The 70392-nt window shown below is 37.2% G+C and overlaps 3 protein-coding genes across 4 annotated transcripts; 1 reads left to right on the top strand and 2 right to left on the bottom strand.

The window, feature by feature from the left end:
- Window positions 1-3020: 3020 nt before the first annotated feature.
- Window positions 3021-4927, bottom strand: LOC121776278 (probable N-acetyltransferase HLS1). 2 transcript variants are annotated; one of them, XM_042173445.1, is made up of 3 exons: window positions 4537-4927; window positions 4169-4356; window positions 3021-3939 (listed from the first exon to the last, which is right to left on the bottom strand). In XM_042173445.1, exons 1-3 carry the CDS (start codon window positions 4693-4695, stop codon window positions 3087-3089), a joined length of 1200 nt encoding a protein of 399 aa, XP_042029379.1. In that variant the 5' UTR covers window positions 4696-4927; the 3' UTR covers window positions 3021-3086. The 2 variants fall into 2 exon arrangements, with proteins under 2 accessions (XP_042029379.1, XP_042029378.1); XM_042173444.1 differs by having other exon boundaries at window positions 4507-4926.
- A 39029-nt stretch (window positions 4928-43956) lies between these two features.
- Window positions 43957-45802, top strand: LOC121776191 (scarecrow-like protein 32). The gene has a single exon (XM_042173345.1). The coding sequence runs from the start codon at window positions 44309-44311 to the stop codon at window positions 45599-45601; it is 1293 nt and encodes a 430-aa protein (XP_042029279.1). The 5' UTR covers window positions 43957-44308; the 3' UTR covers window positions 45602-45802.
- A 10371-nt stretch (window positions 45803-56173) lies between these two features.
- LOC121777975 (peroxidase 51-like) lies at window positions 56174-57952 on the bottom strand. The gene is made up of 4 exons (XM_042175323.1): window positions 57712-57952; window positions 57416-57616; window positions 56896-57061; window positions 56174-56820 (listed from the first exon to the last, which is right to left on the bottom strand). Exons 1-4 carry the CDS (start codon window positions 57922-57924, stop codon window positions 56414-56416), a joined length of 987 nt encoding a protein of 328 aa, XP_042031257.1. The 5' UTR covers window positions 57925-57952; the 3' UTR covers window positions 56174-56413.
- Window positions 57953-70392: the final 12440 nt, after the last annotated feature.

Genomic DNA, 70392 nt, shown 5'->3' with positions numbered 1-70392 from the left:
CGCACAGGGCCCTCAAGAAGTGTACCGACCCCGACGAAGCCGAATATCTCCAGGCGTTACTCGATGAGCTGCGTCGGAAGTTGGGAATTGGTCCGACTTAGTTTTTTTTTATTAGTTCAATGATGTAACTTTTTTTTATTAAAACTTCGCCGTTTGTTATTTAGACCGTTTTTTATTTACTCGTTACTTGTTATTTGAAAACAGTTAAATTAATTAAACAAAACAATAAAAATGATTATGTGGCGCGCCATAGGGCGCATTTTAGGACACCCCACTGCAGGTGGGGAGGTAGGAGGATAAAACTGCTGACGTGGCGCGCCTTAGGGCGCCCCATTGCTAATGCTCTAAGACTCCAAGCAGTTTAATTAATCGAATCACTTTGCTCGATGCATACACTAACCAACTCCAAGATAATTTTTTTACACATGAATAAACACAATGGGCCTTTCTGTTATTTTAAGGCTTCTGAACAAACACATACTTGAAATAACTGACGAAATTAATTTTGAACATTATCGATTTTTGGACTCTTAGTAGAGCTAGCTAGTTTGTCACTATACTACAAAGTTGATGCTAGGTGGAGCCATTTTTGTGTTTAAAACACACGCACACACACTTGCTAACGATAAAGTGAACTCAATAAGACAAATGATTATGCAACTATTCCATGATAATTATTATGTATATGTAGGAGTATTTAATTTGTCATTTTTATGATGTTTGTCATTTGTGATGTACCGACACCACATAATAGAAATATGGATCAACTATTTTATACTCCATTCGCACCATAAGATTATGTACTTTTTAATTTTAGAAATTTTTTTCTCTCTAATGATGTATGACTCGTTCTCCACTAACAATAATTTAATTACTTTTTTTCTTTTCATCTATCTTAAATTACCAATTGTGCATTAAAATTTGTGTCCAACCAAAGATGCATACTCTTGCTGGAAGGGAGTAACATTAAGCCATTAATAATATTATGAATTTAAAAAATTTTGAATTTAGATGAATCCAAAATACTACGAAACAATTAAGCATATAGTCGCCAAAACTATGAAAAAAATCCATAACTCATAAACCATAATTAAGGATAACATAAGTAGACACTGCTAAATAACAGTTCGCCAGTCCTAAACAATTTTGGTCCCAATCCTAATTATTATTATTATTATTATTATTATTATTATTATTATTATTATTATTATTATTATTATTATTATTATTATTATTATCATTATTATTATTATTATTATATTGAGAGGTCGGAGATGGAGATGGAAAGAAATGAAAAGTTGCTCAGACAAACCAATAATAAGGCGACCACATTATTTTATCACTAAATTTGTGCAATGTAGGCCACTTACCTCAATTTACTCTTGGCCATAACTCGTCCACCACCATCTATATTTTACTGTTTCAATACTTCCCAAATTTTCATTTTTTGTTTAATTACTCCACATTTATTGATTTAATTTGGTTGTTCATTTTTAATTATAGTAATTGCTAATCTTATTTTATACTACTACTACTACTACTAGAGCTATGAAGACAGAGATGCATGATTCTTGCAATTGGCTCCTCGTGGTAAAAAAATGTGTCATGTAATGTAAATAGCGCAAAGAAAGAAAAAAGTGTTGTCATTTTACAATTTAAATTGAGGAGAGTGTGTGAATACATGTGCTTCGCTTGCAATAACATTTACTCCGTATGTGCTAATAAACAAGATAGTATGATACCTTCTAACCAAATGTTTATATATCTTTGTACTAACAGTGAATGAGACCTGAATAGTACACTCAGAAACCGATTTTATCAGTTTCCCATGTCGGATTTCCATGTGCATAATATTCAAGTGATTTTTAGGACCATAAAATCCGGCCACATCAACTTCTTGAAATAGTTTTGATACAATAACGTCCATATATATTGAGTTGAAGTCAAGCAATAATCCCAAGTTAGTTCACTTTTATCATTTGAATTGTCCTCTAAAATTACTCTATTTCTTTTTTTTCTTTCTTTTTTAATTTTATTTGTTGTGAGATGAATCTCATTCTCCATTAAATAAGATATAAAATTATGAGTGTTAAGAGACGAACAAGGTGTAAGGGAAAAATTGTGTGAAGTCCAGATCGGGAACGTCTAAGGGACCTGTTTGACTTAAGAATCCAAAACAAAACAAGCTCAATTTAGGCTCAAATTTAATGGAAATCAAATTGGTGTGCGTTTTATTATTTTATACTGTACTTATAGTTCTTTAAAAGCTTTTACTCAATAAAATTGACAATGATTATACTAACATTTTAACGATTTAGTAGGTTCGCAAATGCGATGATTTCATTTAAATCTTAACCTTACAAAATTAAGGCTATTCCATACCGCAAAAAAAAAAGTTATGGATGTGATATTTTTGTTCATATTGACGTGTTTTAAAATATATGTATAAAGAGCATTAATTCTCACTTGTTGAAGGAGAAATAGTAATTAAGCAAAATATTTTTGATTTATAAAAGTGTTGCTATATTTTAAACCATCAATATTTTAAAAAAGAATCCAAGCACTTCCCGTATTACTTCATCTAGATATTATGTGAATGATCTAAAAAGAAATTGCCAATCCAAATGCCTATTGCTTAGTGTAATTGAAAGAAACCCCAAATTGTGACATGTGTGATTGTGGGCTTGAATATTTGTGAAGTCGCTAACAAAGACACCTTTTAAGGGTTAGATTGATAGATATTGCCCAAATTCACCTACACCTGTACATGATATGTCACCTTTCGAATAAATTATCAAAAAGATTGCCATATCCCACGACGTCACTAAAATACTCGAGATTTAAAAGTTACTAAAAATCAAAAACTACATTCATTTACAAAAAGATAGGGATATTCCCTTTTACAACACAGCAATTAGACAATAAAAGGCTTCATCCATATCTCCTATCCCATCTCCTCCACCACTAACCACTAACCCACCATGATCTTATCAAAAATTGCAAAATTACATGCATCAACATTTAGTAATAATAATATTATTGTAATTATTCAATTCCCAAAATTAGATACAGCCAATAGTAAGAAGTCAGAATTCCCTTGGATCAACAAAAATGGACATGCCAGGTGGCGACTTGGTCCAGTCGCCCACAGAGCCATCACTATAGTCTTCCCCTAACCGTTTAATGCACCACAAATCCTCGGCGCACGATAAGCTCTTCCAGTGCGGTATTCCTAACCTGAGCGGCTCGCTATCCGCAACCTCCGTCGCCACCACCCCACAACCCCCCTCCTTGGCTAAATTATGGGCCCATTCGCATAAGGCCCGAATCATTTTAACAGCATTTGGGCCTTCCCCGCCCAGGCCGTATAAAAAATGAAACCCAAAGGGCCTGAACACCTGCGGCACGGACGGGAGGCGCAGCCACGGAAAGGCCCGGTCCAGGGCCCGGGTGGCTTTGACCAAGGCCCGCCTCACGCGCGACGCGCCGCGGACCTCGAGCTTGTAGACTTCCTGGCAGTTCCACGCGCTGAGGACCGCCCACGACTCGGGCGGGCTGGCGAGGAAGTCGGCGGCGCCGCGCCAGGTGGCGCCGCGGGGGAGGGCGAGGAAGGTTCCGAGGCTGAGGCGGTTGCGGAGGACGGCGTCGATGTCGCGGGGGAAGAATTCGGTGGAGGAGAAGCGGCGGCGGTAGAGGGTTTCGGCGTCGGCGGGGGAGAGGGTGAGGATGGTGAGGCGGGGGTCGGGGCGGAGGCGGTGGGCGAAGACGGGGTGGACGAGGATGGAAGGGGTGCGGAATTTGGAGTAGCCGCATTTTTGAGTGAAGAGGTTGACGGATGCATGGTTGTCGCTCTCCGTCGCCATGTATGAATACTCGGCGCCGTTTTCGCCGAACCATTCCTCTATTTGCCGCACTAGTTTCAAACCAATTCCCATTCGCCTGCATTATTAATTAATTAATTAATACCCATTATTAGAATTTGAAATAGAAGGAAAATGTGGGAAACAATATATGTGTCATCCTATATCATTAGTAGAAGACCTTTTAAAAAGTGTCCAAGTGAACAATATCATAGTAGTATTAAAGTGAGGTTGACTGTGCATCGACAAACACTCACAAGTACGTGATTCATCATTCACAAAAAGGTCTGGAAATATGGAAAAAGTACCGGTGAGAAGGGGAGACGCGAAGGCCTGAGATGTAGGCGAGTTTAGTGAAGATGGGGAGGGGTTTGTTGTTGGCGTTTCGGGAGAGCTTAGTGCCGCAAGTGACGGTTTTGATGCAGCCCCTAAGGGCGCCTACGATCTCACGACGTTCCTTGTCCTGACCACCGCCGACCACTACCAGTTCAGCTATCTGTACGGAATAAAGTAGAAGAGAGAATAAAGTTTTTGACATAAAGACGAAACACTCAGCTATCTTAGAATGACCCAAAAATTAATACTCCTATGACTCAATTCCAGTATATACTAATAGTAGTAATAGAAGAGAGAGAAGATTGGTTACGAGCATGAGATAAACAGGGGAGTTGCGGACCCGGCTGATGGGGTCGCCCAAGAGGTCGGTGTAGAGAGAGAGCTTGCCGCTGGGCCCCACCTCGCACCGATTCTCCATTTCCTCCACCGCACCGCAATCCTTCTTCTCGTCGTACTCTCGCACCACAACCACCGCCACCACCTCTCCTTCCGCCACCATTTTCTCCCCCTCTCTCTCTCTATGTATATATAATGATGCTAATGATGATGATAAATATAGCTAGGTTTTTATATAGGATCAATCACGTGTGTGTGAAGTTAGGAGTGGAAGATCTTACTCAAACAGAGAGTAAAATCAGTGTGATTTTCAGCTTGAAATGATAGAAAGAGAAGTCGGAAGTTTATCCAATAAATTTCACACCATTTTCTCACTTCTATGGGGAAAATGTTCCATTTGGTGCGCCTTTTATACTGGAATTTTGGGACTGCCCCTCAAGTATATATGCAATTTTAAAATCAAATAAGTATAAACAATGGACAGAGAGTGGGGATATACATATACATCAATTTAATCAAAAAAGTGGTATACGGTTACTACTTATAATTGCATATACATCAAAAGAGAAAGTGAAATGTGTTTTTTGGTTGGGCCGATTTTCGCATAAATATCCATTGCCCCCCACGAATTTCTTCTTTTAACCTTACATTAATTACTCGGTTTTATTTTAGCCAAAATCAAGTCTCTTTCTTTTCTTTTCCGCTTCTCACTTCCTTTCTCTCTCTCTCTCTCTATTGATCATGATTATGTAATAGAGTGGTGCTAAGATATGGCGGCGGTGGCTGCGCTGCGCCACCTCTCCATCTCTCCATCTCCTCTCTCTCATTAGTAAACTTGAGATTAGTGTTACCATCACGGTTCATGAGGGACCCCATTTGCAATGATTGACACTCTTGTTCATGTGAATAAAATTTCTATATATACATACATAAATCAATGATGATTATATTATGTAACGGCAATGTCATATGATTTTCACTATTCTTCGAATTTTCAAAAGTGGGCTGTGGACCCTCATCTCATATACTTGTTCGACGTGTCCCCATATACAATTCCACTAAATCTCATTCACATAATTTATATTTCCATTTCTTTTTTTTTTACTTATATTTAACTGATTTCACTTTATAATGATGATTGATGGGAAACTTAGAAAGTTGCTACTACTGTTTCGCAATAAATTTCCAAGGCCAACTAAGAAAGTTGCTCAATAAATTTCAAAGGCGAATATAATAACTCGATTATCCATTCTCTTAATACGGAGTAGTTGTTAAAAGTGTCCTCTTGTACGGAATTAGGCTTGCATCTGATTCATTTGATTTCTATTTTCTTCGAGATAAATTTAACTTAATTACCTTTAATTTACTGTGGCGGTAAAATTAATGGATTGTTGGAATTACAAATTCATTAATTATTTTTTAGGCAAATTCAGGACAGGACTTGATCGTCAATTATATGTGAGTATATTTTCTATTAAAAAAACATATATTTATATATATATGCTCGCGAATCGCGATGACGAAAATACAGGACTAACCTGAAGCTAATTATACAATTCATTTGGAGTATATATCTTCTAGCATAATATTTTTTTATTTCCATTTTAAAAATATTGATTTACTCTATTTTTGAAAAGATTCAGGTGGGGAGTAGGGAATCAATCAACGGGAATAACGACAAATTTTACGCAAATATGCTCTCTTTTTCTATTATCAATTATATAAAGATGATATGATCAAAGTTTTCGCAACCCAATATTAATATACCTAGCAATATAGTGATATTAATAATTTGAAATCATAACGTAATTAAGTTATTGGATTGATTAAATATTCAAGGTGTGATAATAAAAGGAAAAGGTCTATCATAGTATTGATTGCTTTGGACATTTACCATTCTTTAAAAATTCTCACTTTAGCAACCATTTCGATCAAAATCAATTACTATATCACACGACAAACAATTAAATTTCATTCGATTCCAAGCGTCCCCTCATACTACGTACTAAAATCAATCATATATAAGGAGTAAATTAGTTAGATATGATTCAAGAACATATATGGAAGAGTGTAATTACAAATTAAAACATGCTTTGTAGGAGAGAATTTGAAACTACCGTCACTCCACGCATGGGTACGAACCACTGATCCAAATTTGAATATCGTGTAAGTAAGTTATCAAATCCTAAATGCATAAAGGAGAAAAGAATCAAATATTGCTTAAATAAAATAAAAAAAAATAAAATGCCGAAGACTCATGCTCCTAGCGCGTCACACTATCCATGTGCTGCCCTCGCGTTGAGTGCGTGAAACGTGGCATGCTTAGGATATGTGCACCCCGTGCGTAAATGGGGAGTGTTGCTGATGCTCTCAATTAGCTGGCTGTACGTAGTGGACAGGGGCCAGCTTTCATCTCTACTACGTTCTTCCATTCATTCATTTTGAAAATCTGAATTCGATTCTCTTCCAAATTATACTCCATTTCTTTTGAAATTATTAGAATTACAGCTTTTGGCAGTAAAGATAAAAGACGGCCAATGTCGGGTTCAAACTCCTGTGAGACTTTTTTACAATTCTTTTAATTTAATATATTCTTTATTGATTATATCTCTTTAATATAGATGTAGTTTCCGATTAGAAACATTGCTCTTAATTTCAATCTCGTAGAGGTTTTGTTTATGGTGTATATGCTATAGTTAGCAAGACAGATCAATATAATTATATAATTTTTTTTATCTAGAGTTAGTTATTTGACACGATTTTGATTTTACACGCGCTTTAATCATTTCAATTATAACGTTAATTTGTAGCATAATGGACTAGAAAAGATTAAAAATAAAAAGACTATGATATGAAATTCCCATAACAAAAATTGTAAGTGTGTCAAATTTAAAAACTGGATAAATTATATAGTGAATGTAATTGATAATTTACGTACAACCCTATTATTTGTAGCTACTCCTTTTTTTTATAGAAAAACAGACAATATAGAGAAAAGAAAATTAATAAACATATTCTAGATAATCAATCTAAGAATTGGGCCCCTCGATCGGTTATCTATAAATATAAAATTGTTAATAAATATTAATAGGGCCCTACTCCTTGTTTGTATATTATAATTGTAAATTGTAAGTACGTCTGATCTGCGGCTCTTTCGATCCACTAATTTTAATTATAAATTAGTACTCCTATCCTAATAAATATGAAACATTTGCCTTTTAGTATAATATTTTATGTAGTGTTGTTTTATGAGTTAAAGAAGAGAGAGTAAAGTAAGAGAGAGAGAAAAATAGAAATTTAGTTCTTTTGATTTTAGAAAACGTTTCATGGAACAAAAAAAAATATGTTTTATTTTTAGTGGAACAAAGGGAGTATATAGTAATTACTAGTACTATATTAACAAGAGCTTACTTAAACTTGTCGCCCCTTCATATTAGTATTAAATTGTCATCCTAATTAAATTATTCACTTAATAATTGGTCTAAAAAATTCCACCCCCTTCTTAGTTTTAAAATGTCGACTTATTTAATTTGACGTGAATATTATTGTTAATTTGTTATCACAATTAGACCACGACACGACAGCGGTTGAAACAAGTTTCTGATTAAAATTATGAAAATTAAATTTGTCCATCTAATATGTTTGCACAAAGTTAAGTACTACTATAGATAGATTTTTAATGTGTAGAATAAATTGCATATTGCATGACGTTAGCATCAAAATTGCCCCACTAAGAAGAGGGAACCATCACATAATTAGATGAGAAATTCAACAGTAACAACAGAATAAATATAAGAATATCTACTCGCACAACAATTTGTCGAACTGCGAATCCTACCAATATCTAAAATCATTTTTTTTATATTGAAGCCAAACTCAATTTGACGTGACCGTATAATTTTGGCCACTGGAAATCATTTTTCCATCTCAAAATCAATTGATAATTAGGATAATTGATTCAATAATTAAGAATTTATATAAAACACTCTATTTATATTTAATATTATGAGAAAACTAAAAGATTTCATATGTACATGAATGAATACCTTTCAGAAATACGGAAACATTAATTTCCTTTAATTTGATAGATAATTCATGTAATCCAAATTAGAGCAGTACAGACAAAAAGTTTGTTACTAGATTGCGATCGACACTTCCAGATATTCTACAACATGATTTCATAATATTTTTTACAATCTAATAATCGATCAATCAATAATTGCAACTATTTTTTTTATTTTTTTTATCAAACCATATTATTAAATTAATCATGATGTAAACAGCTATTTTATCATATTATTATATTACTCCGTATATTAACCTCTCAACCTAAGGGAAGGACTACATAAATTTCAATTGTAATCGTAAATTATCAATACATAACTTATAAGTCGTCGACATAGAATTAAAATACATAATTAACAACAGTTAATATAGTATAGTCCCCACTGACCAGTCACTGGTGAGTGTGCAACTGAGCCAAGTATAAAAAAATGCTAATAAATTGTCAATTTTAAAAAATGCTAATAAATTGTCAATTTTTAAAGTAGGGATTTATTTAGTAGAGTATTTAGTTTAATGACGATGTGGACACTTCTTAAATTGCCCAATCATCGTAAAAAACTGTTCAATGATGTGCCTTTAGTTTTAAAGAAATGGGATGCATTATGTATATATGCGTGATCGTTATAGTCTACACTATTTAGAAATATTCAATACTCCAAATAATTTATTTATCAGATTTATTATAGTAGTATAAAAGAAATATCTTAACAATTAAGTGGCGTTTTCCTTATGGATTATAATGTGATTGTCCATCACATTATATATGTTATGAAGTTTCCTAATGGGACGTCACTCATTACTCCACACGCTTTATGTTTTTGTACTTTTTTCTATTTATATTAAAAATTAAAGGAATGAAAAAACAAGGATGTAATAGCTTTGAATTCCACAATCCTTTTAAATAGGTATATTGGTCCCTAAAATTATAAATTTTAGTCTAATTATGAAATTTGCACGAACTTTTATACTAGTTTGAAATATTATAAACTTTAATTAAGTTCTCTGTGTTATATTTCATCCCGGCTCAAATAAGATATTTCCGATGAAACTTACTCCTATATGGGCAATCATGAAAAGTTCATGATATTTCAGACTATTTTCTAAGCTCATGGCAAGTAGGATAAAAACTGCATAGAAGGCTACCTAGATTTAAACGTGCCAAGTATGATAAAAAAAAAAAGCCATACACATTAGTCGAATAAGGTGATTAACCCACTATAGAGAATAATACACCAAATGTAAAATTTGTGATATTTAAGATCAATTTTAAAATTCATTAGAAATAAGTTCACCACTTCAAGGATCGATATCCCTTTTAAACAAGATTATACAAACGAAATTGAGTCCAAATGGGACGAAATTCATTACTCCAAGAGCTTTAATTCTTACTAAGATAAAGGGGGGCTTTTCCAACAAAGGATATCATATCTTAGAGTCTAGTGCCCATCTCATTTTCACACCAGCACTATTTTATTTTATTTTTAATATCAATGTCTAAATATTTTAAATTAAAATACACATAATAAATTAGTTTTTCGTTATAATATTGGGAAAAAGAATACTTGAGCGTCAATTTTTTGACAAAGCCATTAAATAAGACCAAAGCATAGTGTGTAGGACTAAAAAGTGTTTTTAGACAAATATAGAGGACTATTTTAAACTTTAGTCTAAACAGATTTTATATCATATAATATAATTAATTTTAATTACGAAATAAATAATTATATATTTTGAGAAGATAGTAAAATTTTAGATCTCGTTAACTATTTTAAAATGACCTTAAATCTTCTAAAATGATCTATTTAAGAAGCCAATGAATTTCATGATTACAAATATTTATGTAGACAATAGAAGCATCTCCCCTTCTCATATACTCCCTCCGTCCCACAATAATTGTCATTTTTTTTCCATTTCGGTCCGTCCCATAATAACTGTCACACTTCATTTTTACCATAAATGGTAAGTAGGTCCCACATTCCACTAACTCACTTTAGCCACATTTTATTATAAAACTAATATAAAAAAGTGAGTTCCACATTCCACTAATGTTTCCAACTAACTTTTCTTTACCTTTCTTAAAACTCGTGTCCACAATAAAAGTGACAATTATTGTGGGACGGAGGGAGTAGTAGGGAACACAATTCACAAGTAGTACTAATTAGCTAGACTAGTGGCCGCACTAATTAGAGCTAGAACTTCTATTCGACAAGATTAATAAATCTTCAAAATAATCCATAATCAAAATAGACTAATGAAATTTCCCATCAATTTGCCATCCCACTTTCTCCAATGTGCAATATTGCATTTCCTAGTAATTATTCAATAAATGCAGGGCACCTTCGAGTTACATTGAATTACATTTTAATCGACCCACCATAAAAGAAACGAAAGCGACCTTATGAGATGTTAAAGAATACAACAATTACAAAAATCGACCACCATTAATCTTTTAAGTTCTTGATAATGATTGCAACTTCATTAATGATGAGATTAATATCATCGTGTTGGAGGATTTCACTTGTCCACACCCAAAAGCTTCTTCATTATCATGATTTTGTCTCAAAAACTTTTTAATACTCTTTGAATTTGTACTACTTACATTGTTTTATTCATAAAAGTGAACTTCTACTTTGGTGCATTAAGTGTGTGTGGAGGGAGGGTGTAAGTTCGATTCATTATTAGAGCGATTATAATTGAAGTGGGGGGAAAAATGATTCCCAAAAAAGCTTGATATGATCACCAAGCAACTTTTAATATATTCAATTTATATTAAGCTAGCTAACTTTTTCATTATTATAATTAGAGATGTGGCTTATTCTATCGGGTTTTCAGGCTATTCAATTGCGGGCAATACGAGTTAATTTTTCTTTTTCTTTTTTTTTTAATATAAATTTTCAATCCTAACCCTAAACATTCGGGTTTAGGGCTTATCCGTCGAGCAAACTGGGCTAAAAAACTTTTCTTTTTGTTTTTTTAATATAAATTTTCAATCCTAACCCTAAACATTCGGGTTTAGGGTAATACGAGTTAATTTTTCTTTTTTTTTTAATATAAATTTTCAATCCTAACCCTAAACATTCGGGTTTAGGGCTTATCCGTCGAGCAAACTGGGCTAAAAAACTTTTACACACATTTTAAACTAGTTTATCTATATTGATAATATTATATCTATTATAAATGAAAACGCATACAGATAATTGTTATTCTGACTCAATGTTAATATGTAATCTTTAGAGAGTTATACATCTTTTTTCATAAACAATTATTTTATTTTAATTTATATTTATATTTTTTTATGATATAGTACTATGAAAAAGTAAAATAAAAATAAAATAACTATTGTTACTCTCATATAATAAATCAAAATATATTTTCATCATATATTTAAAAAGTTTATGACTAACTTTTAAAGTTTGAAAACATAATAAAGATTGAAAATTAAATAACCATATGAGACTCAGGTTAATCATGAGTCAACTCTATGGGATATTTGATATATAATCATTTAAGTTATGATTTTTTTGGCCATATATTTTCCATATAATCATTTAAGTTATGATTTTTTTGGCCATATATTTTCCAAACCAATCGTATTAAATTGTGGGATTGTTTGACTCAACCAGCATATTTTGCATATTTTGAATTGAATTGACATCCCCTTATGATAATACAAATCAATTGACAACCCGCGTGTTTTGGACAACCGCAACGTCGTACTGAAATACTAAGCACGCGTCAACATACTTTGGGCAGCCGCTAATTAAGCCCATGCGAATGCTCTCACTTCAAAGAAATACATCAATCTTTATAAATTTTTGTCCAATGATGACTACAAAAGCTATATATGTAGTACAAATTTATTTGTATCCACACGCCAAAACAATAAAGTTTTGACTTAGAGCATGGGACGGATGTCTCGGCGGACATCCCGATGGACTTCCCAAAAACACATCTTGTCACGTCATAAGGATATCCAACTGCACAATGTCGGACATCTCCAAAGACATCCCGACGGACATCCCACAATAATAAAAATTCACAAATTCACCAAATTAAACAATTTACGGAATTAAATAAAAAAAAATAAAAAATGTACATTTCATTAAATAAAAAAATAAAAAAAAAGTACATTTCAACAAAAAAAAGTCTAAACAAATTACATTCTAAATATCAACGACTACCCCTCCGCGTCCATATCTCTTCAATAATATCGTTCTAGAGTCAAATATGAGCTTGTCGTTGGTGCATGTCGGCAAATGCATGGACTCGATCGGCCTCTTCATGGGGTAACCCCCTACATACATTGGCGGTGGCCACGTCGTGGCTTGGACCGGCAGCTTCAACATCATCATTGGCCCAATCAGTCAATGTTGGACATTCATCTTCGACAATCATGTTGTGCATGATAATACATGCGTACATGATATCAGCGATGCTGTCAATATACCACAACCGTGATGGACCCTTCACTGCCGCCCATCAAGCCTGGAGCACACCAAATGCCCGCTCCACATCCTTGCGCGCTGCCTCCTGACGACCCGCAAAATAGACCTTCTTTTCTTCTGTGGGGCATCTGATCATCTTCAAAAAGACGGACCACACAGGGTATATCCCATCCACCAAATAATAGCCCATGTTGTGCTGGTTGCCGTTGGAGACGAAACTGACGGCCGGACCAACACCCATACACTGGTCGTTGAAAAGGGGCGATGACTAGAGGACATTGATGTCGTTGTTCGACCCGACTACTCTAAAATACACATGTCAGTTACCTCTTCAAGGATCATCGTGGGATTCTTGCCCTTGAAACCGGTAGTATACACCCCTTTCCAGGCGGTGGGGCAGTTCTTCCACTCCCAATGCATACAATCTATGCTGCCCAACATTCCCAGAAACCCGTGCTGACTCCCGTGCATATCCATCAGAGCTTGGCAATCTTCGGGGGTAGGCTTCCGAAGATATCTATCCCCGAATATCTCCCTAACGCCCTCACAAAAATACTTCAGACAATCGCAGGCAGTCGTCTCGCCAATGTGGAGGTACTCATCGAACATGTCGGCCGCACCTCAGTATGCCAGCTGCCTGATTGCGGCAGTGCACTTCTGTATGGGCGAGTGGCCGGGTTTACCAACCGCATCTTCTCTCATCCTGAAATACTCGTATCGACTCGCTAAAGAGCCCACGATACGCAGAAATAGCGGACGATACATCCTAAAATGTCGCCGGAACATGTTCTCCCCAAACCGTGGCTCCGGAGCGAAGTAGTCCTCATACAACCGACGGTGTGCAGCGATGTGGTCCCGGGGTACTATAGTTCGACGATGGATGGGTCGAGGTACCACTGGCTGCTGCTGCTGCAAGGGCGCTTGTATCGAGCGATTTATCCCCCTGGACGTAACGGCCCACAACTGTTCTCTAATTCGCTGACGTACGTCATCAGAATTTCCACGACTACCACCCACACCACTACCACCCGCACCAGTACCACTACCACTACCACTAACCATCCTGGATATATAAAAGAAACATAGAGAGAGAGAGAAACTCGTTAAAACAAGTGGTGCGAATGAAATGAAGTTCAACGAGCCGTATATATAGAGTTTTTTTATTAAAAAAAATAAAAAATCGGGACATCCGTCGGGAACCCGCAATGGCGGACGTCACGACGGATGTCGTCGGAATGCCGCGGAACTCCGGTGTCCGCAGCGGACGTGCGTATCCGCCCCTCCCCCGCCTAATGGCAAACGTCCCGCGCGGACGTCCGGCACGCCGGTCGGACGCCGCCAGGACGGCCGCCATTGTGTATGCTCTTAGTTCTTGCCAGATTCCGCGCGGGACGTCTGCCGTTGTGGATGCTCTTAGTTCTTCAATAAAGGTAACGATGTCTATACAATGTGTGAAACTACCAAAAGAGTTTAGAATGATATCAATCATAATTATGTGATAGGATCCTGATTATTTATTGGGATGGTCGAAGTGTGAAACTAGCAGAAGAGTTTATCATACAGAGTAAAAAAATGATGGGAAAATAATATGATTGACTATAGGTGGGGGACCATATAAAAATGAGTAAAGATGAAACATAGTAGTATGAAATATAGTCGAGGACTAGGGACAAAACCCTCGGTTTGATAATGTATCAAGGGATCTTGTCCCTTACCTTTTGGTTTCAGAACACTCACTTCAACTAAGGTAGAGATACATTTTACTTATAAATTGACACAATTATAACATAAATATAACCAAAAAATAATCCACTAACAATACTTTAATCTTTTTTTTCTACTTCTCTTACTTTATCAATTTTACATTAAAACTTCTGTCATTTCAAAAATTTCCTTTTTATAGTATATTCTTTTGACATTATATACATTATACTTAGACATTATATATACTCCAATGGTTAAAAACAAATTGTTGGAACATGGCCGTCGTCATTTTCATATATGCAAATTCAAAAACATATCACTATTTTTGGCATTATATACATTAAACTTATGTCATCGTATACATTGAAGTAATGCATTATAGCACTGAAATAAAGATATAATTATATTGCCGGTTATGATAGATAGATAGATAGATAGATAGATAGATAGATAGATAGAAATTATATTTTCTTTTGTGTGTAAAAATTTATATAAGTTGTCAACTATATGCCAAAAAACTTTAACTAAACCAATTTCTTTCTTTGAGCTTTTTAGAATTTATGTATTTAATCTGTTAGTTCATTCTTGTGACACATTTATATCATGTGGTGTATATTTGGAATGAAAGATCAGACCATGACTCCAGTCAAAAGGTTAATTCATCGATAGTGGCCGGCGCGTTTGTTCATGGTCATTAATAAGACGTTAATTAAGGTAGACAAGAATTTAGAATCAAATAATTCTTGTTTGGTAAGGAAAAGGATCCTGTCTATGATTAAAACGTTGGTAAGGGCAAAAGATGGACAAGAATTTAGCAGGAATCAAGGTTTTGTTTAAGAAAAGGATCTTGTGTCAAGGCGTTGGAAAACAAGGTGTAAACAAGTTGACCCCAAATATTGAAGGGGGGTGTGGCTCGATGAATGATGCGTGAGATCATTACAGTTAGTTAAGTATTGGGATGTGGGAATTGAGTAACAAAACTAATCTGATTAATCGACATAGCTTTGATTGTATTAGTTAATTCCAAGTGCTTTGAGAAATTATTACAAAACTATATGTTACTGGAATTTGGTCGATTCTACACCAGCTATTTTGGTTCGTTGTCAGGAATATCAATATTTTGACCGGAAAATACTGAACCAAATCTGGCATATTATAGAATTGACTCTACTCAAGAACAAGACCTTTGTTTTTTTACTTTTTTATTTTTACCGTATCATTTTTAATTTCTTGTTGGGGTTATTTTTGTGACAGTAGTACATGCAGTTGTGTTTTCAATAATTTATGACGTTTAGTAAAATGGACTAAATAAAAATAAAAAACAATATTAAAAAAATCATAGTGTCAGATTTAATTTGTATAAGTCCCTGCTAGTTGGACCGTGGCAAATTGAGATAACAAAATTATAGTAGTATAGTACTACTCCCTACGTCTCAGCTTAAGTGATTGATTTCTTTTTGACCGCTGTTTTGCGAAAATGATAATAAATAGTTAAAGTGGAGAGAAGGTAAATTTAGAGAGAGGAAAATATAGAAGAGAGTTGTATCTATATCATTCTTTTTACTTACTTAATTACATTTTCTTCACTTTAACTATTTATTATCATTTTCCTCAAACACATGCCGTAAAATAGTCATTTGCTTGAGATGGGACATAGGGAGTACTACTTTTTTAGCAAATTGATAAAAACACATTTGAAATTTGATTCGAAGTCACTTGAACTTTAGTTCTAAATGATTGCACCCCTAAAAATATCCCCTCAGTCCCAAGGAAGATCACCCCTTCCTTGGACGGTATAGAAATTTATGTAATTTTATTTTGTGTGTAAAGTGAGAAAGTGAAATAAGAAAGAGAGAATAAAGTATAGAGAAAGACGTTTCTATTTTTAGTAATGGATCATCTTGGTTGAGACAAACAAAAAGAACAGTGAGTTATCTTCAATTGGATGGAGGGAGTACCTAATTAACAAACCGTTCAAAATATATACATGATGAACACAAATTTTACATGTTTTTAGGAGTTAGAAGCGCAATTCAACCTAGGAAACATGGGTGCAACCGTAGAATTTAGACTCTTGGAAAGCACACCACTACTAGACAGGTAAGTCACAATTGACTACTCCCTCCGTCTCATAGTAGATGTCACACTTGGGAGATGACACAAAATTTTAAGAGATGTTATTTTATGTGTTAAGTGGTGAGAGAAAATATAATTTTATAATTGATGTGAGAAGAAACTTTTTCCAAAAGAGGAAATGTGACATCTTTTGTGGGACAAATTAAAAAGCAAAGTGTGGCATCTACTGTGAGACGGAAGGAATACTAAATTATGGTGGTTAGAACTTCAGAGTATCTTTGATGAATTAAGTTGGACGTTTCCTTGTATTGTGATTTTTGTCGCCCATCCTAGTTCACATAGAGAATATAGACATTGCTAGGGAGATAGGTTATTTAATTGTTTGTCCAATTCCTATGAGGGCAGGACACTCATATATTAATCAAGTGAATTAAACTGCTAAGCACGATTAGTTGGTCTGTCACATGCATGCACAAGAAACCCAACAACGCAATCAACTTGCTCTCGAATTTGCTTAATATCCCAAATCATCAATGCCAACTTGAAACGACATTAATTATTTCTATAAATTAGTATACCCTTCTAATTAGTCGTCATGTTCGTATTCCCAGACGAATATACAGCTTCGCATGCTGTTCACAGAGGGTGAAAGAAAACACAAGTGAAAATAACAGTTACAAAAATTATTTAGTCATTGGAGCTGTCAATCATTTCTAGATGCATATATAGTATAGATATATTTTTCTATTTTTGTTAGTAGGCTAAGAATCCAACATTAGAGTGCAACCCTCGTTCAGTCGAATCCCCACTATATCCTTCTTCAGAAATGACATTTCATACACAAGTTTATTTTCTTGTCACATTAGATTCTTTATTCATTAGTATATGTTTAATCCATAAACGTATTGCCTAAACATGTTCTACCACTTCTCTCATATCTTTCCAGAGATCCAGAACACTCCCATATTGCAGTCGGGTCCTTCTGTATTGTGAGGGTTCGTAGATGCACACTCAAACTCAACATTAGTATATTATTATCCGTTTTATGCCAAACCCTCACAACATTGTCTCTGGGTTACTTTCCAAAAGGCTGCGTACTAATAGAGTTGGGGTAACACTTATATATTGCTTGCAACTTTCCGAAATAACGTGTATCATGTGCCAGAGAGGGAATTTAGGGTTCTACAAACCCTAATAGTCAGACATGGTCCCCTGTGAATTTATGATAAACTATGAATGAGATCAAAGAGGAGACAAGGGAGCATTTTGTTCATGTTCTTAAGTTTAAGTACATGTGCCATGTGTCCAATGTTTCGTTCAATTACGCAGCTAATTAACAAAACTAGTTGAAATTAATAAGTTTGTAATTATTTTTCTTGGGGGTTGGAGTCGTCCAAGTTCTCTTCTGCGTTTTCAACTGTATTCGAAAACATGTTGAAACCTTTGATATCCATGTTGTCTTAGGTGATTTACAATATTCTTGGAGTTAATGCATTTTATATATGTTGTGATTATTAATTATATAATAGGCGACGCTATGAGAGGCTGCTAATGTACTTTTTTCTTTAATATTTAAAATAGAAAAAATCACCAAATAAATACTCCTGTTATAAAAGATGGCCACTGCCTCAAGTAACGTGGGACGAGGGGAGTATGATTCTTTTTATTTGTGTATTTATCCATTTATGATAATCTATTTTTAATGAATAAAAAAATTAATATTTTCGTAGTAAAAAAATCATGGATAACAAATTAATATTTTTAATTTGCTTATTTTGGTAAAATAATATTATATAAACTTTTATACTCATATTAATGAAATGTTATTATATATGCGTAGTAATGAAAATATATTTACTATATTGACGATGATTTAGTATATTCTTTATTAGTATGGAGTAAAAATTTAGTAATCCACATATATTATCATGTGGAGAAAAGATAAAAGTAATTTATGCAATTATAATTGGTTGAACATACTTGTGACAATAAATTGGATGGATTGTGGGTGTTATTTTGAAAGTAAGAAATTGTGTAAAGAAATGGATTTAAGGAATGAACTGTGGATTTTCTTGGGACTGGATGTTAGAGTTTAACTTATTTTCTATAAATATGACTTCAAATGTAATCATGCAAATTATACATTAGTCTATTTTATCTCTCAAAATATCTATCACTCTCTCATTATTAATATAAGTTTATAGATCTCCCCACATTAGGCTAACTCATCTGCAAATTAAATATTCTCTCTGCTCACCATTTAAAAAATAATTTTATTATTTTGAATTGTCTACAATTAATTTAAAGAAACATTTACTTTTTTCCATTTTTAGTATACAGACCCTACATTCTACTAATATTTTATACTCTTAATTCATTATAAAACTAATATAAAAAATAAATCTTACATTTCACTTATTTTTTAGTTTCTATCTTTAATTTACAAAGTCAATCAATTTCTTAATATTCATACTGAATTAAAATGACTCTCTAAATAGTGGACGGAGGAAGAGCAGTAGTTCGTGTTTTCCTTCATATGCATATAGTACATAATAATAATACTAGCTAGTTTTGGAGAGGAGTAAGGCCACCCGCAACGCGTCATGCGGGTGGCCCGAGTTACGTTACGTCACGCCTTCCGTCCCTCCAAGATGCGGCACGGGACGGCTCGCCACGCGCTCCCGCGACGTGGCGCGCTCCTAGGCCATGCGTGACGCTGACGCCCACTCGTCGGCCCGCGAGTGGGATTCGTCACGCTGACGCAATAAATCATTTTTTAAAAAAAATTTGAATTAAAAAAAAAAAATAAATAAATAATTGGCAAACAGGAATGTTACCGTTTTTATAGCCGTTTCCAGTTTTTATTTATATTTTTTTTACTTTATAAATACTCCTAATTCATCCTCATTTCGCACACAACTACACATCTATTTTTCCCAAATCATCTCCATTTCCTCTCCAATTTTCATCTCAAATTGTCACGACCGCCCATACTAGGGGTGTTACAAACGAGGCAATCGTGACCAAGGGACAAACATTAAGAATATCATTTAAGGATAACAGTTCATAAGAAAGCCTCAATTAGCTTAAAGAATAATATTTTAGTTTAAAAAATATAGCAGCGGAAATAAGGTTTCAAAGAGAGTCTAGGATGACGCCTATGTATGAAGACACAACGCATCCAAAATCCCTAGGCCGACTCAACATCCACCGCAACATCCCGCTCAACCTGCACATAGGGAAAACACATGCAGTGCTGAGTACTTGTTGTACTCAATGGGCTCATGCCGAAAACATTTTCATAAAAACAGTTATGTCATCCATATCAGTGATCTCGAGTTTTAAGTGAAGTTAAGAAATATCACGAGAACACAAAAACATTTCAAAGTCTGGCCAGACAATCAATCTCCCCACTTTCTCATCAATCATTCAATCACATTCTCTTTCCATAGTGCGACGAAAGTGTGGCCACACTATTCGCCCACGAGACCGGCCGACTAGCAAGGACGGCTCACGATCCCATCTGTGTACACTAGCCTGATAGGGTTTGCGGCCCTACTCAGACCCGAATTCGTTTCATTCATAGCCATATAGCCTAATGGAGCGCACTCACAAACTAGGCATCAGACACAATCTCATCATCAAAACAAACATGGCATGACTTTAAACCACCCTTATTACACCATAATCATACTTTTGAAAGCGTAAAAGAGTTTAGTAAAAGAAAGCCCACCTCGTTTGCTTAAACCATTCAATATCCAATTAAGGCAACCTTCGTTCCTCGAGCTCACGTATACTCAATCACCCTTCTTGAATCAAGAAAAACGAACGGTAGAAACAAACGTTGACACGATTCGTCCCTCTCCCTTCACTGCTGCCGCCGCTGCCACGAATCCGCCGTCGCGGATCCGCAGCGCCGCCGTCCACCGTCGCCGCCTCCGGCGGCGCTCTCTCTCTCTCTTCTAACTCTCGGTTTTTCTTCTCTCGTTTTCTCTCTCTCAGATTTCTAAATTGACGTCAAAGAAATGAAATGAAGGGAGGTGCTATTTATAGAAAAAAAAAATCCATAAAAGACAAAAATTCACGTCTTTCCGTTTCGATGTGATGAGTAATTAATGCGGCGTTGGAAAACGTGCCTGATGTGACGTGATTCTTATCCAATTGGAAAACGTGCCTGATGTGACGCGGTTCTTATCCAACTTTTCGTCTTGATTTGATGTCGAAAGTGTATTTGATACGTGGTCTATTCTTTCGTGTAGGTATCATTTTGGGCTCGTAACAATTGGGTTTCAAATTGGGCTAGGAAAGAATAATTGTTTGGCCCCAAAAGTGAAATACTTCTCTCGACAAAAGAAACAAGGTCAGAAAATTTTCAAGTGCACAAACGACGGTTCTTTTAAGAACACAATAGAAAGGTAGAAAAAAGTCGGGGTGTTACATTCTTCCCTTCTTAACAGAAATTTCGTCCCGAAATTTGATCGTCTCACATAAACAACTCGGGGTACTTTTCTTTAATTCCATCTTCTAACTCCCACGTGGCTTCCTTGGAACCATGGTGTTTCCAACACTTTCACGAATGATATCGACTTGTTTCGCAACTCTTGTATCTTCCGATCTAGGATTGTCTCTGGCCTTTCCTCGTAGCTCATGTCGGGGTTTAGGATCACTTCCTCTTGACGAATCACATGCTTGGGGTCAAACACGTACTTGCGCAACTACGACACATGGAACACGTTGTGTACATTCCCAAAACTGGGAGGTAACGCCAAACGATACGCTACAGGACCTACTTCATCGAATATCTCGTACGATCCTACAAAGCGTGGTTTCAACTTGCCCTTCATTCCAAAACTCACAACTTCTTTCGTCGGGGATACTTTCAAGAACACTTTGTCACCAACGTCGAATTTGATTTCCGTTCGACGCACGTCAGCATACGACTTCTGCCTATCTTGGGCTTCCTTGATCCTTGCGAGGATTTGATGCACAATTTCGGTCATTTCCTTTATAGCGTTGGGTCTTAACATCTTCCTCTCGCCAACTTCATCCCAATATAGTGGGGATTGACACTTTCTGCCATATAAAGCTTCATACGGAGCCATATCGATCGTCGCTTGGTAGCTATTGTTGTAGGCGAATTCAACCAACGGCAGAACAGTTTCCCAACTTTCCTTTCAATCTAAGACATCGGCTCGTAGCATATCTTCAAGCTTTTGAATCGTCCTCTCTGACTGTCCATCCGATTGCGGGTGATAAGCAGTTCTGAAGTTCAATTGCGTGCCCAAATCTCGTTGCAAACTCATCCAAAACTTTGATGTGAACTTCGTATCGCGGTCGGACACAAAAGTCTTTGGTACTCCATGCAAACGTACAATCTCTCTCACGTAGATCTTAGCTAATTTGTCCGATCCATAGGTAATCTTTAATCGGTAAAAAGTGCGCGCTTTTAGTCAGTCGATCGATAATCACCCAAAACGCAGTGTTGCCCTTTTGTGACTTTGGCAAACTCATCACGAAGTCTATGGCTATATGCTCCCACTTCCATTCGGGAATTTCGAGTGGTTGCACTTCCCATATGGCCGCTGGTGTAAGGCATTCACTTGTTGGCACGCTAGACATCATTCTACATGTGACGCTACGTCTCCTTTCATCCCATTTCACCAAAAACGTTGCTTCAAATCTCGATACATCTTCATACTTCCGGGGTGAGCAGTATAAGGCGTGTCGTGCGCTTCACTTAAAATCTCATCTTTTAGCGCCTCATCGCTCGGCACACACAATCGTCCATCGTACGTCAAAACATTATCCGCCTCCTCACGATAATGATCGAGCTTCTCGGCTCTCACCTTCACACGTAATTCTTCCAACTTCTCATCACGTCGTTGGGCTTCTATAAGCTTGGTTATCAAGTCTGGCTCGATCACTAGAGTCTTTATTCTTCCTCCTACTGTCTCGGGCTCTTTTACTATTTCCAATCTCATTCTATCGAATTCGCGCATCAATGCTTCCTCTTGCGTTAGGAATTAAGCTAATTGCAGTTGGTTCTTCCAACTCAAAGCATCGGCTACTGCGTTCGCCTTGCCCGGATGATAGTGATTACCACAGTCATAGTCTTTCACGACTTCTAACCAACGACGTTGTCGCATGTTTAGCTCATTCTGCTCAAAGTACTTGAGCCTCTTATGATCCGTATAAATCTCACATCACACTCCATAGAGATGGTGTCTCCAAATCTTTAGTGCGTGCACTACTGCTGCTAGCTCCAAATCATGAGTCGGAAAAATTAAGCTCATTCGGTCTCAATTGCCGGGAAGCATACGCTATCACTTTCCCATCTTGCATTAACATGCATCCAAGTCCTACTTTTGACGCGTCGGTATAGACGGCGAAGTCCTTGTCGCTAGGACAGGTGCTGTAGTCAACTTCTCTTTCAACAGTTGGAAACTCGTCTCGCATTCCGGCGTCCAAGCCACTTTGATTTCTTTCTTCAATAGTTGCGTCATCGGTCTCGCAATTTTAGAGAATCCCTCGATGAAACGTCGGTAGTATCCCGCCAATCCCAAGAAACCGCGGATTTTACTCGGCATTTTCGGCGATTTCCAGTTTTGCACAGCCTCGACCTTCGCTGGGTCCACTTAAATTCCATCAGCCGTCACTATATGACCAAGAAAGTTCACTTTGTTCAACCAAAACTCACATTTACTAAACTTGGCATACAACTTTTCCTTTCGCAAAGTTTCCAACACGGCTCGCAGGTGCCATCCATGCTCCTCCTCGTTCTTCGAGTATACAAAACATCGTCGATGAAGACTAACACGAAATTGTCAAGATACTGGTAGAATTCTAGGTTCATCAAGTCCATGAAGACGGCCGGGGCGTTGGTCAGCCCAAATGGCATCACTACGAATTCATAATGGCCATAACGAGTGCGAAAAGCAGTCTTAAGTACATCCTCTCGTCGGATCTTTAGTTGATGAAATCCCGACCTCAAGTTCATTTTTGAAAATACTCCAGCTCCTCGAAGTTGGTCAAATAAGTCATCGATTCTAGGCAGTGGGTACTTATTCTTCAAGGTCAACTTGTTGAGCTCACGGTAGTCGATGCACATCCTCATCGTTCCATCCTTCTTCTTCACGAATAACACAGGCGCTCCCCACGGTGACACACTAGGTCAAATGAATCCCAAATCTAGTAATTCTTGCAACTGAATCTTCAACTCTGCCAACTCTTTAGGGGCCATTCGGTATGGCGCCTTCGATACTGGTGCAGACCCTGGTTCCAAATCAATAGTGAACTCTAATTGTCTGTCGGGTGGCGGTCCAAGCAAAATCCTTCGGGAAAACACATCGAGAAAATCTCGTACTACTGCCACGTCTTTCACTCTCAAATCCTTCTTTTCCTCTCCGTTCAAGTACACAAGATACGTCGGACGCCCTTTCCTTATCATCATGGTTGCTTGCAATGCGGAGATTATAGAGGTTTGTCGATTTAAAGAAATCCCATACATAATAGTCGGCTCGTCGCCAGGGGTTTGAAAAGAAATTTGCCTCTAGCTGGTGTATCACTTTTACGCATGTCTGAGTATAGAAACTTATTCCCCTGTGTGCATTCGAAAAGCTCAACCCCACCCTTTTCTCCAAGTCTAGTATCAAGAACTCGAAAATTGATCAAACAGTCTTACCTGGATATGAACTGAATTCAAAATTGTAGCAACACTGCTGAAGGTGTCTTAATCAGAAAGGTTGTAGAATTAATCAAGAAAACAAGAACAACACTTCTAGTTCGACTCTTTTAGATCTCATCACCAACTTGCAGAAATTGGTTTGAAAAAATAAGGCAGGGTCTAAGTTTCATTGATCTTGATCATGTTCATTCTGGAAATTAAGGTTTCAAATAAACTCATAAAGGTTGAGACTTTACTTCTGACGAGAGCTCGAAAGAATATGAGATAGGCCTTGAAAACAGGATGAAACTGAATCAGGTCTCAAATTCCATAGTAGGCTGTCAAATAAGATATTTCAATTGTCAAATCAAATTTGCAAAGTTTTGGCATCAATGAATGATGGTTCAAACATGTCATGACATGAGATGATCAATCGTGGGAGGATTTAGAAGCATAGACAAATGTCATGAGGTAGCACTGATCATGGTTCGACGACATCATGTTATTGAATAATGATGTCACATCAATGGATTCACATGGTTGCAACCAACGTGAAGTGAAAAAGAGACACAATAGCCTTAACTTGGTGTTGCAGAAAGAAAATCATTGAGCATGAAACAATATCTGTAGTGAAACTGAGCTAAAAAGAATTTCACTTCTGCAAGGAAGAACTTGCCGCATGCATAGTTATGAAATAAAAAGGTGTACAAAAGTTCCAAGAAGAATATTCCATCCTTTGAAGAAACATGTTTGGGAATGGGATCGTACTGAAAGTCATAATTGCAACCAACTTTAGAAATGAAGTTCAAAGGCGGAAGTTCATAAAGTCAAAATATTGTCCTTACAAAAGATGAATCAAAGAAGACTACTAATCAAGATGTCCAAAAATGACGAAGGCAAACACAATTTTCAAGAACTGAAAGTGAGTCATGACTCGATATAGGAAAAGAAATAACGTGCAATAATTGCGAATTGTGAGTCAAACAATGTCGTAATTAGACAAAGGCTCACCGTTAATTGAAAGATTCCAAAAACAATTTCTTATAATCCAAGTAAGTACTGTTGATTAAAATCATTCATTCTAGCTACGAGGGTCACGCTCTCACGTTCATCTTTCTGAGGCCGAACATGGTAACATCGTTCTACGAAACTGCGGATTCCAAGTTGAGATTCATCGTGTCGTTACAACTAATAACAGTAGTCGAAAGCCATATCTTCATATATTCCTTGCACGTGATAATCGTCATTTTCTTAAAACGTTGTTGTTATACTCGCACTCTCAATATGCTATAACGGTTGTTTTCGCCGCATCGCCTCTTTTGACCGAAGATCGGATTTATCTATTAGATCGCAGGTATGATCTCTACATCCGTTGTAGGATTACATCATTTCGCATCTCTTCTTGCCTCGAACATTTTCTCGTTTGGAACATCTCTTCAATTTGCACTTCTTCTTTTCTTAAACTCTTTATCATATGCTACGTCTTTTCGCATTCTCCTTGTTCTCGTCATTCAGAAAAAAAATTCTGAATTTGTAATCATTCGATAAAGTTCGAGTTCACACCACATATTTCCATTTGTCCTATCACTCGGAAAAGTGATATTGCAGTTGTCAACAACTAAATTGGATATCATTCAATCTAACATACTTCTTAGGCACTCTATATTCGCATACAAAGTTCATAGCGTCATTCCAAGAAATAGAAAAAAAATTTCATGGTCCACCGGTCTCCATCCTCTATCTCGATCCTCTCGTCTCATATCTCGATAATTTAGAGATTTCGCCCCACTTTCCATTCTCGTTCGTTTGCATCGCTCGGGAAAGCAATAGGTGAGTTTTCAAATTAGAACTACGGTCCGCGTGGTCAACTAGGTCTACATCTTCAGCACTCTAAGTTCACGAGACATTTCATCATCTCGTAGATAATAAAATATCACAACAAGTACTATAACACACGACATTTTCACATCTCAAAGCAAAACACTTTCACACTTCTCATTATCATTCAAAACTTTTGAAATAAAATTTTCTTCAGACTCTCACACTTTCCTCAAAATTTTCACATCTCACTTTCATCTTTAGAGTAAAAGTTTTGACTCCAAACTCAAAACATACTTGAACATCCACTTTCATCACTCGTATAAAACACTCCATAGAGTAACGCTTCATACTTCGCACCTCATAACATATATAACATCACACTTCCATTGGCTAAATTTTCCAATTGAAAAGGTATTTTTTTTAACAAATCATAAACACAACATTTTCCATTGATCAATTAATTTTCCCAAAAGAAAGAACTAACATGTTTCATTTGAAGTTCAAAGATATTTTTTTTTAATTTTTTTTTAAAAATTTTAACAACTTTCCACAATATAAACATTTGTATTCCAAACAAAACACTCATGCACTTCACATATATGTTTGAAACAACATTCTTAGATTACTCATTTATTTTCTAAAAATTTTAACATTCTCAAAACAACTCATCAACTTTCGTCCTTCATGTAAAACACTCCATCATCCTATGTTGACAAGCTCACGTCGTAGTACTTTCACACATATAAAACATATTTAGTCATCATACTAGTCTTGCTCATGCTCCATATAATCACACCATAACAATATCATGATTAACATACCACACGTGCTTAAATTTTCATGTCAATCGTACTCATATTCCACATAATCATATCATCAAAATTCAGCTTCACGTATAACATTCATTCACATGCGTACACTTGCTAAAACATCCTCATCATATCATCATCAATTTCATACATCGATCTCACATTCTTTCAACAACTTAAAACATACCTCACTTTCTTTGGTTGAGCGTGATGCTTTGGATGTTGAGCCTTCGTGACACTTCCAGTTTAAGGTTTACTATTCTAGACTTAATATGAAAGAAGACTCTCGGACCAGAGCGAAAAAACGAAGCTCTGATACCACTCTGTCACGACCGCCCATACTAGGGGTGTTACAAACGAGGCGATCGTGACCAAGGGACAAACATTAAGAATAGCATTTAAGGATAACAGTTCATAAGAAAGCCTCAATTAGCTTAAAGAATAATATTTTAGTTTAAAAAATATAGCAGCGGAAATAAGGTTTCAAAGAGAGTCTAGGATGACGCCTATGTATGAAGACACAACGCATCCAAAATCCCTAGGCCGACTCAACATCCACCGCAACATCCCGCTCAACCTGCACATAGGGAAAACACATGCAGGGCTGAGTACTTGTTGTACTCAATGGGCTCATGCCGAAAACATTTTCATAAAAACAGTTATGTCATCCATACCATTGATCTCGAGTTTTATGTGAAGTTAAGAAATATCACGAGAACACAAAAACATTTCAAAGTCTGGCCAGACAATCAATCTCCCCACTTTCTCATCAATCATTCAATCACATTCTCTTTCCATAGTGCGACGAAAGTGTGGCCACACTATTCGCCCACGAGACCGGCCGACTAGCAAAGACGGCTCACGATCCCATCTGTGTACACTAGCCTGATAGGGTTTGCGGCCCTACTCAGACCCGAATTCGTTTCATTCATAGCCCTATAGCCTAATGGAGCGCACTCACAAACTAGGCATCAGGCACAATCTCATCATCAAAACAAACATGGCATGACATAACACTTTAAACCACCCTTATTACACCATAATCATACTTTTGAAAGCGTAAAAGAGTTTAGTAAAAGAAAGCCCACCTCGTTTGCTTAAACCATTCAATATCCAATTAAGGCAACCCTCGTTCCTCGAGCTCACGTATACTCAATCACCCTTCTTGAATCAAGAAAAACGAACGGTAGTAACAAACGTTGACACGATTCGTCCCTCTCCCTTCACCGCTGCCGCCGCTGCCACGAATCCGCAGCGCCGCCGTGCACCGTCGCCGCCTCCGGCGGCGCTCTCTCTCTTCTAACTCTCGGTTTTCCTTCTCTCGTTTTCTCTCTCTCGGATTTCTAAATTGACGTCAAAGAAATGAAATGAAGGGAGGTGCTATTTATAGAAAAAAAAAATTCATAAAAGACAAAAATTCACGTCTTTCCGTTTCGATGTGACGAGTAATTAATGCGGCGTTGGAAAACGTGCCTGATGTGACGTGATTCTTATCCAATTGGAAAATGTGCCTGATGTGACGCGGTTCTTATCCAACTTTTCGTCTTGATTTGATGTCGAAAGTGTATTTGATACGTGGTCTATTCTTTCGTGTAGGTATCATTTTGGGCTCGTAACAATTGGGTTTCAAATTGGGCTAGGAAAGAATAATTGTTTGGCCCCAAAAGTGAAATACTTCTCTCGACAAAAGAAACAAGGTCGGAAAATTTTCAAGTGCACAAACGACGGTTCTTTTAAGAACACAATAGAAAGGTAGAAAAAAGTCGGGGTGTTACACAAATCATCTCTCTTTTATTCTTCCCCCAAATTTAATCGACCTCATGGATCCGTATGAGCAAATGCGTCGAATAATGGAAGAATCACTTGAAGAAGATTAACACCGGGAGGCGGAGGAAGCCGCGCCGTCCCAAAGACGCTCCCGGACTTACATCCATCGTAGCCGGGAGGAAGTTGCCGCAAGGTTAGTCCGCAACTACTTCTGCGATAACCCGGTGTGGAGAGATACCTACTTCCGTCGTAAATTTCCACATGCGGCGACAGCTATTTCTCCACATCGCAAATACATTGGCGGCCCGGGAAGAGTTCTTCCAAGAAAGGTTTGACGCCGTCAGCCGTCCCAGCCACACGACGCTGCAGAAATGTACTGCAGCAATCCGTCAGCTTGGGACTGGACAAACGGCGGATGTGTTCGAAGAATACCTCCACATTGGAGACAGCACTGGGAGAATGTGCTTGCTCCAATTCTGCAAAGGTGTTCGGGCAGCCTTCACCGACGAATTTCTCCGGAAGCCAAGCACGACAGATTGCCAGTTCCTGCTCCGCCGTCACGAAGAAGTGCATGGATTCCCCGGGATGCTTGGCAGCGTCGACTGCATGTACTGGCAATGGAAGAATTGCCCGGTGGCGTGGAGGGGGTCGTACACGAGCGGCCACAAAGGCACTCACCCCACAGTTATACTCAAGGCCGTTACCGACTACCGGCTATGGATCTAGCATGCGTACTTCGGGGTCCCCGGCTCGAACAATGACATAAACCTGCTCCACCAATTCGACCTCTTCGCCGAAGTTTTGGATGGTAAAGCGCCGACCATCAACTTCACCGCTAACAACCGGCGCTATAAAATGCGGTACTATCTTGCCGACGGCATCTACCCGAAGTGGCCAACCTTCATGAAGACGTGCGCTAGGCCTGTGAACGCAAAGTAGGCGCTTTTTGCGCAGAAGTAGGAGGCTGCTCGGAAGGATGTGGAGCGGGCGTTCGGGGTTCTCCAAGTGCGCTTCAACATTATCAAAGCCCCGCTCGTACGTGGTTCATGGAGAGCATGGTCGACATCATGTATACGTGCATAATCTTGCACAACATGATTGTCCAAGATGAAGGACCCGAGGCGGGAAATTGGTTCGACCACGAAGCCCCCAGAAGCTCAACCGCCATTAGTCCGTCTTGAAGTGGAGTGCATCCGTCTATACAAGAACGATTGTCTATTCGGGCAAAGACACGTGACTCTTCCGCCCACGCCCAACTCCAAGATGATCTAATGGAGCACATTTGGGCAAACTTTGGCGGATGAAATTAAATTATGTATTTTGTAATTTTTTTAGAATTTTTAATTATGTTCTTTTTAATTTTTTACGAATTTTATGTTGTAATGTTATTTTATTTTTAATGAAGTGTGTTTTTTAATAATTGAATTTGTTGGAAAAAAAATAAAAAAAATGAAATTGAATGAATAGTAATTTAAGGGACGGTTAAGGGACGGGGGGTTGCAGGTCTCGTCTCTTAATTAAGGGATGAAGTAAAAAAGTACAGTGGGGCCCGTGAATAATAATTTAAGGCACGATATAGTGACAGCGTTATGGATGGCCTAAGTGGGGTCAAAATTATTATATATCACAATATTAGTGTACTAGAAGAAGACAAAAATGGTTTGATTCAAAGTAAAAGCATGGGATCGGATCATCGGAGTTGTCAAATTGTATAAATCCAATATATCTTACTTTTGGCCATCTCCACCTCCACCTCCACCTCCACCTCCACCTCCACCTCATTCATAATTCTCTACGTACATAACCGAATTATAAGGAAGATGATTTTTTTCACAAAAGCCTCATTATAGAATGCTTATAATTAAGTAATACTTTTCACTTGGTTCCGAAAGTGACAAAATACAAATAATTTTTGTTCCTTTTAATTGCTTACAAGTTTTTAGTTGATTCTTTATATTTGTAGCTATTCATGATTGGAGGATCTATTTTGTGTTCATGTGGTATATGTGAATGAGTAAATAGAGTATGTATATATGTAGTAATATTGTACATATTTGATTTGATAGAGTGGGGGAAGCATGCCAAGTGATATATCCCTATCAACCATCACCATTTTCAACGCTCTCACTCATCTAACTCTCTTTCCTTTTATTTTTTTTTTCCAAATATTTACTTTAGTTTTATTACAGCTTCTTCTTGTTTTCCCTCATTTGATTGGATTTTCAAATTCAACCATTGTAGACAATTTATAAATTGATTTTCAAATCCTCAAATTAGTAACTGAACTTGAATTTATTTTAAAATATTATTGTATTAAAATTTATACTACGGATATTAGTCATATAGTATAAATCTATTCAGAACAGAGTAATTAATGAAAATTAAATATGAATGAAAATAATATTGAAAAAGAGCAAATCAGTGTGTATCAGCACGGGTTCCCGGGAATGCTAGGCAGCATAGATTGTATGTATTGGGAATGGAAGAACTGTCCCGCTGCCTGGAAGGGGTTTTACACGACCGGCTACAAGGGAAAAAATCCCACGATGATCCTCGAGGCCGTGGCTGATTACCGGTTGTGGATTTGGCATGCGTATTTTGGGATAGCCGGTTCGAACAACAACCTAAACGTCCTCAACTCGTCGCCCCTTTTCAACGAGCAGTGCCAGGGCGTCGGTCCGGCCATCAGTTTTGTCGCCAACGGCAACCAGCATGATATGGGCTACTACTTGGCGGATGGGATATACCCTAGGTGGCCCGTCTTTGTGAAGACGATCCGGTGCGCATCAGATCCGAAGAAGGCCTACTTTGCGACGCGGCAGGAGTCAGCGCGAAAGGACGTGGAGCGCGCATTTGGTGTGCTTCAAGCTCGATGGGCTGCAGTTAAGGGACCAACGCGTTTGTGGCATGTCGACTGCATTGCTGATATAATGTACGCCTGTATTATCATGCACAACATGATCGTCGAAGATGAAGGTGTACAACTGACTGATTGGGCCACCGACGATAATGAAGCAGGTCCAAGCCACGGCGTCACCACCGCCAACGTACGAGGTGGGGTATCGCACTGCCGACATGCGTCAGACGGAGGCTCATATTCGACTGCAAAAGGATTTAGTTGAAGAGTTGTGGGCGCGGAGGATTGCAAGACGTTAGTTTTTATGCAAATTTACATAATTTTTTAAATGTAATTTTTTTAATTATTGTACTTTTTTTTTAAAATTAATGTACTTTTTAAATTTTAATATTATTATTCGAATTTTCCGTATTTGTCTCGTAAATTAAATTCCGTATGTTGGTACGAGTGTAAATTAAATTATATAATTGTTATTAGTGATGTGGATAGGTAGTGTGAAGGCTATGTGAGGGCTATTTGATGTCCAGTTGATGTGGCAAGCTGATGTAGCAGGAGAATTGTAGTGCTGATGATGTGGCAGTGTGAAGGCTATTTGAGGGCTATTTGACGTCCTAACCTATTGGAGATGCTCTAAAGAATTTATTGAGAAAAGAACAGAGGGGGTGTACTACGTGGGATTAAAGTGCAATTCGAGTCTAATGTTGGCATAATTCTTTTTCTAAGATATATTAATAGAAAATAATAGTACATCAACTAGCATAAATCAAATAAATTTAAATGTTGCATGTTAGCTCAAAATTTGTGTATTAATAAAATGTTTTCAGGTTGCTCATCATCCAAATGTATTGTTTAAAATGTACAACAATTATATAATTTATATATTGATCGATTAATAGATGAATAATATAATTTGTATATTAATAGGATGATACGATTTGTATAATGATTATTTTAATGGATATAGTTTTTACAATAAATACTAATATTGGTCAAATATATTATGAATGGATAAGAATAAATGGCTAATAAATAATATATTTTGTATATTAAAAGATTAATCTATTTTTTATGGTAATGATTCTTAAGATTTTGTACACTACCTGTACCCTACAAAAAAACAAATGTTTTCGGGCACCAGATGTGCTCAGAATTTTGAAGTGCTTGCAAAACACAATATACCCAACACAAGATGTGCTCAGCAAAAGGCTCGTCGGAAAGTGCTCGGGATGATGCCGGATTTAGCAAGCATAACTGGTGCTTGGAAAAAAGTGATAATAAATAAATATGTTTATATTTGTAGTGATAATAGTTATTGTCTAAATGGATATGTTTATATAATAAATATCTTTGTTTGTTAAATATAGGTGTATTATATAAGCACATATATAATTAAATAATGATAAAAATAACAAATTAATGAATAATATGATTTGTATATTGATAGATTATTTTTTGTATAATAGTTATTGTTCTAATGGGTCAATTAATGAATAAAAAGAATTGTATATTGATAGATTAATATGATTTGTATAACAAATATTCATGCGTATAAATTATACAATAAATATATGTATTCATTGAATACATAAATTTATAAAATGAATGTATAACAACAAAAAAAATAATGAATAATATGTAGTCATATTTGTTATAGAAGTATCATACTAATAAAAAATATAGTACTCGTACGGAGAAAGAATGATGGAGAGATCTAGCATTTAGCTATAAGTAAATGACTTTTATCTCATATTAAAAAAGAGTAAAACATCCGAAGATATGTAGCTATTAAAGAAAATCATCCAATACACAAGTGTTACATTATACTAAAAATTATAAAGTCTAGCTTTAAGTATAACCAACTGATTATTTAAAAGTAAGACTTGATTTTTCTTTTATGAAAACAATAGAAAAAATATTTTATTTTAAGTAACTGGCAAACCACTAGCTTATGATCCAGAATGGCCAAAACCGGTGGTTTGACCCGCAATTGGATCGGTCTATTCAGAGCCTAATATTGTAATCGGTTAATGCCTTATTGTGCGATTTACGATTTCACCATTTAGGAAATAAAGTGATAAAAAGAAGTTAGTGAAATGAGAGTCTTACTTTTATATATTTGTTTTACAATAAAATGCGAGTAGAGTGAGTTAGTTGAATGAGGGGTTCATTGGCAAAAAATAGTAAACGTATTTACTAATGGATGGAAAAAAAAAAGAAAAAAATGAGACATTTAGTGGTGGATAGACCCAAAAAAAGAGATATTTAATGGCGGACGAAGAACGTACAAAAGTTTGGTATGTCTATTTCTATTTCACTTAGAAAATCAATTAATTGATATCAAAATATATAGATAATATAACATTTGTCAATATTAGGTATTTACCTTGAATCTTGTTTCTTCATAGTATTCTTGATAGTATGCTTAATAATTATGCTCTTGAATCTTGTTTCTTGGGAGTACGTTTAATAATTATGCTCTTCAAAACTTGGATGTATACGTCACGACTTCAGCCAATGATAAAGAGAGCATATTTCCCGTATATTTGGTAATTTTAGTTATTACCTTGAATCTTATTTCTTGGGAAGTATGTATATCAATTATGCTCTTCAAAACTTGCATGTAGACGTTGACTTCAACAAACGAAAAAAAGATATCAAGGGGATAATGTTGTCAGCCTTATTTCTCCATTGATGGCCTTTAAATAGAGTTGTCAATTGGGTCGGGCCAACCTGACCCAACTCGTCTCAAATTCAGTGTAGACTAAGCACAATGGTTGAGCTTAACTTTAATTGGGTCATTTTTGTAGGCCCAAGCCAGCACCGAGACCGGCCCATTAGATGTCCAAGTGTTTTTTTAAGTAAACTTGTTTTTTCTTTAAAAAAAATTAAAAATATTTTATTTTAACTAACCGGCAAACCATCAATTTACAATCCAAAACCGCCAAAACCGATGGTTTTGACCCAAAATCGGGTCCGCCAATTCCGACCCCAAAACCGGAACCGACTAATACCTTGTTATGTCAATTACCCTTCGACCATTCTGGAAACCGAAACCTACATTTTTTTTAACAACAGGTTCCTCTAATTTTGGCCACTAAGCCATTGATGAGTTTCACTAAAATAGCTTCATACCAATAAATGTCACATTTAGATATTTTGCTTTGCTGTGATAATTTATGTTGCCTAAGTTTGTCAATATAATTTTTCTATTGATCTCTATCTACCGATAAAAAAAGAGTATGTTTAGTATTTATGTTCTTCGAAACTTAGATGTATACGCCATGACTTCAACATGTTGTCTGCATATTTGTCAATTTTAGGTATTTACCTAGAATCTTGTTTTGCATAGTCTACATACAACGACTACGACTTTGAGACAATAATATCAACTAATAAGATTATTTTTTAATAACATTTCTTTCTTGAACTAGTTGATGCTTGTTTTGCTCCGCGTATGCATGTATGCTCTTTTTTTAAAACTTTGCTAGTAATATACGTGAAGAATGAGACTATTTCTTATCATGTTATGGAGTATGGTGATCTTAACATAAGTTTGGACCCTCTTTCTTTGTATATGGGCACAAATTTGACAAACAACTTTCGTATTTTGAGTAATTACTCTGATGAGCTATAAGATGTCGACTAGTGAGAGACTAATCTTTTATATATTCGGAATGAGGTACAGATCGGTGTTTTTTAAATTTAAAGATGCATCTACACTCGATGATTCTCTAGCTTCTGATAGTTCAGTAAAAATCCTCTATATATGTCTTTAATGCGACTATGCAAGGCTCGGTAGAGAAATTGGAAGTCAAACAACAACTTGATAAAGTGTACATGCAATGGTAGTTTAGCAAATACATGTTGATAACGTCATGAAACCTATCAGGAGACTCTTTTTCAGGACACAATAGGGCATCGAAGTACTTAACTATGTTAGCCACACCGGATTATATTTGATCGATTACTCAGATTGTCTTGAATCAATGCTAAGGTTCAATATTTTTGTACATATTGATACTTATAAGAACATACAATAATTGTTATACAAGTTCTTGCATGTGGATTCTTTACCAATATATGAAACGCAGTGTAAGCTTAAAAGAGATGACAGAAGCATCTAAAGCTTGCAGCTGCCTTCATCCCGGGGTGATTATTTATCAACAATTATTTTTTTTATTTTGTACAAGATTTTCATCGTGTCTGACGCTACAATTTTAAAAGTTTAAGATATTCTTAATCAGTTTGAAATATCTTTAAAAAATATTCCATCCGTTCATCCAAAAAATGTCTCAAATTTTACCATCTCATATTTAAGAAATTGATAAAGAAAGTATTAGAAAAAGTTAGTGGAACGTGGATCATACTTTTATGCAAAAACGATCGGGGGCATGGAACCCCCACTAATTTCAATTTTCACTATACATATATTAGGTTCAAATGAAGAATATAATAATCAGTTGTCTCTTTAAATATTATCAAATATGTAGTGCTATGTTTTTTTCTAAATTTGCATATTCTTTTGTTATTTTATTTATGTGGATATCGTGGAATTTTCTAAATAAATATATCTAAAAAATAATAGAAAAATATTGTAATTTTTTTAATCATTAGTAGTGGTTGATAAATTGAAGAATATTAATAGCTGTTATACAATACTCATGCTTACCTAATGATGTATCTCTAGTTACCCATCAACATCCTATTATTATTTGTGACTCATTTTTCATTCATCTCTTACAACTCTCTACCACTCATGCTGCAATAACTTTCGGTGAGCGAAAAATACCGAAAAATTAAATGGAGCAATTATTATGGACGAACGAAAATGATGAATTAAGATAATTTATGGCGAACGAAGAGATTACATGTTTATGCTACATGGAATTATTTCTTTACTATATAAGAGTTCTTTCATGAATTAAATATATACAATTAAGGGGTCATCTTTTATTACTTATAGCATCATAATCCAAAATCAAGACCAAATCTCCACCATTAGATTTCAAAATAAGTGGATGAGATTAAATCTTAAGAATTTCGATAAATAGTAGACAAAATATCAACAAAATGGTAAGATCGTCATTCTATTATCATATCATAATTTTCGTGTTTTTTATATCAACATAGTGTACTACAAATATCAACACAATGCCATGAGTATTTCAACACAAGTACATGAAAATATCAACACAGTTTTATTGAGATTTTACATGCATTATGTTGAGATTTTACATGCATCATATTGAGATTTTTTGATGTATTTGTTGATAAAAATCTGTTTATCAACATATACGAAAACTGAAATAAAAATCATCAAATTCCATCATCCGAACGTCGTCAGAACATATGCAATTGAGATCTTATCTTGTTAGAATCCTTATAAAATTACCTTTAAATTGATATATTTTTTGCGAAAAAATAATTTAAATCGAGTGAGTTACGTAAATTTAAAGTTTTAGGATAATTTTAATAAGAGAGAATTGACATTAATACCCTTTAATTTTATTTAATAATTATTTAAATTTAAAATATAATCTACTTGGCATTATATCAACCACTAGATCCCCTAATCTAATGGTCAAAAATTGGTCTTAATTTGGATTGCTAATTAGTTAGCAACTGATCATGCCCTACAATTAAGTACTCAATCAATTCTGCTAAATTCATAATTATTATTATTTGAAGCCCAGTCCAATTATTAAATAGAAATCTATCTCTTGAAATTAACGGAGGCCCAAAGCGAATGTTAATATGTAAATTACTGTTGAAGTTGCTGATTATTTAAATGATGATAGCGCATTTTAAAAATTAAGTCATACTATTTCACTTTGTTTTCTAGAAAGTCCATAACCTAATTAATCCAGTTGCCTGAGATGTATTAATTCAAAACCAACCCACTTGAAATAATTCAAACTCCAACGTGTAATTTAATTAGGCCCAACTTGAATAATGAGATCAATTTTAATTGGAAGCCCATTTATCTTGTTTAATTTAGTTAGGCCCAATTTTAATAATGTAATCAATTCGATTAAAGCCCAATAATCTGTCGCTCTCAAGTCCATGCTAGCATATGTTGCTGTTCGACTTTCTCCGTTCATCGTCACCGTCGTGTCCCTTTCATCCCTGCACAATACATGCACCTCTTTTCTCTATTGGATATGTCGTTAAAGAATTTTTTTGATTTGGATTTTATTTTAAGTATTTTCCATATGGAAGCTGATGTAACGTTGCACACTAGGCAACATATGTTACACGTCAGCAATTACTAGATAATGCCTTCAAATCTCATTCATAAAAACTTCCTCTGGCCGCCAAAACCTGAGACAGTTTTGTCATTTTGGGATTTCTTCTATTTAAGGACACATTTACTACTCCACACGTTCACGAAAAATAGGACACTTTCATTTTCTGGACTCGTTTTAAAAAAATGATAATAAATAGTTAAAGTGGAGAGAAAGAAAAGTAAGAGAGAATAATATAGACTAAGAGACTTCTCTAAAAAAAAAAAAAAAAAAAAAGACTAAGAGACTTCTCTACATTATTCTCTCTCGTACTTTACTTTCTCTCCACTTTAACTATTTATTATCATTTTTTCAAAACGAGTGCAGAAAATGAAAGTGCCCTATTTTTCGTGGACGGAGAGAGTATTTTTTTTCTAGTTTTAGTAAATTGACCTTATACTATATTATACTCACATTCTGCTATATTATTAATAAATGAGACTTATATCCCACTAACCTTTTTTTAGTTATTTTCTTTATAATTTCAAACAATTTCTTAAAATTCGTGTTGATTCAGAATGTGGGAATAGTAATTTGCCAACACTAAATAGCTCCATTGTAGCATTACTGAGTAACTAGGGAAGGTAAAGCGCCATTCTCTACTTTGTATTTAGAGGATTATGGGCTAGCTTTCGACAGCTTGAGCATTTTCTTTAATATAGGAAAGATAAAGTATCATTTGCCGGTTTAATTGACCAAAAAAAATCACATGATAATATTCTAGATAGGCAATTATAATCGACAAAACTAGAAGAGTCACGATCTTTGCAAAACTTGAACTCTGCATGAGAATTGTGAAATTGGCCGAGGAATCGAATTTAGAACTCTGTTGGAGGGGGTGCATATGGATTATAGATTTTTGGCCTTCAAAGATTGTTTGTGGAGCGAAAACATCATTCTACTCTCTCCTTCCACAAAATAGTCTCATTTGTGGACGACACGAGTTTTAATGAGATATTGGTAAAGTAAAAGAGAAGAAAAGTAGGTAAAGTAAGATAGATCGAGAGAAAAAGTGAGTAAAGTATGAAAGAGAAACTTTCCATTTTTTAGAAATGGGACTATTTTTAATGGATATTCAAAATGACAAAATGAGACTATTTTTCATGAACGGAGGGAGTAGTATTTTTCAGATTTTAATTTAATTTTTGTAATATCCCTTTCAATAGGATTTCTGGACCTCATATAAATAGTGAGTGAATATTCGGCAAGAGATAAATGCATAAGAAGACATCTTAGATCGAACCAATCATGACGTGGTCTTTGCATTTAATATTACAACTGCAAAAAACAATTAATCAATAAAAGGGTTCAAAATCTTAAAAGCTCGTGGAAGTCACAGGTCAAAAACAAGGAGTACTAGGCCAGTGGTGTCACCAAAAACCTCTCAAGGCAATTCTAAATCAAAACAAGATTTTTGAGTAGAAAAAGCATACTAGTAGTAGTACAAGTGAAATGGTGAGAATAACTAATTATGAAGAACAAAAACAAGAAAATAAAAAAAAAGTTAGGTGACTTCGAGTATCCTAATAACACTCCATAAATTAGTAATGATTGGATAATACAAGTCGTACTCACGGAATATAATCCACCAAAATCCAAGCACACAAATTAAATAACATCATTCAAGAAATTACACGAAATCAAGAAAGTCATATTTTTCCGTGTTAGCCATGCGAAAAAGCAAAATGTCTTTACACCTTTGGCTTCAACACATAATCATTAATTAATTATTGAGAAGTTGAAGAACCTTAATTTTCGTGCTGTGTTTTGTGGATCAAATGTAGAGAAATCTTGTGGGTTAACATCATCTTAAACCACGTGGTTACAGTCCTTACTTTGATGGTGAATTGATGCCCTTTGTTTTGCGTGTTGTCTCGAGGAATTATGTTAGTAATTACATGAGTTTTGGTGATAGAGAATTTCCCATGAAGAGAAATTCCAAAATTTGAGCTAAAAAATATGTATAGATGGTGTCATCTAGTTTTTGTTTTTGTCAAAGTTATCGCAATTATATTTAAATGACAAGAGTATATTAAAACTAAAGAATTTTGACACTACTTGATTCTCCCTATGTGCTTCCCTCAAGATTCTTCTAATACTCTCATTCCATTTCCAAAATGTTTAATTCTATTATTAGTTGGACACTTACAAAAGACAAGATGTGACAAAAAGATAGTCAGCTTTTCTCCTCGTGCTTTTGCCTTCCCTAAACTAAATTTTCGTTTTTTATAATATAAATTTGTTAGTTCATGCATATACTCAAACACACAAGAATAAATTAGTAGCCATACATTAGATGAGAAATGTATAAGAACCATTCTACATGTTTGATCTTGCTAAGATTAATCATATAGATTCTACATTAGATTAAAAATTACTAACGTAGAAAACCCAGAAAGTAGGATTTCTTTTCTAGGGTTTTCTACTTCATTGAATTAAAGTTGAAAAGAAAGGCTCAAGCCAGTCAAAGTAGCTTACGAACAGGTGTCTAGAATAGCCAAAAAGCCACAATAATGCATTTATTTGTTAATTTATCATATAACTTAAATTGAAGGGTTTTGACATGATCTTATGCATTGATGTTTAACTTGATGATGCATTTATTTTGTAAATGGAAAGCATTATATGAAATTTATTGCGATATACTGATGGACTAATATGGATGAATGATGATGCACTTGGAATTAATTATGAATCGGTGATGTATTCCTATTGAGGATTTAGTACAGAAGCAAATGAGATTTGATCCCTAAACATCTTTGCTTACATAGAGAGAGAGACTTAGACCTAACGAATCTCATAATTTTATGGATTGATATTGAGTTATATATGTTTATAACATTAATTACGTATCGAAACAAATTGATAGTTTTTATATTTTAGGGGTTTTTTTTGGGGAGGGGGACCAAATTTCAAAGATATTAGGAGCAATTTGAAAAATAAATAAACTGAGAAATGCATGGAGTAGTCTTTTTCAGGGTGAACATATATACATACCCTTTTTATTTCGAATATGAGGTTTAAACTTTGAATCCAGTGGACTTTTATGGTAACGTTATTTTCCGATGTGTTGTTATATGCTTGTATGCTTTTCTTGCCTACCTTCTTGGGACAAGTATTTGCCATCACTTCAACAAGTATGTTTTTTTCTATTTGTTTGTTAACACTCATGTTACCTTGCCTTCTTTTCTTAAAAACAGAGTACAGTTATGCTCCAAATTAAATAATAAAATTTGAGTTTTTTAACTGACAGAAGATATAGATTATATATATATATATATATGGATGTATTCATTTTGTATATATATATATATATATATATGGATGTATTCATTTCTTTTATATATATATATATATATATATATATATATATATATATATACTTATTCTAATTCATATTTGAAATTCCTGTTTTTGAAAAAAAATTAAACAAGTTAGGTTCCACAAATACACATGACCAATTATAGATTATTAACATGTTATACTTTATAATAGTAATTGACTATATACATGATTGGGTGTCAAATTAATCTCCATCAATATAAATTCTGTAAACCTACTCCTTTCAATTGGATATGAAACAAGCAACATAAATTGTATAGAAATTAATTGTGAATTTAAGCTATGTATAATTGTATATTTTGCAATGGTCACATGTTATTGTTGATTTGCATTCTCATCTGTCTATTACATGACAGGTTTCTTCCCTCCTTCTGGTGGATGTCAACAATTTCTATTGGATAAGCTTTTTCTATATTCATTCCATCTCTGTCTCTCTACGACTGCTGGACCATTTCATAGATTTATATATCATTACATGCTTTACATGTTAGATAATGAGAAAAAGGGGTGCCCCAATAATTTATGAAATTGAAGTGTTGTGATGTGTAGGGTCGTCAAAAACAAATAAATTTTCCTAAGTTTGGCAACATCACCATAAGCTTAGTTGGATGTGTACACGTGACATTTTTGTCTCACCATCACAATTCACAAATAATTCTACCTTAAATATACATTATCGGCAAAATGGACCACACATGTAAACCCTATTTAATTTGCAACACCAAAGCAAAAATTGCCCATTCTTATAAAAACTATAAATATTAACAATTTAATTTGAACTATTACATGCTTTGAGATTCAATAGTGCAATCATAAATTAAGAGAAAATGGGTAATAGTAGTATTTGATGAAATAGGCTAATTTATTATCGGTTATTGGATTGGAAAATGACATTTTCGTTTGCTAGTATATATATTATGCATGCCCAAATCGTATGGCTGCTGCTGCTTTCTTTTAGGGGCCCTTGATTACGATAACCTAACATGCTACTCTCTTTATACATCATTATCGTTCTCATTCTCATTTTCTAGAAACTTAGTACTATATTTATTATCCGTCATAAATTTTTATTTCGAGGCTGTTTCTCATAAATCCTTTAAATGTAAAAACTCATAAGTTATTGCCAATTAAGGCTTAAGTTAAAAGTAACAAAAATGAGACACTACAAGACTGTCTTTAGCTTGAGATATATGTTATTGCCAATTAAGGCTTAAGTTAAAAGTAACAAAAATGAGACACTACAAGACTGTCTTTAGCTTGAGATTTTTGGTTCAATCTCGACCGCAAGCGGTGCATATTTTCTACATTATGACCATGTCTGCGTAAAATAATGTTTTGATATATACACATAACACTATAGAAATAGTCAATTAAAGTCACTAATCTATGTTTCTAATTAAATAAATCAGCTACATTTTAAAAAGTGTCTTCAATTTTGGTGTCTCAACTAAAATTAAAGGATGCAACTAAAATCAAAACGCTACAAAAATACAAATTTTTCACTACAAAAAATTGTCTTTAATTTTGTGTCTTAACTTAAGCACGCTTCTGTATGCTCCCCCACTTTTGGCTAATTTTTAAAAATTTCCAAAACAGTTAATTGCATCTCTGATTTTGTACTCACTCGTCTCATAATAGATGACACATTAGGGTAATGACACGAAATTTTAGGAGATTTTGTTTTGTGTTTAGTGGTGAAAGAAAATAGTACCCCATATTAATGTTAGAGAGTTTTTTCTAAAATAAAATGAAATATGACAATCTTTTATGGGAGGAAGGGAGTGTCTTTATAAGACAAATTTGTTGTAGTGTTGACATGTAATTAAAAAAACAATTAAATAGGCTAATTAAACTTGAAATTTGTCTAAACTAAGCCGTAATATATGCTAGAAAGAAAATAAAAATTCCAAAAACATGAAGAGGACCATAAGAATTTCAGTTTTGCCTTTTCTCGACTATATATACATCATGGTCGTTATTAACAACTTGATGTTACCTTTTATATTCTTTTCCTTTCCCGTCCATATATATAATATCTCATGGGTGTTCGGTTGGCAAGATTAAATCTCATGATTAAATATGTATCATGTTTGGTTCATAAGATTGAACCCTTCAATTTAATCCTAGATGAATAGTCACATGATAATTAGTCATAGCCTCCCCCTCCAACTAAAATAATCCCACAACTTAATCATAAATGGATAGTCTCATGATATTAGTCATGGCAACCGAACGCCACCCATCTATATTAATAATATTGAATCAATACAAACCCAAACCTGATGATATAACATAGCCAACGAGCAAACGAATTATGTAAACATTAAAAGAAAACCCTAACTAATAAAGGTGTAATTATTGTTAAATAAGTGCCAAAATATCTCGTTTGTCCCCACACATGATAGAAACAGTAAAATAAGCAATTATTGGAGTAAGCAAGTAATTTCATACTGAATTTAGTGTTGCATGCAGACAAAAATATATAATGATTAATTAACATAAAATGATTTGAACATGACGATATATAGATATATCCCATGAGTAAGCCAAAGCAGAACTGCTTTCATTCCTCCAGTATTAAAGGACAAAATTCAACTCCCACATCCTTACAAATTCGCCGGCCACCTCACTCATATCACCAAGAAAGAAATTGCCCTTTCCTTCCAAATTTTGACTGCACCCCAAGATTGCTGCATTCACCAGTCCCTTTTCTCCCTGTGTGGCAAAAAGGAATAATAATTTTGCAATCTAAAAGATGAAGAGTCCATTTCTATTTTGCAGACATTTCCCAATGGCCAGGTACCACTACTAGTCTAGTCCTTTTCTCTCCCTTCTGTCCCTCTAAAATTTCCCAATCTTTTATACTACAACACACATCTTGTCCTCCCCTCCCCTCCCCTCTCATCTTCTATTCTATTGTATTGTATTACTATATCAAAATTCATGATGCAATTTAGTGAGAGCTTCCCTCCTCCGCCTCCGCCTCCGCCTCTGCCTCATCAAATTGTCCCAAATAAGCCCGCCCGGCTCTGGCCGGGCCTCCCGTCTCCGAAGCTGCAGGCCAGCTTCGGAGACGCCAACTGCATGGAGCAGCTTCTCGTCCACTGCGCCAACGCCATCGAGACCAACGATGCCACGCTGGCGCAGCAGATCCTGTGGGTCCTCAACAACATCGCCCCGCCCGACGGCGACTCCGGCCAGCGCCTCACCTGCGGGTTCCTCCGCGCCCTCATCTCCCGCGCCACGAGGATTGGCAGCTGCAAGCTCCTCCCCGACGTGGCCGTCTTCATCCCCAACCACAAATTCTCCATCACCGAGCTCGCCGGCTTCGTCGACCTCACCCCCTGGCACCGCTTCGGCTTCACCGCCGCCAACGCCGCCGTGATGGAGGCCGTGGAAGGCCGCTCCGTCGTCCACATCGTCGACCTCAGCCTCACCCATTGCATGCAGATCCCAACCCTCATCGACTCATTCTCCACCAGACCAGAGGGCCCGCCGTTCCTCAAGCTCACCGTCGCCGGCGCCACCGAGGATTTCCCCCCGATGCTCGACCTCTCCTACGAGGACCTCGGCGCCAAGCTCATCAATTTCGCCAGATCCCGAAACGTAGCGATGGAGTTCAGAGTCGTCCCCTCCTCCTCCTCCGACGGCTTCTCCTCCCTCATCGACCACCTCAAAATCACCGGCGCAGGCGGCAGCAACAGCGAGGCACTCATCGTAAACTGCCAGATGCTGCTTCACTACATCCCCGATTTACAAACCCTAGGCGCGTCCTCGCCACGCTCGGCGTTCCTGAAGGCCGTGCGGGGGCTGAACCCCTGCACGGTCCTTCTGGTGGACGAGGACGCGGATTTCACGTCAGAGAATCTGGTGGCGAGGCTGAGATCGGCGTACAACTACCTGTGGATACCGTACGACACGGTGGAGACGTTCCTGCCGCGGGAGAGCAGGCAGAGGCAGTGGTACGAGGCGGACATGTGCTGGAAGATCGAGAACGTGGTGGCGCAGGAGGGGCCGCAGAGGGTGGAGCGGCTGGAGCCGAAGGGGAAGTGGGTGCAGAGGATGAGGGGCGCCGGGTTTCGGGGGGCCGGGTTCAGCGAGGAGGCGGTGGCGGAGGTGAAGAGCATGCTGGATGAGCATGCGGCCGGGTGGGGGATGAAGAGGGAGGAACAAGATCTTGTGCTTACTTGGAAAGGGCATAATGTAGTGTTTGCAACTGCTTGGTTGCCTGCTTGAACTTCATCCTCATTAGTTTCTTCTAATTTAATGTGCCAACACTATCTATCAATCATCCATGATTCTTCTTCTTCTTTCTTGATTTGATTAGTGTTAGCTAGTTAGCATGGATTCTGTATGGACTTGGCTCACATGACTGTTAATTGTATTTTGGAAGAGTGATTACCATATATGTTAATTGGTTAGGATTACAAAAAGATATATTTGAATTGGATATGAGTGTTGAGTGTTGGTGAAGTTGATGGTGAAACTCTAGGAGATATGGAAGAATTAAGACCGCATCAATTCATGAAAATTGGTAAGATCTTTTTTTAATTGAAAACTTTGAGAACTGAAAGTCGCATAAAAAATATATTAGTTCCTGATATTCAGTTAGGACCTAATATATACTACTCCATCCGTCCCATTATAAGTGAGTCACGTTCTTTTTTGGGATGTTCCACCATAAGCGAGTCATCTTTTTTAAGCAAAAAAATCATCTTTCTTACGTTATTTTTCCACCTACTTTATTCTTTTCACTCATCTACTATTCTCTCTCTCTCTCTCATACTTTACTCTCCCACTTTAACTCTTTAAATATCAATTCCTTAAATCTCATGCCCAGAAGAAATGGCTCGCTTTTGGCGGGACAGAGGAAGTTCATGTTTATTGTACTAGTTTGCATCTTGGCATGAATATTTGAAAAACAAAATATCATCTTCTTCCAAAGGAACAATCTTTTCTTTTAAGTTTTCGGATTTATTTTTGTTTGCAGGTCGTTTCTATTATGAAGGTCTATACAAGTCACATGGACGAACGGAAAGTATAAATTGTCTTAACCCTTGACTTCGGCCGAGTCAATAATGATGAGTCAGTCAACCGAGTCAAGTCGTCAATCCAATCAGCGAACAACATCGCCGGGTGATAAAATTGTTGGAATATAAAAAATATATAGGAGAATTAATGTAGTTTGGAGAAAATATTTAAAAGGACAATAGAGTCGAGTGTATGAAAAGGATTTAAGAGTTGGTTTGGACAAACTAAAAAGCACTTCACTTAAACTTCTCAACTAATGCACATATAGGAACCCTTCCTATATTCTTGAATTTTCTATTCTATTCATTATTATTTTATATATCTAGATTTTTCTTTATAAAATTCTAGATGTTTTATTGCTCCACCTAACAATTTTGTCTGCTATAAACTCTCAGAATAATACTACGAAAACTGAAACTAATTATCAAATTTAGTTTATTTTTGTAATCATCTTTATCAGAAACCTAAATTTGGCCTGTTCATCCATGAAATTGGATAAAACAGAACATGGTCAAATATATAAGAAAATAACTCTAGATACTTCGAGATTGTTTGTTTTAAATTTTAGTGTGCTTTTTAGTTTACGTATGATGCACAGTTGAAAATGTTGATATCAATTACAGTAGCTCGCTTCATTTCCATCTAAAGGTAGTAAGCAATTGAGTTACTACTTTACATCAACAGAGTCAGTTTTGCTTGCACGTTCCCCTGAAAAATAGGAGCGGTTGTAATCAGGATTAGCTCCGCCTAAATCCACCTGATTGTAGACTTTGTCCTGGTGAGTTTGTTGATGCATCAACACCATTTACTGCCACAACTGCTGAGGTTTTTGTTGCAGCAATAGCATCTGGTGTTGCAAGTATTCCTCCGCTGTTGAATATGACCATGCATTTGCACCATGTTTTGCAGTTTCCCTTGATGATAAAATATATGAATCTCGAAATTATGATTTGTCGCGTCATATTATGCAATGGCTGCAGTTGCCGTTGTTTTAGGATATGTTCTTGGTTGTCGTAGGATGTCATGGTGGGAACAGCTGAAAGTGTTATGTAACTCCTCTAAAAAACCAATGCAGTTGTGTTAAGGATGAAGTTCCTTAACTCGTAGATTTTGCGTCGAACGTCGCGGGAGCTTTTGCCCGTCGATCAATCCGGCGTCAAAATTATGATTTTGTGCGTTTTGCACGTTTGAAAGGAAAGAGAGTAAGAGAAAATAAAATAGAAGGATAATTGATATTTCTTGAATGATAGAACTAAAGAACAATGTCCACTATTTATAATAGTGGATACTAACTTAATGAGCAAGACAAAAGATATGGAAAAGATATGCAAATCTATAATTAACTAACTAACTAAATAATAATAATAATAATCATCATCATCATCATCGTATCAACTCCCCCACGGTTGAAATCCACCTTGTCCTCAAGGTGGGAACCATGAAGCAATGATGAGCGTCGAGGAATCCTCCTGGATCAAACATACACCGAATAGTTGGGCGTCTCCCTGCATCATCTCCATCAAAAATCACAAAGGGATGACCCTTATGGACATGATAATTCAGTTCTAAAATCTTGTGAATGCTTCCATGAATGCTCAAGCATAGAGTGTCATTTTGCGGAGGAATCAACCGGGCATCAGCATCGAGCGATGTTGATCGATGATTCATACTTGCGACAACCTTGACATGAGATGAATCACTCAATAATTTCAGCGATGCGTTGTCCACAATGGAACTACCCAAACCAATCTGGACTTGGGGAATCTTGAATTGAGAAGCATTCAATTGTCGCGCGCACTGAATCTTGATGCAACCGTGAACCGGTTTCTCTTTACGTGCGGAATCCGGACTGGACTTCTCTATCTTCTCAACCTTTTCAAGTCCACCAAAACCAACAGAAGAAACAGGAATCATCTTGGCAGAATCAGCAAAGCCTTCCTCAACTCGATCACAATCAGGAATCAACGTCGACGGTGGCGGCGACTGATCGAGGGCGGTATTGGGAAGCAGCGCAAAGGGTGGTGGTGATGTACTCGACTGCTGCGGCGGAGCCAATGAGTCGTAGGGGACTAAACCCGACGGCCCCGGCGAAGCCCTGCTATTTCCTGATGGAGGAAGGTGCTGAACGAGGTCCCCAAACCCAAAAATTTGAGAGCCGTAGGGCTGTGCAGGTTCAGGCAGCTCGGGAGGAAGCATGTTGTCGATGCGTCGGTCGGCTGCAACAAGGTGAGACTCCATCCTGTAGCAAGCTTCCAACAATTGTTGAAGTTGTGCGAGAGTCGGATGTGCCGTGGTGGTGGCTGGACAAGGTGGCTGCGGCGCGGGTTGATTCCAACCTGAGTTATGGTTGGGGGGCAACGGATGATCGTATGCCGAGACCTCGTGGAAGGGGCGTTGTTCCGTTGTCTCCCAGTAGGCAGGTGGATCCCAACTAGTGGGTTGTCTGAGCGCGGTGTGGTGTGGCTGCTGAGGCGGTTGATAAGGCTGAGAGTATCCCTGCTGCGTGCACAACCTTGGCGGGTCCCAATAAGAGGGCGGTGGTGGCGAGTTCCAATCTGTCTCGTAGGACGATGGTTGCTGACACGTAGTTTCCTGGCGCAGCCATGGCGGGTCCCAAGAAGTGGGTTGACGGGCTTGGTAGGGATGGTGTTGTGGGTGGAGTCTCCCATCCTGTGGATATGGATATGATGGTTGTTGATCTAACGCTCTGATCGGATGGAGCAGGGGTTGAGGTACGGGCTGCCATGGGTGGTAATCCGACTGCCGGAGTTGATATCCGGTGTAGCCGTACGACATGTAGACAACGATTTGGAGGAAGAGCTCTCAATGAAAGCACCAATTGTTAAGGATGAAGTTCCTTAACTCGTAGATTTTGCGTCGAACGTCGCGGGAGCTTTTGCCCGTCGATCAATCCGGCGTCAAAATTATGATTTTGTGCGTTTTGCACGTTTGAAAGGAAAGAGAGTAAGAGAAAATAAAATAGAAGGATAATTGATATTTCTTGAATGATAGAACTAAAGAACAATGTCCACTATTTATAATAGTGGATACTAACTTAATGAGCAAGACAAAAGATATGGAAAAGATATGCAAATCTATAATTAACTAACTAACTAAATAATAATAATAATCATCATCATCATCATCATCATCATCATCATCATCGTATCAAGTTGGCTCAGCCTCAAATTACACGTTTTATAAAATAGTTCAGAAACTATTACTGGATTAGGTTATCTAGATATTTATATGTCTAGATAATTCCACTACAAATTATATAGATATTCTACTACATAGTTCTTAATAATTGTATTCCTTCTGTCCCATTATAAGTAACATATTTCTTTTTCGCGCGTGTTTTGGGAAAATGATTATAAATAGTTAGAGTTGAGAAAAAGTAAAGTAAGAGTGGGAATAATATAGAGGAGTATTACATAAAATTTAGGTTTAGATAATACAAATATTTCTACCACATTATCTAGATATTTACTACAAATTAAGTTTAGTTTCTTTTATTCCAACGAGAATGATATAGTTCCACTCAGCCGCATAAGACACGTCCAACGAGTCTAGAGAGTTTTACTCGACCGAGCGGTTAAGTGAGAAAATCCCACTCGACCGAGTAGGGTTAGCCGCCTATGCGTTACGTTGGATAGATGCTTATCTTTTGAAGCTCAATCAGTCTCTTACGAACTACTCCCTCCGTCACCAAAGAATATACACTTTGGGTTCGGCACGGGTTTTAATGTAAAATTGATAAAGTAAGAGAGAGGTAGAGAGAAAAAGTAAATAATGAATTGTTAGTGGAGAATGGGTCTCACCCCATTAGAGAGAAAAGACTCTCCAAAATTAGAAAGTGCATATTCTTGTGCGACGGACTAAAAATGAAAGATTGCATATTCTTGTGGGACGGAGGGAGTATAAATAGATTACCTAGAGCTTTAAAACTATGCATCCATGATCATCCATTTTCTTATATATAGAAAGGCTCAAACCAAACTAAGCGTGTAAGTTCAGAGTAAAAAACATATCAAAAAAAGAAAGACCAAATAACATCTCGAAAACTGCATGACAACTTTCCAATATTGCATACTAATAACCACATAAATCTAGCACAACTGTCCTACAACTAAAATTGAAAGAAAAAAAAAACTCCAAGCAACTAGACTCAACGACTTACAAGAACAGGCAAAGAGCGAAATACACATTAAAATGAGGTAAGAGACAACATAATTCACATGCAAAACTAGATACATGGTTTATCTAATCCAGACTTTTTTACTCTTTGTGGCTTCATTTTTTTCGCTCACTTTCTAATGCAACTCAACTCGTCACAAGTTTGCCCCAAAGAGAAGGGAAAGTTGGGGAATCAACCTATAATCCAAACTCCAAAACACAGAGTAAAAGATAAGTTTTTCATAATCTATAAATTGGGTACAAAGTCTTGATAGATAATTTTGTATTAAAATGTTCCAAATCACCACAAAGTCTATAAGAGAGGAGGCAAGTCGTCAGATCTTGAAGATGACAAGTAGAAAGGTTTCATCGACGACCTTATAAGTGATAACCCATTATCATTTCCTATGACAAATTCTATACTACCGTCTCCACATTTTAAAAGATATAAACTGCCAGTTTATTTTTCCTTAAAAGATTAAGTTGCTATTAATAATATAAACGGAATTCTAAAGGAAATTATAGGCTGGCAGATAGATAGATTAATAGTACCCTAAAATGTTTCACATGCCAAATTAAAACGAAGTCTTACAAACAATATATTATACACAACTCGACTTAAACTCTATGTGGCTACAAAAAATCAGTTAGAGTTGGAGGATTAGAAAAGATAAAATTACACTAAAGTTTAGTAGTATAAAATAGCCGTTTAATCGGGGAGCTTTCACTTCCTAGGAGGTCGCAGGTTCGAATCCTAGGAAGTGCAGATTTGGGGATTAATTTCTCCTTGGGCCTGTGGGCCCAGAATGACAACGAAGCGCACCTACGGGGCTTTCACTGCTCTAGTGGCTTGGGAGTTGATATCAGGGAGCTTTCACTTCCTAGGAGGTCGCAGGTTCGAATCCTAGGAAGTGCAGATTTGGGGATTAATTTCTCCTTGGGCCTGTGGGCCCAGAATGACAACGAAGCGCACCTACGGGGTAAGACGCTTCACCTCCAACTGTTAGGTCGGGGGTCCGAGTCACATCGGAGGGTAGATGGGGAACCATCGTCGATCCTCCTAAAAAAAAAAAAAAAAAAAAAAAAATAGCCGTTTAATCGCAAGGCATATGCGACTTTTAATTAACAAAATTGACCCGACCCTAAGTTATGCACATTTTGTTACCCGAGTCAGAGAAACATTTAACAATATGTCCCGATTGTCATTTTTCCGGCATCAGAAATTATAAGGTAAAAACTGATCATAAAAAAATATTCACAATATTTTGGAAAAATGAAACATTGACAAAATAAATATATTTTTTTATCACAGATAAAAAATAATGTAAAAACTGTAACATAATTTTGGAAATACAAGTTACTCTTTCCATTAACTTTTACTAGTAATAGTAAAATACAGTATACAATAGCTAAAATAAATTGGCACTACAGAGCCCATTTCTCTGTATATTATCTAAATCATATGCACTGTTAATTGGGCCTATTGACCGTTTAGATCAAATAGAATTGACTGGGCTACTTGTACTAAACTTTTCCAATTTAATTCACAATTTTTTTCTTACAGTATATATTTTTTTAATTTATTTCTTATTTAATGATCATCTAATTTTATTTTATTCTTTTCAATTTTATCAATTTTATTGTATTAAAATTGACAATTGTCTATTGTGAAAACTATAGATTTTTTATTATTATCAATTTTATATTAAAATCGGCAACTTTCTATTGTGAAAACGATAAATTTTTGTTATAGTCAAAGATTATATGCTACCCATATCTTATGGCTAACCTAGGTGTCTTGATCAAGTTTCGATAATATCAGTTTCCTCTAAATAGTTAACTTCTACATCACTCAATTATTTTTTTGAAGGGGAATATAGAAAAACCACACGCACACAATTAGTAATTTTATAAATATTTCATGACTCGTCGACTCTCTTTTTTCTAATTACTTTTTAATCAGACTGTCATTGTCCAGTATAGTTGTCTGAAATGACTAGTATAGTTGTCTGAAATGACTAATAGCACCTTGATTTTATATGGCCATTCAATAATTGGCTGTCGCGTTGCGCCACAATTCCTCAATTTTCTACTTTTCTCTACCCACCTAAATTACTAAGGCCATCATTAACCTGTCCCCATTTCCAGCCCCAAGTCCCCTCCACATCATCATTTTTCTACAGTTGCGACTCAGACCCCAACTGCTATAATCCTGCAGGTTGCGGCCCGGGCCGCAACTAATAAATGACACTATTCACAACTCCAACCTATTTAACTCGTAAACGCAATTCGTTGAACAATTGAAACCGGGAAAATGCATTGTTCATTAGAAATTAACATTACATTACTAGACGAAGCAAATTTGAAATACAAGAAACCCGGGCCACGACTACTACTTCTTCATTTGGGCGCAAAGGTAGGCGATCATCTCACGGTGCAACTCGATCTCCTCGTCCGACATCTTCGATGTATCACTCGATGTCAACTCCGTCAGCTGGCTCATCCGCCATGTAATATTCATCTCCGACAAAGTGTCGGCCATCTTATCCAGAGACGGATTGGTCGGCGGTGGCGCCATAGCGGAGTTGCTCGCAGCTGCCTTCCCCTTTGCTTTCCTCTTGGCCGCCTTTGTTCCTATCGGGCAGCTCTAAATGCTAGGAGAGGAGCAGAAGACATCGTCGTCAATCACGTTGAGGTCGATCGCCGGACCTCCTTCGCTCGAAGAGTAGTTTTCGGAGGCGGAAACTTTGGTTCTCTTCGCCGCACCTGTTGCCGCCGGCTCGGCACCGCTGGTGTACATCGGGCTCTTCTCGACGAGCTTCCACACTTCGAAGTACTTGAAGGTCTTCTTCCCGTCAGTGAAGAACGCATCCTTCGCCTTCTTGACGAGGTCCGCCTCGCTGTGCCCGCTCGGCCACATACGGACTACGTTGGCCCACTTTCCGTTCCACTTGCTCATATCCGCCTGGACCCGGCCCCAATGCTTGCGCAGCTTCACGTAGCTACGCTCGATCGACCCTTTCGGACGGCCAGCGTTATATTTCTGTGCAATCCGCTCCCAAAAAGCCTTGCCGGTCTGCTGGTTGCCGATGATAGGATCCTCGGCGACATCGATGTAGTTCCTCGCAAGCCACAATGTCTCGTGCAGAGTGTACTTCTTCGGCCCATCCTCCTCCCTGACCTTCTCCTTTCCCCGCTTTTGAGCGGGCTCCATATCACTGAGCTCGAAATCTTCGGTGTTGACCGGCGATGTAATGTCGACGTTGCTACCGACTCCCGGACTAGGTTGTGTCTGCGATGGTTGCGCGACGGTATGTACCAATTGTTCGAGTTAACGAACTCCTCCATCTCACGTAGATCGCTGTTGAACCAATCCATTGACGCCGAAACAAAGGGTATAATAGAGTATTGAAATGGAACACGGGATTGAAATGGATGGAACGCAAGCTCGTATTTATAGACATCGAATTAAAAAAATTGGATTTGCGGCCCGGCCCGAAGAGCGTGTAACGCTGAGCCGGGCCGCGGGACATGCGACCCGTCACCGTGCAACCCCGTCCCGGGCCGGGACGCGGGACGCTCACCAGGCCGGGAACGCGGCCCCGGGACCGGCCTGGGCCGTGACTCGCCTCCGTGTAAAGCATGGGACGGGCTGGGACTCGCAATTTGCGGCCCGGCCCGACGCGTTACATATGCTCTAATTATATCAAAAGTAAACCTATTTGAAATTGTAGTTTGAACTGCTAATCAAATTTTATCGATAACTTGATTAATAGATATAATTAGATTCCCTCCTCACGAAGCAATAATTGGCACCTTTTTCTACATCATTTATCCGAGTTATTAATGTCATGATTTTTATTCCGTATAGTATTTATTAGTCGGAAAAGACATACTACTATTCATCTTGTCATACTAATTAATCTTGATTTTTTAGCATTAAGTTAGAGTGTTTCAATATTAGATGGAGTGCATGTTTTTCAACGAGAGACTTTTCAACTCTTTGTTCCTTACCACTAGCTTTAATCTGTTTATTCCCATCCCATTCTATAGTTTGATTTGACTTGTCAATTATGCATGTAAATTTAAAATTTCCAGCTAATTAATAATGTAGATAAATGTCAGGGATATAGATTTCAAGATTTCAATCCTCCAATGAGATAATAATGTATGAATTATGATACCAAAAGCTATTGAATGAAAAAAAGATCTACGGTAATACTGTCTTATATAAAACAATTAATAATCGAAAGACAACCCTAAACTAAACTAGATAGCAACATGCTATAACTAAAGAATTAATTAACCTTATTAATACCCAAATTTCGACTAACTTGTTCAGGAACAATTCTACATAATTTATAAATAAATAACATAGTCAATCTTAATATAAGGGCAATCCTAACTTTTAGAAATGATCATTGATTTGTACTACATATAAACATCGGTTATATGAATTTAAATAACATAGTCAATCCTAGGCAATCCTAAATTACTAATATTCGACTAGCTATATACAGAATGTGTTAAGAACATTTTATCAAGATTCGAACTCAAGTTAAAATTCATGTACAAGTGAATAGTTTATCAAGATTCGAACTCAACCCAAAACAAATAAAATTAAATACAATCACTTAGAACGTGTAATTAGTCATTCTGAGATAAAATGCATAAAACTAATTGGATATTATAAAAACATGAACTTATAATCTATTTACATTGACAATCTGAATTTTATGTTGATCAATGTGCAGTTGTTTTTTTATGTTGATAAATGCACAGATGTTTTTTTCTAATAAATATATAGCGTGCTCAAGCTATGAAATGATGGCAAGCTAAGAGTCCAAGAGTACAAACATGAACTTATAATCTATTTACATTGACAATCTGAATTTTATGTTGATCAATGCGCAGTTGTTGTTTTTTTTATGTTGATCAATGCACAGATGTTTTTTTCTAATAAATATATAGCGTGCTCAAGCTATGAAATGATGGCAAGCTAAGAGTCCAAGAGTACAAACAATCAAAGACATTACACTAGAAGAAAACTTTGAAAAGCAGGGCTGCCACAAACACCCTACACTCCTCGCAAAACAGACAAGGACCAAAGCAAAAGGCACGAAGAGCAGCAAAAACTCGTGCCGCAAAAAGAAGTCCAACCAACAAGACCAAGAGACAACCAAAAGCATATATATAAAAAAAAAGACCACAAAATATCAAGACCATCAAGACTGAGATAAACAAAGCTACTCAATCAGAAAAGGTGAAAATTTAAGACTGTACCACGACTACCTCCGAAATGCCAATGATTTATGTTTTTTCTTGGAGTCTTGGTTCTTTCCACCTTCTAAAGTTGACAATATTTAACTTTTTACTATAAAAAAATTAGTTTCAATAGTGGATGACACGTAATTTAACACGCCTTCATCCCACCATAAACGATTCGTATTTTTTCTTGGGACGTCTGACCTATATTGAGTCATTTAAATTTAGCGTTCGTGATAATGTTTGAGATGTTGACGTGACTTGACATGTGAATATTACCAAAATTTTCTTTTTATGTTATGGTGACTAAGTCGAGGAAAACACTTATACACCCGATTCAAGGAAAACATCCATATACATGTATATGTACAACATACATAACATGTCACAAAAAATCAAAGTTTTAAAGATGGAATATCACAATTATTATTGCAAACATCAAACTCTGCACATGCAGATCATCAACAAGCATGTCTTGTTTGGAAACGAATCTAATAAATCTTTGTCCACAACGTGGCCGTCCACAAAATGAAACCAACCAACCAATTTAGGTAAGCTTTTGTTATTAAACTGAAATTAATTAAATCTCCCACAGTCAAACCGGATGTTACCATTCCTCCCGGTCTTGACCCCGACCCGGCCCAATTTAGTGATGGCTGTGATAAAAGCGTCGTTAAACTCTTTCGGGTTCGAAGCCCATTGATTGACCGTGCTCTTCGATCTCGAGTCGGTGAAGAGCACCTGGTCCGAGGTGAAGAGGCCCTTCCCCTCAATTAAATTTTTGAAGTAGACATTGTCGAATTTCCGTGGAGTTGCCGGGTCCATATCAATGGCGATCCTCGGGTCCACATTTCTCGGGCACATGCCTTGTAGTTGGGTCGCGTAGGTCCTGTTCAGGGTCGGGTCAACCGGGTTTTGCGGGCTGAAGTTGTAGATTCGGTTCGAGAATTTGTCGCAGTGCGAGAATCCTACAGTGTGGCACGCTGCACCCAGACATATAAAATTATTTTAAAAAATGAGTCACTCACCTTTTTAAAAGGCGTTAAATTAAATATTACCTGACAGAGCAATCATGTCAGCTTGAGAGAGGCCTCTTGAAGCAAACATGGAATTCAATTGATTCAAATTGAAAGTTGGCTTCGGCAAATTGCCTTCAACACTCGCAGAAGTTGAACTAAGTCCATCCAGCCTTCCCAATTCCACTGGATACGTTGGCCCACCGGACTGCGACAATAATTTTTTATTTTATTTTTTACTCTCTCCGTCCCCGATTAATTGTCACTCTTTGACCAGGGCACAGGTTTTAAAAAATGTAAAGAAAAATTGATTGAAAAAGTTAGTAGAATGTGAGACCCATTTTTTTTATATTGGTTTTATAATAAAATGTGAGTTGAGTGAGTTAGTGGAATGTGGGACCTAATTACCATTATAGTAAAAATAAAGTATAATAATTATTGATGGACGGACAGAAATGGAAAAGAGTGACAAGTAACCGTGGACCTATTTTTTCGTCAAATTAAAATTTGAAATTTAAATATATAGAAGAGTCAGGATCATCAATTTGTCGATATGAATTACCAGGCTAATGACATCGCGAGTAGCCAAGGCGAGAATATCCGCGCAGGAGACCTTGTTCCGGCACTTGGGGACGGCGTCGACGGCGGCTTTGGCCTTGATCACGGTGTCGAATCCGTCTCCGGCGAGGGAGAGGTTGTCGGGGTGATCCTTCTCGGCCGTGTTGCCTGGAGTCGACGCCACGATCACCGAGGCATCGCACCCCTGCGCAAAATGGAATAATAGTTAGATATGAACATCAAACGAAATTGAAATTACTAATAATGCGAGTGAAATGGTGAATTAATTTAATTGCGTACGGATACGAAGCAGTCGTGGAAGAAGAGGCGGATGGTGGCGGGGACCGTGACGAAGGTCTGGCTGAACTTGGCTGTGACGGCCTTGAGCACGATGTTTTCGACGTCGGGGCAGGTGTTGCTGTAGTAGTTCTGGCGGAGCTGGGCCGAGGCGGAGCCGCAGAGGAGGATTAGAAGTAGAGAAAGGGATAGGGTTGTGATTTGAGGTGGAGCCATTTTGATTGTTGGGTGTGATAAATAAAATGTGATTGCATGGAATATATATATAGACAAGTAGATAATTAGTGGAATTATTTGATTTAGGGGAGGTGAATTGGTCTGCCAGTTGGCGGAAAATATTTCAACAACGAGAAAAGCATTTAATATGATGACGGTGACATTTGAATTTTGATGATTAGTGTAAGGCGGCTTATTAAGTGGCCATGTTGATGTTTGTTAGTAGTACTAGACTACTAGTTTGAAACTGCTCTCCCTGTCCACTGAATTACTGGCCTTTTGTCAGCTGTAGAGAATCCACAATAAAAAATTATGCTCATTGGTTTTCAAATCATCTTTGCACAAAACAAATCTGTCGTCCTATACTCCTAGGATGCTCATTATCATCATTTGGAGTAGTATTTGGTGTTAAATATTTCTCCGTCCCATATAAATGAGCTACCTGGTATGACACGGGTTTAATGCGTAATTAGTAAAGTAAAAAAAAAATACTGAAAATAATATAGTGAATGGTGGGATCCATAAATGATAAAATAAAAAAAGGAGAAAAGATTTTCATAAATGGATATGAGCTATTTATGTGGAACAGATGAAAAAAGAAATTCGGTTTATTTCTACGGGACGTAGGGAGTACGGGGTATATTTTTTGGAGGATGAACCAAAGTATAAATTGTGCTAGTAACGAGGCTAAGTTCCTCTAGACAAATTGTCACTGGCGGAGCCACGTTGGGGCATGGAAGCCTCCGGGACCCACCTATTTGAACTTTAACTATACTATCTATATCCCCTAAATTAGAAACTTTTTTCTTTTTGAATCCGTTCCCTAAAAATATACCATTTCTATTTTAGGAAATGTCTTTCTCTATAACGAAGTGAGACTCATTTTCCAATAACACACTTTTCTTTTGATATCTCTCTTACTTTATCAATTTACATTAAAACACGTGTCATTTCAAAAGTTTTTATTTTGGATGAACAGAAGAGTATTACATACACATATTATCACTTACCAATTCATCACTAAGCATATAAGTTAGTTGAGAAACGTGTATCATGATCGCAATTTCTCATAGCCAATTCACTTGTATCTAATTCTTCAAGTAGTATTATAATTCCTTTGGGGGGGGGGGGGATTTTCTTATAACTAATTTATACGTTTAGTAACTAATTGATTTGTGTTTTTTGGATTTTCTCCATGATTATATTGCAAAAAGAAATTGAAAAAGAAGAAAGTATTTGAATTATCAAAATCCCATGCCCTCACATCACTAGTGTCCAGGAATTGACACCACCCTTAGACGACAAAAAGATTTACCGTTTTATTTTTTTTAAAAAAAAGCATATGTTAGTTATAGAAATTTCTTACTAATTAATTTGACATTTAGCTCTTGTCATGATCATAGGCTGATTTTCGAAACGACCAAAGGAAGTGTAAGGGGATTTAAACTTTTCTACCTAATATTAAATTAAAATGCAAACTCGCCTTATATTATCCTAATCACCATGCCAGAGTAAATTATTAGTATATTAATTTGCACAGTTTTATTGTTTCCTTTTGCTGTGGCAGAAGAGAGCGAACACATGGAATCAGTCTCTCTTGATCATATTAAAAATGGTACTTGTATCAGAATTAGTAATTAGGAAATCTCCTAAATCTTTATGTGGTAATAACTTATAATTAATAAATCCCACGATCATGTGAATTACATATTTCATGCAACCCACTCAACTTAGATTTGATAATATATATAGTTCGAGGAAAGTTATTCCTACCAATAATTGTTCTTTGTTATAGAATATGGTCACTAGGCGGGTGATAGTTTCTGCAGTGTGCACTATAATCGCTACTAGAAAATTCACATACTGTGACACGTATAAATGCAACTAGAAAACTATTATCTTGACACTTTAGGTGTAATGCAGGCCCGGCCCTGGGGGGGTCGAGCAGTGCCCCCGCCCCGGGCCCCCAAAACGTTGGGGCCTCCAAAATCCAAATACATACATGAGTATATACATGCTACTGGGCCAGGTCCAAACTTTTAAGGTAATAATATAAATTGTATGCTATAAATATTGTCTTGGATGTATTGAAGTGTTTTATTACTACTGTTGTTATTGTTACTATTAGTTTATAGTATTATTATGGGGCCCCTCTTTTAGTTCCGCCCCGGGCCAATAAAAACTCAGGACCGGGCCTGGTGTAATGGCACTTATTGCACATGTGAGGAAAAAAAGTGTGATAACAAGCAAAGTGTGAAGATAAATCCTTCTTTATTACACTCCAAAGGTGCCATGAAACATAATGTGTAATGTCACTTGAAAATGCCACAATATAATTTCTTAAACTACATTAACTTTTGGACGAAAATTTACAAAATACCCCCATAAATTTTTATTATTACAATTTACCCTACATTTTATTTTATTTATTTTTTCACCTACATTTTTGTAGAATTTATATTATTGTAATAGCCGAGACTTAGATTCTCGAGAATCATGAAATAAAATACTAGAATTTTATTAAAGAATGAATGAGTATTTTTATTTCTTGAAAAAGAGTACAAATACAATTTCCAGAATTTCACACTAATAAATTACAATCTTCGACGATGATAATACATGAAACGAGATTTGACAACTAGTTAATAATACATGTGTTGAAACAAAGAAAAGAGAAAAGAACAAAGGAGAGTTCAAAGTGAACTACTAGAACCGAGATACTACAACCGAGAGTTCCTAGAGAACTTCCTCGGCCCTCAGCGCGAGCAGTCTCGGCCCAGATCAGGAGGGGTCCGACGGGCTGGGAGATTAGGGGATGAACCACGTGGAGCCAGCCTCTCGGTCCTACTCAGGATGCACACCAATTAGATGAAAATGTGCATAAGAGGAAGGGAGTTGGCAGCTCTCACCAAAGGGGGAAAGGGTAGACAATACCTTTTGAAACATGGAGAAATTGCTTGAGCTAAAGAAGCAAATTCCAACCAGCCTTTCACTCCATCAATGAGCAGCCCGTACCACCTCCATTTAGACCTGCTATGGTCCAGAAATCAGCCACCCAATACCTGCTCCTGAGCGCACCTCCAACAAGGGACGAAAATTCATAAATGAGATCGGTACTAGATCCCACAATAAGCCAAAAACAGTTACAGGGTGTAGGACATAGCTAGGACTCAGTAACTCTAGTAAAACCACGAGTACACCACCATAAGCCCCAAAATCAGTTGGGAAAGAAGCCAAAGAAACTCAGAGTACATGCTCTGCAGAGCTGCAGAGTAACGCAGCCAGCTGCATAGCCTGTGGAGTCTTTTTTCCAGCCAACACTCAGTTTTGCAGCTTTCAGTTACAAGAAATGTGTATATATACACATGCTGAACCTCTCGGTTCCACCCCCACACACCACACAAATACGTTCAGCAAGACAAAGGTTGGGGATTGCGAAGGATCGAGCAGGAGTAAGGAACAGCCTCACTCATCAGTCACAAGAGGTAAATCCTCAAAATCACACTAGCATCATATAGCATAAGGCACTAGATAGCTAAGAGCCGAGGCTAACAGTAGAACATCACAGATAGCAACATCACCATCACCAAGCATGCTGCCTCTAATTTCAAATGGAACATTAGGCAAATTCAGACCTTTCCCCAAGACAATGTAGCTAATCTACCTTATACCCAAATGTGTGAATGAATGAAACTTAAGCTTCAAGTCACATATACAATCAGAGCATAACATCACAACATCACCAAATTTAACTACTCAGCAAAACAATCGAGCAAGACTCACTTAAATCCTCCAAAAATTTACCTCCCTATGCTTGAATAAATAAGACGAGAGGGAAAGGATAGAGACTTAGCTTCTGCTCGACGAAGGCGACAGCAAGCCAGGACGAAGGCGGGTTGGGGCAGTACCGAGTCTAGCCGAAGGGGAATAACACGGGTAGACTTCGACCAGGCGCCGTAAGCTATCCCCGAAGCGGCTGATGCACCAGCAGTAGAGGAAGAGGCGGCGAGGTCACGACCTCCGAAGTGACGCCTCAGCCCCATCCGTGACTCCGCCGCGAAAGGAAGAGGAGCGTCGCTGCTTCAGCAAGTTAGGCCCCTGCCTTCCTGTGTTGAAGCGGATAGGGCAAGAGATCGATGGGCGGTTGGCGTTGATTCGCCGGAGACGACGGCTCGGGATTGGAGAAGCCTCCAATCTAGGGTTTGTGGTGAATTGTGGAAGTAAGGGGTGATTTGGGGGAGGGGCCGAAACTGATGGAAGGGAGAAGTTCCATGTTTTTTTTAATTTGGGCCCATTCTTTCAATTGGGAGAAAAGGACTCAAGTGCAAATTGAGAATCATACAAAGAATGGATGCGTGATATTATTAGTCAATATATCAATTTTCATTTTCTATTTAAATTTATATCTTAATTTAGGCTTAATATTTAGCATTATAATCATAAGACACGTAATGGAAATGTCATTAAGTAAATCCTCTTTTGACATTTATTTAAAATGCAGCAATAATGAATATTATAAATGTCATAAAATGTTGGTGTGATGATTGGATATATATATTGACATCTTTTATGAAGTGTCATATTGTAAGTGTGAGAACAACTCATTTTTTTAGTAGTGAATTAGAATTATAATAGCAATACTAATAATAATAGAGATGAATAATGGTGTTAGTATATATGTGAACACAATATTTAGAGATCGGATTATGTGGAAAATTAATAGGACCAATAGATTCTTTTTTTCGTGTAAATAACTACGAATCTGACATGGTTTTGATTTGAATGCAATAATTCCATTAACAAATTGAATTAGATTCCCCTTCTTATTTGAACGTTCATTGTAATATAAAGGTCTATTAAAAGTTTCACTAAAAAAAATAGAAACTACTGTATTTATTTGGTAAACCGATTGATTGATTAATTTAAGTTTAAGGGACAATTGTTGTAGCATACTTATGCTTTTATTGACAAAAATAAAATAGTGGCATAAATAGCTCAATCTAGTAGTGCTATTTTTCTAGTAGTCACGTCACGTCTTTCCAATTCTTCTTCATTTTTCTAGTATCCATTTTCCGCCTATTTAAATATTTTGTGCAATCAAATGTAAATGAAAACGGTATTAAGAAGAATACAAGGAGGTAAATTATGTGAGTTTGGTGGCACGTTCTTGTCTAATAAAATGTGCACCCTTATTGGAAAAGTCCAAATAACCTAATATGTGGAATTCCACGAACTCTATTTAATAACCCGATCACGTCTCTCTCAACATTCCTACCGTTTTGCACGACAACCATTTGAAATTTCAAGGTAGCAAACACAAAAGATTAAGCTAAATGAGTGTGTGTGGCAAGTGAAAAAAAAAACAAATGAAATAATATTACATGGATATACTTTCAAGAAAATGGCATGGGGTTAAATCTTGTAATTACATTAACAATGAAAATTAATTGCACACAGAAATAAAATTATCACTCATTCCATAGTTTGAACTCAAGGGTTAGGCCATATCACTTTACCGGGTATGATCATTATATATTTATGCATTCAATAAAATTAAATGTGCACTTTTAAGAAGTTCTAAGTGTACACGATTGGTGGAAATAAAAATACTCCATATAATTTTCACTTTCACGAAAATTGCAAGTTTGTATCAATTTCATCTTCGCCAACTCGCCTTATATTCTTAACGTTTTCTTTTCACGTTATGATTCTTGATATTTTTTGAAGAAAAAAACAAAAGAGGAAACAAGAGAAGAAATTAAGAAGTAAAAGTTGATAAGAAGGGCCAAAAGATAAGGAATATGGCGCTTTTTAATAAGTATATACATGTAAAAAAAACATTAGAAAGGAATTGAGCAAATACATTTCTTAGGAAGGTGCCAAAAAATATTAAAAATAGTAATATTTCCCCCAAAAGTACAATATTTCTCTAAAAAACTATTAATATTTTACACTAAACTAAAGATAGCACAATTTATTTTTAAAACACAGTGTTTTTAGATTGATCTTTTATGATAAAGAATGTTAAATCAAGGCCTCGGAGGTTGAGAGTGTTGGACATGATCAAAATTAGGAAAGAAATTGAAGAAGAAAAGTTTTAAGAAAATGAAGTGAATGGCGTGTGATGAGGTGTGCCGTTAGCCAAAAGTTTCTTCTCATTAATTTGAGTAATTTTTTCTATTAAAACAAAACTAATTATGTTAGTCTAAAATAAATTTACCGAAGTTGTAATTGTTGATAGGGAAGCGAAGTTGTAAGTGTTTTTAGGGAAGCGAAATTGTAACTAACTAATATGAACTCAATAGTTCGGGATAAAACATAAATTTTCTCAATAACAAATTCTTTATTTGTTTGTTTGTTTAATATTGATACTCCATAGTATAACAAATCACCAACACGATCCATTAAGCTAACTCGATCGGTCAAACTACTGATCCATTAATTAAATAAAGACTAAAGTCCATTTTTGATCTTTTACATTAAGTTTGAGACCTTGGTCCCAAACAATATGTTTTGGTACAAACTTAACTTTTTTCATTAAAACTAACGGTCAAACGTATATGACCAAATTAATGACTTAATTGTGATATAATTAACCTAAATAACTTAATTAATTTAATATAAAAATTTATAAAATAAGCAGTATTATTTTTACTTAAAATGAAAATTAATTAAATAATATTTTTTTACATAGAATAAACTTTAAAAGATAATTTGCTTTCCAATATATTTCGTGTCTCTCTCTCTCTCTCAAAGTTCACCACCGTCGTGGCTCGCCGTCATGGTCGACGGTATTTCAACCGCACCAGTCACCGTTCGAGCCGTGAAACGCCGTTTCCTGGACTCGCGCCGGTCTGCCATGACTCTTAAGCCGCCGTTTCCCGAGACCGCCACCTGGTGCGTTTGATGGTGGTATTCGATTATGTTGTTCGTGTTGGAAATCATAGAAGGAATCAAAGGGATATTCTACGAAGATTGCATAAAATCAGACACGGAATTGAGAAGATTTCTAGCGGATTGATTAGGGAAATTGATTGAGGAAATCTTACCTTGTATAACATCTCCTTAGCTTATATATCATGTACCATTGTCATTGTGAAGAATATAATAGAAAATATACCTTTCTACATGGCATCAAGAGCAGGTTTAAGGCTCAGAAACAAATCATCATAGCCCAGAAAATACCCTTCTCGACCAATACAGGCGAGAATCTGTCCAAAAAAAATGTCAGAAAACAAACCCAATATTGAACCCATAGCCGAAAAAATCAGGTCAAGTAAGAGTGTCACCATAGCCTTCAAACTGAATGGCTCGAATTACTCACTGTGGGCACGATTAATGAAGGTGTCCATTGGCGGCCGAGGAGTCTACCGCCACATCTCCGGAGTACCGTCCCCACCGAAGCCAGGGGAGAGCGGTTTCACGGATTGGGAAGAGATAGACTTGATAGTCTTCTCGTGGATTATCGACAACATGGAGACAAATCTCATAGCCGACTTCGCACATCACCAAACGGCGAAGTCCCTGTGGGATACGCTCGCGGTGACGTTTGCTAGTTCATCGGACTCGTACTTAATCTACGACCTGCGAGACAAGGCGAGTAAGATATTGCAAGGAGATTCAACGCTAGAAGCGTACTGGAGCCGTTTACACGGTCTATGGATCGATATCGATCGGTGTTCACACAAGACCGTGAATTGCTGCGACAAAGGAGTAGAACAATACCGAGAGATCAAATCAGAATTGCGTCTATTTAAATTTCTCACCGGACTAAACGAGAAGTATGATTGGATCCGACGAGAGATCCTCAAAGAGGATCCCTACCCCTCAGCCGACGTAGCGTATGGATGGGTGAAACGGGAGGCAGCTCGACTCAAGATCATGTCACCGGCGTCCGATTCAACATCCATTACCATCGGAAACGAAGCATCATCGGGGGTCGGATTCGGATTTGGGGCAAGGGAGTATCGTCCACAATAGAAACAGAACCGAGGCCAGCCGACGCCGACACCACGTTCGGCCACCAACCGCCGGGGAAACAACCGGCCAGACAAGTCAAACCTCTGGTGCTCCCATTGTGGAATGCACAAACACACCAAAGAAACGTGCTTCCAATTGGTAGGGTACCCAGAGTGGTGGGAGGAAGAGAAAGCCGCCAAAGCCAAGGTAGCCGTCGGAATCAATGGCGGATGAAGAAACCAGATTGAAGGTCTCTCGACCGGCGGAGGGAGTCAAGCCGTGACGGGATTCCAGGAGAGGAGGACCAAAGCCGGAGGTCTCTCGACCGGCGGTGGCAGCCGCAGTGAAAGCAGCGGCGACGGGAGAAAGACCGCAGAGGCGATGAGCGCCTCTCTACGGGTTGAAGACGGCGAGAATGGAGGTACTGGGCTGGGGGATGAGAACCCTAGTCCATTTAGAAACAGCTTTGCAATTAAATCCTCAACTTTTAAGAAATTTGGCATTTTACCCCAATCCGAAAATTATAAACAAAATACCCCCCAGATTCTTGATAATCCCAAAAACGACCCCATTATATGCAAAAACATGTTTTCACCCCTAGAAAATCTATCTTATGCTTTTCAGGCCCAAGAGTGTAGTATTATTAATGACACGGGATGGATCTTCGATTGTGGGGCCACCGATACTATGTCTTACGATCGGAATGATTTTCTAGAAATTCATAAGACCCAAAAATCACACATTAAGACTGCAAGCGGGGGGATAACACCAGTTGAAGGGGCGGGAACTATAGAAATTTTCCCTAATGTTCAAATTCCCAACTGCCTCTATGTTCCTAAACTGTCCCAGAAATTAATGTCAATCAGTCACGTGACGAAGAATTTAAATTGCTCTTTGCTGATGCAACCGAACTTCTGTATGTTGCAGGATATCCGGACGGGGAAGATTATTGGACGTGGCACTGAGCGTCGTGGGCTTTACTTTGTGGACGAGATTGCTCGACAAGATGGTGCGGCGATGCTTGCTCACGGGTCCACTAATCAAGATACTTGGCTCTGGCACCGTCGGATGGGCCATACCTCTCCGGGTTATTTGAAATCCTTATTTCCTAAACTCTTTGTTCCTAGAAATTTTTCATGTGAAGCCTGTGTTTTGGCCAAGAGCCACCGAAACTCTTTTAAACCAAATGATACTCGTGTTGACACTGTTTTTTCCTTGATTCACTCTGATGTGTGGGGCCCAGCGCCCGTAGGAACTAGTTCTGGTTTTCGATATTTTGTGTTATTTGTCGATGATTGCAGTAGAGCTACTTGGGTTTATTTCATGAAACATAAATCAGAAGTATATGATAAATTTGTGATGTTTTATAAAATGATTCAAACTCAATTTCAGACATCTATCAAAATCTTGCGATCTGACAATGGGGGGGAATTTTTAAATAGCTCCATGACAAATTTTTTCAGTGAAAATGGGTTAGTACACCAAACTTCTTGTTCCCATACACCAGAACAAAACGGGGTAGCAGAACGGAAAAATAGAATCATTCTTGAAATGACCCGAGCCCTCTTATTTGACTCTAAGGTACCCCCATCCTTCTGGCCTGAAGCTATAGCCACATCCGTTTACCTCCTTAATCGCCTTCCCACTAAAGTGCTAAACCGAAAGACCCCTCTGGATCATTTATCTACCTTAACTAAAGTCCCATCAGCCTTATCCTTACCACCTAGGACTTTCGGTTGCTCCGTCTACGTGCACGTCCCAAAACATGAAAGACATAAATTCTCCCCTTGTGCAATTAAGTGCGTTTTCTTGGGATATGGGGTTAACCAGAAAGGCTATCGATGCTATGACCCCAAGACCAAACGGGTCATTACCACCATGAACTGCAACTTCCTTGAGACTGAATTTTTCTACCACCTTGGGACTCAGGGGGGGAGTGTGAGACAGGGGGAGCCGTCTGTCCAAAATGACTCCCTACGGTGGTATGTGCCAAGTACCTTTGATTCGGACCCAACAGAGCAAGCTGGCACTGTTCATGAGCCGATCTCACCTACGGAGACGATCCCAACAACGCTTCCGCCGCGTGCCTCTGATCCAACCGTAACGGAATCCGAGGTAATATCTAGTAATCCTGAAATTTCAGATATCACCCCTAACTCACTTGATACAGAAGACGAGGAGGATACCACTATTGATCAGGATACAGGGCAGTATGTATTCCCTCCACGGAGTACAAGAGGAGTTCCGCCAAAGAGATATTCTCCAGAACGAATAGGAAGGAAGAGCAGGTACTCAGTAGCAAACTTTGCCGAAGCCAACATATCAAAAATGGCTAGAGCATTCCATACGGCACTGTGTGAGGAGGAGATCCCTAGAACCTTTGAAGAAGCTGTCAAAATTAAACACTGGAGGGAGGCAATGCACGTCGAGATGAGGGCACTAAAAAGAAACGGCACCTGGGAAGTTAGCCCGTTGCCCAATGGAAAGCACACAGTTGGCTGCAGGTGGGTCTTCACAATTAAACGAAGACCAGATGGAAGTATTGATCGATACAAGGCTCGGTTAGCAGCAAAGGGCTACACACAGACTCATGGAGTGGACTATTCGGAGACATTCTCCCCAGTCGCAAAGATGAATACCATAAGGGTCCTACTATCAGTGGCGGCAAACAAAGACTGGCCACTACATCAGTATGATGTCACCAACGCCTTTCTTCACGGAGAATTGAAAGATCCCATCTATATGGAGGCTCCACCTGGGTTCACAGAAGAATTTGAAGAAGACAAAGTGTGTAAACTGAAGAAAACACTGTATGGGCTGAAGCAGTCCCCGAGAGCTTGGTTCGGGAGGTTCACAGAAGTAATGAAGCAATATGGCTATCAGCAGAGTAACTCCGATCACACACTTTTCATCAAGCGGAGAGGGGAAAGGATCACCTGTCTAATCATCTATGTAGACGATATGATCATTACAGGCGATGACGCAGAGGAGATAAAGGATCTCAAGGGACATTTGGCTACAGAATTTGAGATGAAGAATCTAGGAGATCTCAAGTACTTCCTTGGGATTGAAGTGCTCAGATCGGGAAAGGGAATCTTCATTAATCAACGAAAGTATGTTCTCGATCTCTTGACAGAAATAGGGATGCTCGAATGCAAACCAGCAGATACTCCTATGGTGCAGAACCATGGCCTTCAAATAATTAAAGGAGCAGCGTCAATCGATCGAGGAAGGTACCAACGGTTAGTAGGGAAACTCATCTATCTATCCCACACTCGGCCGGACATTGCATATGTCGTTGGAGTTCTGAGTCAATTCATGCATAATCCACAAGACGAACACTGAGAGGCAGCACTTAGAGTGGTGCGCTATCTGAAGGGAACCGCGGGACATGGAGTGTTGTTCCGAAAGAATGGACATCTCGACATCCATGGATACACGGATGCAGACTGGGCAGGGAACCCAGTTGATAGGCGATCAACAGGAGGTTATTTCACCTTTGTGGGTGGAAATTTGGTGACTTGGAGAAGCAAGAAGCAGAAAGTAGTGGCGTTGTCAAGCGCAGAGGCCGAGTTCCGAGGCATAAAGAGTGGACTCACTGAAATACTTTGGCTTAGGAGAGTAATGAAGGAACTAAATCTCGAGTCACAGAAATCCTGCAAGCTACTATGCGACAACAAGGCTGCGATAAGTATCTCAGAAAATCCTGTGCAACATGATAGAACCAAACACGTTGAGATTGATCGACACTTCATAAAGGAGAACCTTGAAGAAAAGATAGTAGAAATCCCATATGTGAAATCCGAAGACCAACTGGCGGACATCTTGACGAAGGCCGTTCCAGCAAAGAACTTTCAAGAAGTTTTGGGCAAGTTAAGTTTCGGAAATCCCGTCACTTAACTTGAGGGGGAGTGTTGGAAATCATAGAAGGAATCAAAGGGATATTCTACGAAGATTGCATAAAATCAGACACGGAATTGAGAAGATTTCTAGCGGATTGATTAGGGAAATTGATTGAGGAAATCTTACCTTGTATAACATCTCCTTAGCTTATATATCATGTACCATTGTCATTGTGAAGAATATAATAGAAAATATACCTTTCTACAGTTCGAACTATAAGATTGGCGAAGAGTTGGGAAATGGTTGTTTGGAATTATGAATTATGTTAAAATGATCTTGCTTTTAGAAGAGTGGGAATGGATGAGGGATTATACCTTATTTGATTAATAGACAAGGGATGGACAATTTTCTGTCGATTATGGTTTCTGCCATAAGATTTTATGAGTTTGATGGCACAACCTTAGGGAATTAGTGAGCGATTTGGGGGAGAAGAATAAGGAGAGGAAAGAGAAAGTTTGATTTTGGAAATTTTTTTATTTAATTTTAATTTTACTTAATTATTCATTAATATCTAAATAGGTTAAAATATCACTAATTAATTAGATTAGATTATAATTAAGTTATTAAATTGATCTTTGACAGTTAGTTTTAATTGAAAAGGTTAAA

Source organism: Salvia splendens, chromosome 18, assembly GCF_004379255.2.
Source record: "Salvia splendens isolate huo1 chromosome 18, SspV2, whole genome shotgun sequence".
NCBI classification, from domain to species: Eukaryota; Viridiplantae; Streptophyta; class Magnoliopsida; order Lamiales; family Lamiaceae; genus Salvia; species Salvia splendens.
This window is presented reverse-complemented; position numbering and strand designations above follow the sequence as displayed.

Excerpts from the sequence above, each read along its gene's own strand:
- LOC121776278 (XM_042173444.1), bottom strand. The coding sequence starts at position 4,695 with ATGGTGGCGGAAGGAGAGGTGGTGGCGGTGGTTGTGGTGCGAGAGTAC. Across the intron at positions 4,357-4,506 it reads CCCCTGTTTATCTCATGCTC|ATAGCTGAACTGGTAGTGGT; the intron begins GTAACCAATCTT and ends TATTCCGTACAG. Across the intron at positions 3,940-4,168 it reads CGCGTCTCCCCTTCTCACCG|GCGAATGGGAATTGGTTTGA; the intron begins GTACTTTTTCCA and ends TTAATAATGCAG.
- LOC121776191 (XM_042173345.1), top strand. The coding sequence starts at position 44,309 with ATGATGCAATTTAGTGAGAGCTTCCCTCCTCCGCCTCCGCCTCCGCCT.
- LOC121777975 (XM_042175323.1), bottom strand. The coding sequence starts at position 57,924 with ATGGCTCCACCTCAAATCACAACCCTATCCCTTTCTCTACTTCTAATC. Across the intron at positions 57,617-57,711 it reads TCCACGACTGCTTCGTATCC|GGGTGCGATGCCTCGGTGAT; the intron begins GTACGCAATTAA and ends CATTTTGCGCAG. Across the intron at positions 57,062-57,415 it reads CTCGCGATGTCATTAGCCTG|TCCGGTGGGCCAACGTATCC; the intron begins GTAATTCATATC and ends TTATTGTCGCAG.